Source organism: Solanum lycopersicum, chromosome 7 (assembly GCF_036512215.1).
Source record: "Solanum lycopersicum chromosome 7, SLM_r2.1".
In the NCBI taxonomy this organism is placed as follows: Eukaryota; Viridiplantae; Streptophyta; class Magnoliopsida; order Solanales; family Solanaceae; genus Solanum; species Solanum lycopersicum.
Window position 1 is genome coordinate 53,744,305 of NC_090806.1, and position 72,089 is coordinate 53,816,393.

The following is a 72,089-nucleotide window of genomic DNA, read 5'->3' on the forward strand; positions in this document are numbered from 1 at the left end:
ATGTTATTACAAATGTCCCTTTAGGCATTTTACTTACATATGTATCCATACTTAGTACATATGGTTTGTACTAACCCATATCACTTCTATTTTCTACACAAAGTGTTGATTTGGACCGTTGAAGAGTTTCTAGTCCTTTCTTGAAGAACTTGGATTGCTATCCCCAAGTTAGTGAGTCCTCAAGTTCAAGGATGGAGATGATTAATTCTAGTTTCATTTTTCTTATTCGAAGACTTTATTGCAATTCCTATTATAAGACTTGTTTTTGATGTAAGGGATAAGTCCCATTTCTCATATTCTTATGTTTTAGATGGTTATGTTAGACAATTATATAATATATTTTGAAGTGAAGTTGAATTTCAAATTAAATGTTTTAACTTTCCCGCATCTTATTTTATCTATGAAGCAATGATGTATAATATCGGCTTGTATAAGGCCTTTGAGGACAAAGACACCAGTTACGACGAGCGGTTTCTCTCCGATGGTGACATATCCATAGAGTAGTTGGTAAATCAAAGTGTCCAATTGAGATATAAAACAAATCTTGGGAAAATGGTGAATGAAAATAGAACGGATTGGTAAAGAAAGCTCGATGATGCTCTATGGGCATACCGCACTACATATAAGACTCCCATAGGCATGTATCCATACAAATTTTATATGTAAAGCGTTGCCATTTTCCGGTGGATCTAGAGAATAAGGCTATGTTGGAAATGAAGAAGCATAATTTGGATTGGGGCGGCGCATTATCTCTAACAGTGAATGACTTGAATTTTCTCGATGAGTTTTGCCTTAAATACTATGAAAGTGCAGCCTTGTATAAAGAGAAGATAAAGAAATACCATCATTAAAGGATTGAAAAGCGAGATTTTGTAACTATATATATTGTGCTACTATTCAACTCTAGGTTGCTCTTATTTCCAAGAAAGCTCAAGTCTAAATGGTTCGGAACATTTTTACTCAAGCAAGTGTTCCCACATGGAGAGGTGGAGCTAGAGAATAGTGAATGAACACGGTTAAAGGTGAAGAGACCGAAGGTCAAAGCTTTATCTTGGAAATGATGAAAGTATTCAACAAGTGATTGAGGCATATTATCTTGATGAAGTCTTAGTAATCAAGAAGCAAGCTTCATGTCGCAATGTTAAATGTCAAGTGTTACATGGGAGGAAACTCAAAGTGTAAAATGTAGCTAACCATTGGTTTAAAATTGTGATCAACTGTTTTCCTTTGTTTATTTTATTTCGTGTACAAACATAGTTAGTTTTAATGATTTTTTGTTGGTTTTAAGGTTGGCTAGATATAACATAGGCCCCGTGTCTAAAAAGTGTCCAAAAAATACAAAAAGAATTGCCTAGGGTTGTTACATGTGCAGGAGCTAAAGGCGAAATCTGCAGGTAATTCTCTCATATTTTCTATGTCATAAAGTTATCAACGATCCCCATTGACGGATCATCAATCAATCCACGGATCGTAAACAAGGTCTCATGAGTCAAAATCTCCAGCCTGCCGACCCGACCTGTATAACCTCATTTAAAATCCCAAAATTCAAATTTATTCGCCACTTTCATTTTAGAAACTCAAACTTTTTCTTCCCTTTCCAACTCCCCTAAATCACTCTTTCACTTCCATCAACCACCCACATCCCATACCCTTACCATTTCAACTTCCCTACTACCAAACCTTCCCCATCTCATTCCCAAAAGTTTGGTATTCGGGTTAAGTGACCAAAGGAAGTTTCTTGTGGTCGTATATCAAATTGTCGTCATACAACCATAAATCTATTCATTAGTTAAAAGGTAATACGATTTTCCCTCACTTTGAATTTTGATTCATAGATTGAATATAGGGAGTCAGGAGTCGGATCTTGACATAGGGTTTGTTTACTTAAAAATCATACTAAAAATTAAACTTGTGCGAACCATTGGTATGATGGGTGTCTAAATCCACCACCAATAAAATGTATATTTGCATATAAATTGTAAGTTCCGACCTAGAGTTCCATAGTTTGCCCCAAATAATCGTATATATTGCTAAATTGGAGCCCTATGAATGATGAACAAGATTATGATGTGTGAAGGTGCATAAGTATACTAGGAAAATATGAAAATAGTCACAATTATGGACCTTAATTTCTATGTGGTCTGCAACTTGGCACATATCTCATCCACGAGACCTCGTCTACGGGCCGTTGATTCATCGAGAGTGTTTATTAGGTTCGTGCATTAATAATCACCTGAATTGGACTAAGTGTTCAATCAAAAAATTTAGACTAAGTCCGTCAATTGATTTATGGACCGTTATGCACATCCATTGTTTTTATTAAGGACCATGCTTTTGGCCATCTAATCCACGGAAGGGCTTCACAAACCGTAGATCACTTTATGGACTTTCAACCCTACCCATCTACTATTAAATCAATACAAAGTCAAATTTTTTTTAATTTTTTCTTGTTATTCACTCATCATCCTAAATTTATTCTGAGTGTGCCCTTAGTCGTGTTGGTACTAATAACCCCTCGACATGTACTATGGCTCCCAAGAGGCAACTTATCTAAACAAAAAGGGGAAAATCTCAGTCAACTGCCCTGATCCTCTGGTTAGTTGATGAACTAACAGATTCAGATAGGGACTCAACCTATATTTCTCCGAGAACAAGAGCATTACCCAAAGCACCCTGGGCCACTAGGAGCACCCCCCGGTAGGTGAACCCTGACGTAGTCACTGCCTCCTAATCTGATGAGGAGCACACACTAATTGGGTTACCGACTAGGTTTCTTCTAGTTCTAAGGGTGGCTTCATATCTGGCTTAGAGTCAGCCATTGCTTCTGGCTCTGTGTCCGACTAGTATTCCGAGTTTGAGCTGGACCATGCTTCCAGCTCCAGCTCTAAGGGAGCCAATAAATCGGGTGACAATGAACAAATAGCTTCGTCTGATGAGGCTACTTGCTCAAAGTAGCACCAACACAATAAAAGGATGATCCTCTTCCAGTGGCTGGTGAACTAAAGAGATGGTGTGTCTAGGGTAAATGGAAGGTCTATACAGATGCCAAGATGCATAATGAGAGAGAGGTTATATCTTGACTTATTACTAAGTATTATAGAGTCCTCAAAAGGAGTCTGCATACAGTTCCAAAGGTGAATCAATTATTTAAAATCCACAAGTATGGATGGATGGCGTGTGATATCGGTACATACATCGAGGAGATTGTGCGGGAATTCTATGCTTCCTATGTAACCAATCTCCCAGGGCGATTCACAAGTTGTCCAAACCCACAAAAAAGGACGCTCGTACTTCCACAATCATCTAAGGATGCCGGGTAGACATCTCACAGTCCACCATCAACCGACTTCTACACGACCCTACTACTAATCCAGATTGGTTCCTCAAACACCACAGAGTTTGACTACGTATTGGACATAGTCCAGGGCGGTCACTTTCATAGGAGTGTAGAGAAATGGGAGGCAGTGAAGACATGATTGGCTCAATACATTACTATAGACGGAGAGCGTGCAAAGTGGGTCACAACATCCTGAGGGGGCATCAGAAATTCAACGCTAAACATTGTGGCCGAATTCTTCTCGTTGTTGATCCAAAACAGAGTCTCACCCATGAAAGATGACAACCAACTCACGCGCGATAGGGAAGTCATAGTTGCAGCACTAGTAGCTGGGTTAAATATTTACTTTGCCTATATGATACTGGAGGAGATTCACGAGAGTGCATTCAAGCCTACACTACTTACCCCTATCCGTGTTTGGTCTTTTCGATGTGCTGGGACTATTGTCTGCCGATATGGACCTGTGATAAACTGATTCGACCAACCAGAACACTACATATATGTCTCATCAGAGATGAGGCTAATATGGAAGCACCTCATAGAGAGCCTTAGGTTGAGGTCCCCCCCTTTGGAAAAAAAGTTGCAAATACGGTGGAGCATGCACAGATTACTGACCTCATAATAGCAGAGCACACTGAACATGTCGCTATCACGGCCCCCAGATCGTCTAGGTCTACACCTCCCACACTAGTAGCGGTTATCCCATGGCTAGAGTCCAGAAACTTGAGGCTCACATGACCACTTTGTTTCACCATATCCAACCTTCCATGCAGAAGTCCATGGCAGAGGCTAATGCCCGCATAGAAAAAGGGTCGCCAAGAAGACAGAGCAACAAATCCAGGCAGTTCACAAACACTTCCACATATTTGGTTGGAAGTAATTGCACGACCACCCCCCACCATGGACCTTGCCTCTATTCTAACAAAGTTGACTAGTATACTAGCATATATATGCCATTTTCAAGATGCATTAGGGTGAACCGGAATGCACCTATAAAGTTGTCTAAGGATAGTGTTGTTAAGTCCTTGTTCAAGGCACGTGTAGAGACACAACCTGATCCTACCCATGCTCGTGGCCAAATGCACTGTTCTAGACGTCCCGTTGAGGCTGTTGATGAGGATCAAGCCAAAAAAAGGTAGTTTATGTAGGAGGAGAAGAATAGGAGGGCATCCATAATAGATGAAGATATTCTCCAGATGAGGGTGCGTAAGGCGGCTTGTTGGGCGTCAAGTTTAGGGCCCGTGAGTGGAGATGTGAGCACTACAGAGGGTGCAGCTAGAACAACAAATGACAATATTGATGGTGTCATCCTTGTTTATGTGGGAGCTATTCAGGGTGACCTACTCCATTGAGATTTAGGAAACCGGACCCATCCGCATATTGATAGGTCTTCGACACTTTACAACCTCAGGTTTGGTTTACCAATTCCTTCAATTTTTTATTTTTCTGTGCATTAGGGACAATTGCACTCTATTTTGTTGAGGGTGGGGCAAAATCATTGTGAGTGATAGGGTGAAGTCTTATCAACCCAACTCACACTCCTCGCTTAGGGTTCTCTTTTTTGTGTTCTTTTCCCCAAGATGCTGTTTAAAACTTCTGTTGAACCGAAATGTATTAGGATTGTAGGTGTAGGAGCAAGGCATATTGAAGCATGATTTCTTGTGAATAAATGACACCCGTCAAAATTTTGTGTCATGTGATTGAATGTTTAATCTAGGATAGGTTGAATATGTTGGCTCTATGTATGACATGATAATGCACTAATTGCATGGCCCTACACTATAACTTTAACTGAGTAATTTGATAAACTGATAATGAAACGATGTATCGAGTGAGTGTGAGAATAATTAATTGTTTAATAGTTGGTGCCAAACTAGAACTTGTACGATTAGTCCTTCTAAGATAATCTACTCTAGAGGCTAGAAAGTGATCATAGACCCTTGTTCGAAATAGTCCACTATTAGCCTAAAGGATTCTGACCAAAAGCCTAAGTTTGAGGGCGGCTAATACAAAAAAAGTGACCTCATTCTTGGCCTTAACCCGGCATCGGGTATTCTGCACCATAACTCATGGAAAATCAACAAGTTGAGGGTGTCTATGAAAGAAAAAATCAAAAGAAAAATGGGAAAGAAGAAAGTTTCATGTTGAAAAGAATAGAAAGTGAAAATGAAACAAGATGTGACATTCTGAAATTTAAAAAAAAAACAAAAAGTATGTGCAAAGTTGAAAGTCGCATCCATGGTTACAAAGAAATAAAAAGGAAGAAGAAAAGAAAAAGTAGGATGTCGAAGTTAGGGAAAAAGGTAAAAGGTCTAATGTAATGTCAAAGAGGACAAAAAGTCACTAAAATATACCCAAATGTACCACACCTGACCCAGAACCTACTTACAAGCCAAGAACATCCTATAGTGATCCCATAGTCCAGTTCAGTGAATTTAAAAGTAGTGAAAATAATGGCAAGCCTATGGCATTGAACGTTGATTGTATTTATACTTACTTCTAAGCATGATTGTAAAACTAAATCCTTGTGCTGAAACATATGATGATTGTGTGAAAATGGAGGATTTCGTTTGAACTGAGGTCACTAGTTACATTGTTAGAAAATTAGTACCTTGGTGATAGGAAAAACAGTAAAGGCATTTGTTAAGTCGTAAATTAGTGTCATGTTATGATCCACATGAGTTATCTTATCAAGTTTGAAATTTGGTTGTGCACTCAAACTATGGTTTACCAGGATAAACAACTATGTGATTGCTCAAGCTTAAAGTGTCTTTTCCTATACAAGTGTCGTTTAGAAACGTAGTGCATCACTTGATGATAAACAACGAATTAAAGTTGGGGGTGTTGATGTACCATGCGCTTAGAGTATTTCTAATGCATTTTACTTAAGAGTTGTGTGTGTCTAGAGCCTTTTTGAAGTGAGTTTGATAGTTTGTATCATGTTTTGCAAGAAAGTTGTGGAGGCGCGAGACTAAAGAGACAACTGAATAAAATGCAAAAAATTGTATCCATGGAGTCAATCTACGAATCGTAGATCCATTGACGCATAATAGGTTGGCATCGTAGATAGGCAGCCTAGGCTTTGGAAGAAATCAGGGAAATTTGACCTAGTGTAGAATCACGAAAAGCGTTGAAGGTCCATCAATCAATTGACCGACTGTACTGCCATTGATTTATTCAAAGGAGGTTCCAATACTTGATTTATTGAAAATTCTAAGTATAAAGTCACGGAGGACATTGACAGACCGTTGTTTGGTTGACAGACCATATTGGTGGTCTATCATTTGATTTAGAAGAGTATTTTGAAGTTTAAGATATTTTCTAAGTCCTGGTTGTCAGAAGAGATTACGTAATGTATCCATTGACAGTCCGTCAATCTCATAGATTGAAGAAGCATTCGTAAACAACCATTCCTTTATTTTTTCCTTTTTAATTAGAAGTTTGTTTTCTATTAATACGGTATTAAACATCATTTTGGGGTGAGCAATATTATTATTGTTCAAGCTTTTGGCTTTGGAGATTAATTCTTTGCAACTCTAGTAAATTATTGATTTTCAGTTGTTATTTGAATATCTTAGTTTGCAATTCAAGTTGGAGTTATGGTTTTATCATTCTTAGTACGTAAGTGCATTATTTCATCATGTATAAACATGAATTGTTTTCTTGCTAATATGGGTAAATAAATCCAAAACTAGGGTTGTGGGAACCATGAGTGGTTAACAAAGTATGAATAGTAATTAAACAATTCTTGAATAGTGTGTTTTCAGGCATTGATAGTTCTTTCATATAGAAGTCTTTTTAATGAGTCAACGCGTTAGAACTCACATTGTTTCTACTTGTCGGACCGGATTTAGTTAATAAGAAAAGAATTATCAACATAGATTTAGTGTGACCCTATATAATAGTCAAGTTTGGATTGGTGTGAGGGTCAAAACTAAGTCATACATGGATGCAATATCTAATATGAGGTGAAGGTAAGGGTTAGTAACTTATATACACCTAGAAGAATCAAGGTGTGGGGTGAAATTCTCTAAATGCTGAACCAGGAATTTAGAGATGTATAACTTATCACTTTGCATGTAATACACTAGGAAGGGATTGCTATTACTAGGATTACCACGTTATGAGCTTGTGGGGAACACTTACACCCTAGTTACTTTTCCACCTTGATAACAATCTAAGTTGACCTTTGCTTACTGAATACTCTTATAACTTTAGGAATTTAGTTCACAACCCCCCCCCCCTTTGGCTAAATTATTTCAGAAATACCTTGACTAAAAAGATAAAATCCTGGGTTAAAGTTAAGTCTAAACCATATTCCTCATGGGATCGACCCCAACCTACTAGTTGGATAGTTTACTTGATAACGATCACTTATGCTTCTTTCTAGAGGTGTAATTTAAGTGTATTAAATTTTGGTGCAGCTGCCTCGAAATAAGGCTTTTAGATTAAGTTTAACTACAATATTGAACTTTAGTTAAATATTTCCTAACTTCATTTTTCCTTTTTTTTTGGTCTCTCTTATGTTCTTACTCTAGTGTATGCCAAGTACACATAGCAGAAGCAAACCACTCACTTCTTATGATCCAGAATTGGGTAGAACTTTGCATAGAATGAATAATCAAAGAGTCCAAATTGTTCATATCGGAGGACGATTAGGTGGTGGAGTAGGGCTGCAACCACCATGGGAATTCAATAAGTTAATAAGGTTCTACCTGGCAAGAGATTACGAGAAACACTAAGGCCCTAAGACCCTTAAGGATAATGTCTGAATCGTAATAGAAGGGTCGGTATAAACATCGCCGAGTCTAATGGACCTCTCGTCCTTCCACCTCTACCTCCAAGGGATACGTTTTTAGTGGCCAATAGCTTGATGCATATGTTTACAACAAGGGGTTTATTTGCAGGTTTGCTAGCGGATGACCCACATGCTCACATAGCCAAGCTAAACTATGTTTGCAAAAGTTGCATAGGTCGATTTGATTGGATATAAACGTGATTGGGTTGAGGATGTTCCCGTTATCATTAGTCGTAGATGCTTCTATATGGTTCAATGAAATATCCTATAAATGTATCTATACATTACATCAATTGACAAAAGCATTCCTAGCATAATCTTTTCCAGTGTCCAAGAAGCTGAACAAGAAGGAAAAGTTCAACAACTGCATAGCTCAACCTAGAGAGTTTGTGAATTGTTTTTGGGGTATATTCATTGCCTTCATGAGAGGAGTCCCAAATCGTCGTATCAATGATGAATTATTGAAGGAATACTTCTATCAAGGGCTGGATGACAATGGAAAAGTAGTACTTGATACTATTACAGAAGGTTCGTATAGAGAATGCTCATGGGATTTGATCACAGAGAAAATGGAGAAGATATCTCACAAAAACAAAGCTTGGAGCAATAAAAAGTTAGACACGAAGAGCAACACCTTTGTTGTTCAAGATTCAAACAATCCAGTCAAAGATGAGAGTCATGAAAAGATGGCGCAGATGAGAACTGAGTTTGATTGGTGCTAAAACATGTGAATGGAAGGACAGAAAAGGTGAATGCGGTGAAATATTTGACTATACCTCCACCAACGGTAGAAGAGTCTTTTTATGAAGAGGATGTGTATGAAGTAAATGATCAGACGGAGGGGTTTGGACCGAATTCCCAAGTGTCAAAAATGGATAATTGGGGCTAAGGTCAAGGAAACCAAGGTCAGAACTATTGAGATTACAACCGAGAGGGTTAATATGTTCGAAATAGGAACTACAATTGCGACAATAATTTTAACTTGAATAACAATGACAACAGAAATGATCAAGTTGGACCTTGTGTTCCTCCTCAAAATAGGGAAGCTTCTTCTAGGGATGTTGGGGTAACCTAGATCAAATTGAGGATATCATACAAAAGATGATGAGCAGGTTTGATACGACTGATGAGAATATGAGGGAAATGAGAAACAATTTATATGATATTGGTCAAAAGGTTGTTGCCCACGCAATGTCAATCAAGCATCTTGAGCTACAGATGAATCATTTGTCTACCACTGGGAACGTAAGGAAACAAGGTACTCTCCCAAGCAACACCATCAAGAATCCAAAGAACGATTGGCATTGTATGAAAGTAACCACTTGAGGCGTCAACCAATCCTTTGATCCCCCTATGGCGTCTAGGGTGGATATTGAAACTAAAGAAGATATCAAGGTGATAGAGATGAGTGGAGGGTCTGCGACTGTGATGGAAAAGGAAAAGGAAATAACTCAGAAGGTTGTCCTTATACCTATACCTCCAACACCATTCCTACAAAGATTAGTGAAGAAGATCGAAGAAGGTAAATACTGCAAGTTTATAATTATCTTGAAGCAACTCTCCATCAATGTCCCTTTGATAGAGGTTTTAGATAAAATGCATGGGTATGCGAAGTTCATGAGAGACATTGTGACAAATAAGAGGACAGTGACTTTTGAAGATGATGATAGATTTCCACATTGTAGTGCTATTGCGAGAAGGACCTTGGTACAAAATAAGGAGGATCCTGACGCCTTCACTATCCCATGTACTATCAGGTTGTAATATGTTGCTAAGGCATTGTGTGATATTGGTGCGAGCATAAAACTCATGCCCTTGTGAATTTGTAAGAATCTAGGTTTAGGGGATCCAAATCCCACTGCGATACGACTACTTATGGCCGACATGGTGAAAATACCAATTGGTATACTCCACGATATTCTAGTGAAAGTTGAGTCATTTATCTTTTCGGTTGATTTTGTGATTCTTAATTGCGAGGTTGATTTTGAGGTTTTTATCATCCTTGAGAGGCCATTCCTTCCTATTGGGAGTGTTGTGGTTTATATGGAAAAGGGGGAGATGAAATTCTGGCTAACAAATGAAGAAACTATGTTTGATATTTGCAGGTTAATAGAGCACAGTGGCGAAGTCTAATCGGTGTCTGCGATAACCTATAGAGTTGACAGTGTGTTTGAAGTGCAGATTGAAGAAAAGTTAGCGGTTGAGTCACTAGCAACAATTATGATGAACTTTGAGAATGATGGCATAGAAGACTATGATAAGTGGGTGGATACATTAGAGTGATTTGAGTACCGGTCAAAACCAAAGAGGATGGACCTAGACATAAAGAATCATAAATTACCACCCGCAAGACCATCTATTGAGGAAGCATCGAAATTAAAGCTTAAGGCTCTACCACCGCATTTGAGATATGTATTCTTTCGCATGAATGAGACACTCATAGACATAATTGCATCAAATCTTAATGGGCGACAATTCGAGTGTTTTGTAGCAGTGCTAAAGAGGTTCAAGTGATCTATAGGGTAGACTATTACAGATATTATCGAAATTTCCCCCGATATTTGTTGTGACAAAACTCAACTCATGTCGGATTATAAGCCTATATCGAGCATCAGAGAACATTGAATCCGCCTATGCAAGAGATATTGAATAAGGAGATTATTAAATGGTTGGATGTTGGAGTCATTTAGCCCATCGTAGATAGTAGTTGAGTATGCCTTGTTAGTGTGTACCCATGAAGGGTGAGAGTATTTTGGTCTAAATTAAAAAACGATCTTGTTTGGATTCAATCGATGAACGGATGGAGAGTTCGCATGGATTACAGATTGTTGAATGTGTGGACAATAAAAAGACCATTTCTATATGCCCTTCATGGATCATATGTTGGATAGGCTTGCAGGAAAGGGATGGTATTGCTTTCTTGATGGATATTCTGCCTAAAATCAAATCTCAATCGCTCCGCAAGACCAAGAGAAGAACGCACTCACTTGATTCTTGTGGGACTTTTGCATTCAAGAGAATGCCATTTGGTTTGTGTAATGAACAAGCCACCTTCCAGCGTTGTATGATGTAGATATTCTCTTATATGGTGGAGGACACTATTGAGATGTTCATGGATGATTTCTCTGTTGTGGGCGACTCCTTTGATCATTGCTTAGACCACCTAGTCGAGGTACTCAAAAGATGCAAAGTTTGCAATTTGGTATTGAATTGGGAGAAGTGTCACTTTATGGTGAAATAAGGTACTATGCTAGGCCATGGAATCTAGAGTAAGGGTATTGAGTTCAATAGGGCCAAAGTTTAGGTGATTGAAAGGCTTCAACCAGCCATCTCCATAAAGAGTGTTAGGAGTTTTAGGGCACGTCGATTTTTATAGAAGGTTCATAAAAGATTTCTCAAAAATTGCTCACCATTTTTCCAAGCTGCTTGAAAAAGAGAGTAAATTTGATTTTAATGATGCTTGTCTGATAGAATTTGAAGAGTTGAAGAAGAAGTTGGTCTCTAACCCCATCATTATTGCTCCAAATTAGGGCGAACCCTTTGAAGTCATGTGCGATGCTAGTGGGTGGCGCTTGGTGTGGTACTGGGGAAAAGGTATTAAGAGATAATTTTCCTTATTTACTATGAAAGAAAAGTCCTAAATTCATTCCAAAAGAATTACAGGGAGACAGAGCAGAGCTTCTTAATGTAGTGTTTGCTTTGGAGAAATTTCACTCTTATTTTCTTGGCACAAAGGTGATAGTGCACACCGGCCATTCGGCGTTGAAGTATTTGATGGCCAAAAAGTATAATAAACGGCGACTCATTAGATGGGTGTTGTTGTTTCAAGAATTTGATTTGTGGTAAGAGACCCCAAGGGGACAGAGAACCAAGTTGCCAGTCACTCGTCTAGATTGGAGGATGAAGCCTTACTCGAGCATGGTGACAAAGCTGACATCAATGGTATGTTTCCCGATGTAAAGGTATTGGTTGCATCCGATGACCTCATTCCTTAGTTTACCGACATTACCAATTATTTGGCAAGTGATGTGGTGCCTTCAGATCTATCATTTCACCAAAAGAAGAAGTTTATGCATGATGGTATTATTCATCCTTGTGTGACCGAAGTTGAGATGGTGAGTGTTCTTGAGGCGATCATTCATCGCCTTTTGGTGGGCATCATAGTGGTGTTCAGATTGCACACAAAATTTTGCAGTGTGAATACTATAGGTAAACCATTCATCAAGACTCTCATGATTTTGCCAAGTCTTGTGAGAGTTGCGAGAGAGAGGGTTGAATTACAATGAGGCAAGATTTTACCAAAATAATATTTTTTCAAAAAAATTTCCTTCATGATTAGAAAAAAACAAGACTAAAATTTCACACACACACACACACGCACGCACGCACGCACACGCACATGCACACGCACACACACACACACTTGTAGATTTCTTTCAACTAAAATTGTAAGGTATACTTTTGAATAAATTTTTATTTATAACTTGAAATATAGATTAAGAGTCTAAAACATGATTAATATCAAGTGTTATGTTAATCCATATTTATTATTATTTTATGTCCTAAATGAAAAATAGAAATAATATATTGTTATATCATTTATATATAGATGGAGATTTTCTACTAGAGTTTATTATTAATTACTGTATCTTTCTATTTTTACTTGAATTTGTCCATTTACAATCTAATTAAATATTTTTGTCATCGGCATGAGAATATTAAACTTTTGAAGGTATATTTCTTTGACCTTTTTTTAATGTTTTATTTTATATTTTTATTTAACCGTCATTTATTTTTTATATATGTAGAAAAAGAATGTGAATCCCACTAAGGATTTTAATCCTCAAGTGCCAAAAGGTTCAAAATGTCATAAACCAAGGATATATAATGATACATTTGTTGTATAACCAAATGGATGACATGTGAACATTCTTTAAAGAGTCATTATTTACTTTATTAATATGATGACAAGTGGGGCCATCCATGTTTGAGGTGTAACTACTTAGCCAAATTGATAGCCTATCAATGGTCAAGTGTTTAATTTATTTTCTCCTATTGGCTATAAATAGTCATTGTGTTTTTCACAAAAATATAAAGAAAAATTTGGCATACATTATTATACTCTTTATTTATTTATTTTTTATTTTAAGTTTATTATTATTAATTTGTTAGCTACTTATTTTATAATACTTTATCAGCACAAGACTTTGTCAAGTTGAACTACTTTAAATAGGAAAAAAGGGTAAGAATTCTATTTTTCTATAAAATGTCTAATATTTCTAAACTTGAATTTGTTGTCTTGGATATATCGGGCAAATGATACTTTTCTTGGATACTAGATGCTTAAATTCACTTAGATGCAATGGGTCTAGTAGAAACCATCAAAGATAATAATAAGACATCCAGTCAAGAATGTGCAAAAGTTATGATATTTCTCCATCACCATCTTGACGAGGGGTCGAAAATATAATATCTCACTATAAAAGACCCCCTTGTACTGTGGAAAAATTCAAATGATAGATATGACCACCTGAAGTTGCTCATTCTATAACAGGCACATCATGATTGATTTAATTAGAGATTATCTAACTTTAAAAGTATAATTGAATATAATTCTTTCATGTATACAATTATATCACAATTAAATTTATGCGGAGAAGAGGTCACTGAACATGATATTAAATTTATGCGGAGAAGAGGTCACTGAACATGATAAGCTTGAGAAAACATACTCCACATTTCCTGCCTCGAGTATGCTCCTACAGCATAATGACATTTAATAAAAAAATTATAAAAGTTGACCTATTGGTTCTATAACGCTCCCTGAGGTGAATCAGACAAATTATCACCAACTAGGAAGAGGTTGTGGCTCCTATAGTGGTCGTGGCTCCGATCATGGTCATGGTCGTGGTTGTAAAATAAATTATAATAATGAAGTTTCCATCTTGCACCGAAAAGTGAAGAAATATATAAAATAAAGGGTGAGAGACAAGAAGTGATACAAAAGAAAAATTTAGTAAGTGTATGTCATCGATGTGGAGGAAAGGGGCACTGGTCGCGTACTTGTCGATCATCTAAGCATCTGGTTCAGCTTTATCCTTGAAAAAGGGTGATAATAATCCAGAAGTAAACTTTATCTCTGAATATAATGTTGAGTCCATGCATAAGATGAATAATAATGAGGAAGCAAATGTTGAGCCTATGCATCTAGATGTAGTTGATTTTTTTGTATTCCCTGAAGGAAAAATAATCAGTGATGATCCCGCAATAATCTAGATAATTTTCATTTCCTGTTTATTTGTATTAGTTTGTGTGTTTGCGTTTTCTAATCCTTGTAAATATATTAACCCTATTTAATATTAATATTTTACTTTGCTTACATCTATTTTGAAGAAACTAGCCCAAAACGTTGTTTAGATCAATGATCAATCATGAAGATATTGGTGTAACTGATAGTTGAACAAGGCACACCATATTCAAAGATGAGAAATACTTATCTTACTTGCTTAGAAGAAAAGGAAATGTTACTACAATTTCTGATAATTCGAACTTAATAAAGGATCCAGAAGAGCATCTATATTCTTGCCTAAGGGGACAAAACATGTTATAGAAGATCCATTGTTCTCTTCTAAATTCCCAAGAAACTTGTTAAGTTTTAAAGATATTCACCGAAATGGATATCATATTCAGACGATAAATGAAATGAATGTTAAATACCTTGGCATTACAAAGATTGTCTCAAACCAGAATATTATAATTCTTTGCCATAGATATTTCAAGAAAATAATTCAAGAAACTCAAGAAATGTTTCTCTTGATTGTTTTACCTTATTCTTCCATGTATGTGAGGCTAAAATAGTGTTGGACTAGTTCGTACTCATGTCCTACATCTACTTTCAAATAAGTAAAAAAAAACTAAGATTCTACCACTAGATTTGAGTATTCTTAAAATGAGATTTTAGTTATTTGTTCTTTTTGAAATTCTATTCCTAAGTATTAAGTTTCTATTTCATTGATATCATTGAGTTGATTGTCATGTCTATAATTCAGCATGAACCCTATATTGAGTCATAAATCTTGAAAAGTTTTTCAAAGCCACCACTTGAGTTTTAAACTTATTTTTGAGAAAGTAAAGATATATATATATATATATATATATATATATATATATATACACACACACACACACACACACTCTCTCTCTCTCTCTCTCTCTCTCTCTCACGCACACATATATGCATAAGTACCTATGTTAATTATTGAACTGAACGATAAGTTCATAAGTTCATGTTTTCAAGAAGGTAAATATGTGTAATGTTGTCAAAAGTATTTCAAACAATGTAAGAAGTTCATACTTTAAATTAGTGAATTGAGCATGAAGTTATATTAATTAGTTTGGGAGTAGTATCGAGCATCGAGTTGGGTTAGAGTATTTTATGATTCGGATGTCCCATAGAACTACATAGACACCGTAGCATAGGTAGCATTGATTCTTCATGCAACTCCTCACTGCCTCTGTGAAGGATGATTAGATGGATCCATAATCATGATATCATCCTATATATAAGATGGGCCTTTGTGATGTATTGTGAGTTTATGGTATTTCTAATGCATTTCACTTGAGAGTTGTGTGTGTCTAGAAACTTGTTGAAGTGAATATGATGGTTTTATATCATGTTTTTAAAGAAATATGTTGACGCGTGAGATTAAAGAGACAATTGAATAAAATGCATAAAAGGGTATACACGGAGGAAATCGATGAATCATAGAGCCATTGACATCCCGTAGACTTGCATCTTAGATAGGCACCCCAAGCTTTGGAAGAACTGAGGAAAATCTTACCAAGTGTGGAACCACATAAAGCGTTGATGGTCTGTTAATTAATTGACTGGTCGTATTGATCAACCGTCGATTTATTCAGAGAGGGTTCCAGTACCTAATTTATTGAAGATTCTAAATGTGGAGTCACTGAGGGAATTGATGGACCTTCGATTGGTTGACGGACCATACTGGTGGTCCTTCATTTGATTCCGAGAAGGAGGCTTTTTAAGGGCTAAAATATTTTCGAAGTCGTGACTGAAGGAAGAGAATTACGAACCACCTATCCATTTACGGTCCCTCAATCAGTCTCGTAGGTTGAAAACGCGTTCCTGAACCAACTTTTATTATTTATTTTCCTTTTTAATTAGGTGTTTTTCTATAAATAGGGTATTAAACCTCGTTTTTTGGGTTCGCAACTATTACTATTATTCAAGTTTTTGGCTTTGGAGATTAATTCTTTGTAACTTTAGAAAATTATTGATTTTCAGATTTTATTTGAAGATCATGTTTTGCAATTCAAGTTGCACTTCTGGGTTTTTCATTCTTATTACGTAAGTACATGATTTCTTCATCTATAAACATGATTTGTGTTCTTGCTTATATAGGTAGCTAAATCCGCAACTAGGTTGTGGGAACCATGAGTGATTAAAAAAGTATAAATAGTAACTAAACAATTCTTTAATAGTGTTTTTAATGCATTGTTACTCTTTCGTGGATAAGTCTTTTTAACGAGTGCACACATTAGAACTCTCCTTGTTACTACTTTCTTGACCAAGAAGGTAGTTAATAAGAAATGAATTGTCAACACAGATTTAGTGTGAACTATCTAATAGTCTAGTTTAAATTGGTGTGAGTCTAAAAACTAAGTCATACATTGATGCAATGTCTAATACAAGGTAAAGGTAAGGGTTAGTAACTTATACACACGTAGTCGGACCAAGGTGCGGAGAAAAATTCTCTAAATGCAAGACAAAGAATTTAGAGATACATAACCTATCACTTTGCATGCAGTACACTAGGAAGGGATTACTATTACTAGGATTACCACGTTATGAGCTTGTGGGGAACATTTACACCCTTGTTACTTTTCCACCTTGGTAACAACTGAAGTTGACCTTTGCTTACTTAATACTCTTATAAATATAGGAATTTGTTTCACCCCTCCTCCTTTTAGTTAATTGTTTTGGAAATACCTTGACTAAAAAGATATTATCGTGGGTTAAAGTTAGGTCTAAACCATATTCCTCGTGGGATCGAACAGAATCTAATAGTTGGGTTTAATTGATAACGATTGCTTATGCTTCTTTAGGGAGGTGTAATTTGAGTGTATCAGCTTGCAACGTGCGCCGGGACGTTGTATCATTGTTAGGCTCATAGTAATGGTTGTTGGTTAGAGGAAATCCCATAAGTAAAGTACATTATTTTCATGTTTCTTTAATTGTATATTTTAATGCAAAGCTTAAAAGGTTTTCACTTCGAATTCCTGTTTTGATTCTGTTGAGTTGTTTCCATTCATTTTGTTATTTATTTACTTAATCATACTACATACTCGTACATTTCATGTACTGATGTTATTTGACCTACAAACTTTTATGAGGTAGATATAGGTGTTCATTATTATCAACAAGTATTTCGTTGAGATCATTCTACACTCCAGTTAGCTTTGTGAAACTCCTTGTATTCTAGAGGGCTTCACAGTTACTCTCCAATTAGTAGTTTTAAGGTGTGGTGGGTCTTTTGCTGACATCCTTTCTTACTAATAGAAGCTTCATTGATAGACATTATAGAGAGTCTTTCAATTTTTAGATAATTTATTTAAACTTATGTTTCTTATTAAGTATATTCAATAAGGTTTTGATATTTAGAAAATTGTTTTTGAATGTTTCTTTTAGTTTGACACTTATGTATGGTTGAGTTAGTCTTCCACTTGTAGTCAACCATGATGAGAGTTTTCTTAGGACCAGAGATAGTTTTTGGGTGACGGCCATGTCCAGGATATAGGCTTAGGTCAGGACAAACTTCGTATCAGAGCAAAAAGTTCAAGTGTCATAGGGTGTATATGAAGCCGAGTCATTATGAACTTATTTATGATTGTGAGGGCCATAATTCTATAAATAAGGGACTACAAACATTTAGAAAAGTTTTCCTTCTTTCATACTCTAAATTGTGCAATAGAGCTATGTCATAGAGACTTATTTTAACTCGTGTGTTCTCATATCCATTCAACTACCCCTCATACTAGAGGTAATTGATCAGTTTCTCTTAGCAAAGTATTGAGGTAGTCATGAGACTGTCTCGGAGTGCTTGAAGTGTTGAGTTCGTGAAACTGCACTCACATTCATGTGAATCGTGCATTTAAGATAAAATCGAGTTGTACTCTTTTCTCTAATCCATGTTTCAGATGAGATCCTTATGAGTAAGTATGTTTAGAGCTTGGGTAGTATTCTCATCATAAAAAGGTAGCATGAACTATGAAATTATGAGTAATAGTAGTGAAAGTTCCCAGAGTTTGAGGAAAATATGCAGAGGTTTAGTAATCTAAGGAAAGGAGATAGTGATGGGGAAAATTATATTGTTGCAACCATGCACCCAACCAATTATTAGTGATGAGTTCCTTTATGAGTGAAATAAGGAATAACAATCTTGTAGAGAGTTCTCGATAGAAGGAAAATGAGTATTCACTATTCATGATAAGATTGAGTATATTTTAACCAAAATCGAATTTATGTCGATATGTCGTGTTATAGGAAACTAAATTCATGTGTCGAATAAGAGAACATAGAATTCATAAAGTGGTATATCAAAACTTGGCTTATGATTTGCTTGAGAGGGTCATGATGTTCATAAAGTTATAGAACTAATTAAGTAATGAGGTATAATAAGTTAGAAAATAGTACTTAAGATGTGAAAAGGGGGATGTAGAACAGTTTAGAGATATAGAATATGTCCATAACTTTCAAGTGTCACCTTTAGACCTAATGGGGAAGATTATAAGATGGAAAATCAAGTCAAGTGTTGAAAAAAAGATAATACTGAGCTCAATAATGTATGAAAGATGTCTTCTTAGAGATCTTTTAGTAGTGGAGTGATGTTAGAAGAAGAAGATTAATTTTTTCATCGTGATAATGATGGTGTGATAATTCTACTCAAGGTATAAACAAGGAGGAAGAGGAGGATGAGGCTATACTATGAGAAATAGTTAAATGAAAGCCCATAGTTGGTTCGAGTAGTAATGTGGGAAATTCTAGTTTGTATGGAATGGATTATGAGAGAATGATAACTTCTTAGGAAGTTGGTTAGTAAGAGTCCATTGAGTCCTTAGAATACTAAAATTAATGTGGTGTTGTTAAACATTGGGTGGTTCTTAATATGAGTCAAGTGTTGATTAAATATGGTGGGAAAGAGTAATATTCATGGAACCTATCGAGGAATAGAACCTTAGGATTTTGGTTTATCTTGAATACAACAAGAGTGTGCCATTAGACTCAGATTCGGTAAGAGAAGTCATGTACCCTTGTAGGAGCTATGTTTTGCAGCCAATGAGGCATAGTTTTCCTATTCATACGTCATGCCCAAATTTCCTTTGTTTTAAATAAGGTAATTTCATAGAGAATGTGACTATGTTGGCAACAACATCATTCTTGATTCAGGTGCTATATGAAGTGCCAAATCTCGGTACGAATCAATCCAGCATGTGTTATCAGACAAGTTAATGAGTCAAAATGCATAGTGAGAGTAACTCTGTTCCATAATTAGTCCAATTGTTATTCGAGGATGAATGATCCCAAGGGAGACATAATGTAAAAGCATGGAAATGTTCTGAATTAAGACTCAAACCTTCTTCATGAGTAGGATTTTACCAAGAAATTTTAAAAGTCTTAAGCATTAAGTTCAGGTCACTAGATATAGCACCTTGCGTTCCAAAAATAATTAAAGAGAATTCATTCAAGTCATTTCTTAATTCTTTTAAGTTTTGGGTCATGAAACATAAATGACTATAAATATCAGTACATAATAAGTTTAGAGACCCACAAGATATGAAATGAAATATCTTTGAGCCCGCTTTCTAACGCTACCATAATTGCTAATTTTCGAGCTCGTATGAAGAAGATATGCTATTTTGAAGTCAGGTTGTCCAATATGGAAAGTTACCCAAAAATAAGATGGGTATATGAGTCTTTTACTTACCCCCACTTATTATAAACATAAATTTCACCCAATTAAGGGTCTAAACTTATTATAATCAGTTTTATTCTTCCCTAAAAGCGTTTAGAGTTTTAGAGTAAAGATTCAAGAGGAAATAAAGTTCAAAGTTTCAAGCGATCGTTCAAGAAATTCAAGATTTCGCCAAGTACCTAGTTCTTGTAGGTATGTAATATTTTATAGTGTTGGGTTTCTTTACCCAAACACGAATCATGAGTTTCTTTTGAGAATCGATCCATAAATATTGAGAAATTAATTTCTTGATGAGCTCTTAATAAGTGTTCTTGAAGTTTCCTTATTGATTAAATTTTGATGTAAAATTCTACATGGGTCAACACCAAACGACCATACCTCTTAGCATATAAAGAGTTACCTGACTCATAACCTATCAAATTAAAACTATTAGAATCTACTTTCTAACATCAGAAATTTTCACATCAATACAATTTCTAAGTAAAAAGTTATGGACATTTCAGAAACCTGATACAATGTTGCTATTTAAGCATATGTTTCATACTATGTATATTCATCAAGATTTTGAGATTCAACAAACTTTTTTAAACATTTATTTCAATTTGATTCTTATGTATGCTTGATCTGGTCTTCCGCTTGTACTCATCCAAGATGAGAGTTCACTTGGGGACAAGAAATGGTTCTTAAGTTTCGGCCACATTTAGGGTGCAGGCTTGGGTCATGAAAAACTTAATTACCTACAGAAGTAAAGACTGATAAGGGTTATAATAGGACTTTGGGAGTGACATCCAATTTCGTGGAAACATAAGGAGTCACAAAGAGAAGTATGTCTCCTAGATCTAAAAATATATCAACATTAAACAAAAAGACTCATAATATACTAGGGACTAAATTAGGAGAACCTTCTTGATCTTTTTGAGTCTAACAAGAATAGAACTTATTTTTGTGTTGTCCGCCATCAATGCTAGATGAGGTACCCAGCTGGGTCGGGTGACCTATTGGAATATTAAAATGGTCTTACAAACGAACATCTCTACCCTTGCAAATTGCATATGGACAATGTAACATCTCGCAACTCGAAATATCTATAAAAAGTCTAAGAAATAAAAAAATAATCACGTTTTGAAAGAAAAGGGAAAAATCATGAAATTTCCAGAGTTTTAAAATTGAGTTTTGGGCACTTTCAAACGGTCATAACTCCTACCACAGGAGAAGTTAGAGTGAGTTCTTTATAGGGTTGGAAATAACTGGGAAGATCTTTCCAATGGAACCAAATTTGCTCTACATACATGTCATTGAGGGAGATATATCTTTCAGAAGTTGGGTTGCTAGATTGAGAAAAGTTTCAATCCGAATTTTAGAAAGGGTAAAGTAGTCTTTTCACCTTATTATTTTCTAATTCGTTTTAAGGGTTTATTAGGGGTAAAACTAAGAATCTTTTAGAAAATTAGATAATCTCGGGACAAAAGAAAAGAGAAGAAGGAGAAAGGAGAAAACACCAAGAATCCATCAAGAACGCTGAGGTTTCGCAAGTGCAATTCATTGGGGTGAACCTTATCGAGGTATGTGAGATCTTTCTATATTGATTTCATTCACCCACACACCAACATGTTTAATTCAACGAGTTTTGAATAGATTTAATGATGAATATTGAAGTTCTTGATGAACAATTGTTCAATTGTTGTTGGTTGAATTGTAGCATGCCTTTAGTTGATTCGATTAGTGTTTCCAGGTTCTTTCTCAAGTTGAATCTATATGGTATTGAGTTTATTAGTAATCCTAAGTTATTTGGGTGAGATCGTTGTAAGTTTAGTTGGCATAGAGATGAAAAATGGAGAAGAAAAGTTGGAATTCCCGTCTAACATACACTAGGGTGCCGCGCCTGGCAGAGTCCCTTAGGGCAGGACCTATCTGACAGGCACTAGAACACCACGCCAGCAAGAGTGCCTCAAAATAGAGTCTATTCGTCAGGCTCGAGCTCTCCGCGCCTCTTAGAGCACCAAGGTCACATAAATACCCCATTATTTCCCTATCTTTTAGTACTAGTTCCTAAGTGATGTACGCACGTTCGTTAGTTGATTCAAACACTCTAAATAGAATCTAAACATCATGAAATCATCCATAAACATGAGATCATGACCAACGAATCCATAATCCAATTCGAGGAAAGCTAAGATTAAAGTCAAAGGAGTTAAGAGTCAAGTCTAAAAGTTAAGAAGCAAGTCAAAGTGAGTTCCTAATGTTTCCAAGAGTATTTAACAAACATTTTAAACTTTTTTTTGAGGATGAACTTACAAGTTAAGCATTATTAAAGAGTTTAGTTCATTCTCAAAAGTTATGAGGGGACTAAGTAATCCCTAAGAGTTACAAATGCTTTCACATTTAAACAAGTAAAGAACCTTCGGGCTAGATTATTTATAGAAGTAATAGCTTTATAAAATGAAGCAAGCAGGCAAACTATGATTTCCAAGAAATCTTTTAAATTTATGTTTTGAGAACTAATCTCAAACTACAAAATCAATATGTTTTAAAAACATAGGACACAATATTTTTTTTGGAGTAGTATTGAGCACCGATGTGTGGATGCAAGTTCATATTAACTCAAGTCTCGTGAAAACCATATAGCCGTCATGGGTAGAAGAGGTTCATACTTTTTAGACAAACCCTTTTCACAGTATACTAGTTGATACATTAAGTAGTTCAGGTTCTATACTCTATCAAGGTTAGGATGGGTGGGCACCATGGGCCGAATAATGTTGTATCATCACTATATATCTTAAGTGATGGTTTTCATTTAGAGAAGCTCCCACAGAAGTTATTATATTTTCATACAAATTATATATTTGTATTTTTACATACATCTCACAGATTATTTGTATCCTTGTGTACATTCAGAGTTTTCACCATGTTTTCAGTTAGTTTTCTTTATATTGCACATTACTTTTAAATTGCATTATATTGAAATGAGTAGTTATTCATGAGTTGAACAGAGTCAAAGTAAGTATTCCTTCTTACTCCTTTTCCAACTTAAGTGTTGTTTTAGAATTTCAACTCACGTACTCGTACATTCAATATATTGATGCCACTTTTCAAGCACTGTATAATGATGTAGACTCAGGGGTAACTAGGATCAACATTTGGTTTGTAGTTAATCTAGTGAGCAGCTTAGAGTCAGTGCTAAGCCTCCTTGCATTCGGAGGACTCTTTATTTTTTTCAGTCATTTTCAATTATTGAATATTGTGGGGTTAGTCCCAACATTCATCTTATTAATTTTAGAGGCTTCATAGACTTGTAGTGTTAGTTCTGGTCTTTTCATTGCACTTGTAAAACGAATGAGATTTAGCTGCCAATTTTTCCAAACTATTAAACTTTAAGTATTTCCATTGAAAAATTTATTTACAATTTATATAAGTTAAGTTAAGTCTTCCACTGAGTTGAGTAAACTAGGCCAAGGGTTTGCTGAAGGCCATAAATGATCATCGGATGCGGCCACGTACAAGGTGTAGGCTCGATGCATGAAAAACTTTATATTAGCGCACAAGGTTAAAGAGTCCTAGGGAGTCTATGAAGCTGTGTTTGTAGAGTCTTAGTCACCAGTGTAAAGCACTACACATCTATGATTAGGAGGCTACAACATTTAGGAATCCCTTACTTATTTCATATTCTTTTTCGTGTGTTAGAGTTTATATCTAAAAGTCTCTCAGTATTTGGTGCTTGCGCATGTATCATATTACTAGGAGGAATTTTGAACCTCAGGGATAAGAGTTACCAAATGCTCCTCGAGTGCAACCTCAAATTGAGTTTACCAATGTTGAGTTCCATGAGACTATCCGGATGCTGAGTCAAGTTGTGACCAACCAAGTCGGGCAACAAAAACGAAGCTTGACAAGAAGGGGCTGACATTTTGAGGATTCAAGAATTGTTGAGGATGAATCCCCCAAGCTTTATTGGTTTGAGAACTATTGTGGATTCATTAAAATTTATGGAAAAGTTGAAGAAGGTATTCAATGTGATGTATGTGATTCAACCTGAGAAAGTTGAACTAGTCGCATATCAACTCAAAAATGTGGATAGACTTGGTTCGATCAGTGGAAGGACAAATATGAGGATGTACCACATCCGAGTTAGGTTTGATTTGAAGAACCTTTCTTGGGGCGTCTCTTTCCCCAAAAACTGAAGGAAGCAAAGGTACAAGAGTTCCTTACATTGAAACAGGACTTCTTGAGTATTCATCAAGATGAGTTGAGGTTCACCTAATTGTATAGTCCTGAGATGGTTAAATATATGAGAAGCTGAATGAGCTTGTTTGTTGTTGTCTTGGGTCTGACATCAAGCAAATAATGTAGAGCTTCCATGCTGGTTGGGGACATAGACATTTCAAGGTCAATGGTCTATGTGCATCAGGTATAGAAAGAGAATCTTAGGCATAGAGAGGACTTTAAGATCATGAGAGATAAGATAGGGGATAATTCCGGGTAGCAGAAGAATGATGCCAACCTGTCATCCTTCCTACGGAAACAAAATGGTCCTGTTTTATCATCTGCTAGTACACCTTCACCTAAGAACAAGGGTGAGTACTATGGGCAGAATTATAGAGTTAAACCTTCCTACTCACAGGGTAGTGTAGTGCACAGAGGTAGTAAGCCTCCTGCATGCGTTAAGTGCGGTAGATTTCACCCTGGTATTTGTTTTTAAGGCTCCGCGATTTTTTTCAAGTGCGGCTTGATCGGGAATTTCATGAGAGAGTGTCCAAAGAGCAAGCAAGGTCATGGTAATGGGTGCAACAGAGCTCAGTCTTCATCAGTTGCTCCACTATATAAGGATGCACCTAAGGAAGCTACTTCTTGTGCTAGAGGATGAATAAACCGTTTGTATGCTCTAAACAATCGCGAAGAACATGAGAATTCGCTAGACGTTGTCACTAGTATGATTCAAGTCTTTAACTTAATTGTTTATGCATTGTTAGACCTAGAAGCGAGTTTATCTTTTGCAGCCCCCTATGTTACCATGAACTTTGAAATTATTCTTGATCAACTTAGTGAATCATTCAGTGTTTCCACACTTGTTGGTGACCATTCTAGCAGATAGATTCTATAGTTATTGTCTTGTTTCCATCATTCACAATAGTACCATGGCTCATTTAGTAGAGTTAGACATGGTAGATTTTGATGTCATTCTAGGTATGGACTGGCTTCATGCATGTTATGCATCAATAGATTGTAGAACTCGAGTTGTCAAGTTTCATATTCCAAATGAGTCAGCCATAGGGAGGAGTAGTAGTTCAGTAGTGCATAAGAGTCTTTTCATTTTATACCTTAAGGCAAGGAAGTTTGTTTCAAAGGGTTGTATATATGACTTACTCCAAGTTAATGACTCAAGTGTTGAGGTACCTTCCCTTCAGTTAGTTCCTATGGTAAAAGAATTTCCAGAATTTTTTCCTGATGATTTACCCGAAGTCTCTCTTGAGAGAAAAATAGACTTCGGCATAGACATCATTCCGGATGCTCGTCCTATCTCTATTCTTCCATATAGAACGGAACCAGTAAATCTTAAAGAGCTGAAAGAACAACCAAAAGATTTGTTAGACAAAGGCTTTATTCAACCAAGTGTATTACCTTGGGGTGTTCCAGTATTGTTTGTGAGAAAAAAATATGGTTTTATTAGGATGTGTATCGACTACCGTCTATTTAATAAAGTGACCATTAATAAAAAATACCCTCTCCCAAGGATTATTGATCTTTTTGACCAGCTTCAGGGTGCTTCCTATTTCTCAAAAATCGATCTTAGATCAGGCTTCCATCAGTTGAAAGTTAGGGAATGTGATATTCCAAAGATAGTTTTCAGAACCAGATGTGGGCATTATGAGTTTCTTGGTTATGCCCTTTGGTTTGACCAATTTTCCTATAACATTCATGGATCTTATGAAAAGAGTTTTTAAACCTTATTTAGATATGTTTGTCATTGTCTTAATTGAATACATACTGATGAACTCAAGGAATGAAGAAGATCATGCTAGTCATCTTACAGTAGTCCTGTAGACTTAGAAAGATAAAGAGTTATATGTCAAGTTCTCCAAGTGTGAGTTTTAGCTTAAGTCTATGGCATTCTTGGTCCACATTGTTTCTGGTGATCGAATTAGAGTTGATACCAAAAATAATGAAGTAGTTCAAAGTTGTCGTAGACCCACATCTTCAACAAATATAAGGAGTTTCTTGGGTTTGGCTGGCTCATATAGGAGATTTGTTTGAAGGGTTTTCATCTATATCGTTTCCTTTGACCAAGCTAATTCAGAAGATAGTCAAGTTTCAATGCTCTGAAGCTTGTGAGAAAAGCTTTAGGAGTTGAAAAAGAGATTGACTACCGCACCAATTTTGACCTTACTAGAGGGTACTCAAGGTTTTATGGTGTACTGTGATGCATCAAGAGTTGGTTTTGGGATGTGTTTTGATGCAGAATTACAAGGTTATATCTTATGCCTCCAGACACTTGAAGGTTCATAAGCAGAATTGTCCAACTCATGACTTAGAATTGTCTACAGTAGCTTTTTCTTTGAAGATATGGTGTCACTACTTATATAGTGTTCATGTTGAAATATTCACTGATCACAAGAGCCTTCAGTATATGTTCACTCAAAAAGAACTAAATCTCAGACAAAGGAGATGGTTAGAATTACTCAAAGATTATGACATGAGTATTCTTTACCACCCAAGTAAGAGTAATGTGGTTTTTGATGCTCTAAGCAAGTTACCCATAGGAGTATCGCCCATGTTGAAGAAGAAAAAAGGGAGTTAGCTAAAGATGTGCACATACTTGCATTCCTGAGAGTCATACTTCTGGATTTCACAGAAGGAGGAGTAGTGGTGACCAATGGGTCTGAGTCATCATTAGTGTCAGAGGTAAAACAGAAGCAAGATCGTGATCCTATTTTGCTTAACTTGAAGGAAAATGCTCATAAGCAGAGAGTATTAGCTTTTGAACAAGGGGGAGATGGTGTACTGAAATATCAAGGTGGTTGTGTGTACCTAGGGTAGATGGAATCCAAGAGAGGATCATGTAAGAAGCTCATATCTACAGATATTCCATTCATCCATGTTCCACAAAGATGTACGCAATTTGAGGGAGGTTTATTGGTGGGAAGGTATGAGGAAGGGCATTGTTGAGTTTGTTGCAAGGTTCCCGAATTGCCAGCAAGTGAAAATAAAACAACAAAGTCCTGTAGGTTTGTCTCAGACTATAAAACTTTCAAAATAGATGTGGGAGATGATTAATATGGACTTCATCACAGTCTTGACAATATCTCGCAGACCTCATGATTCTATTTTGGTAATTGTCAATAGAATGACAAAATCAGCCCTTTTAGCTGGTAAAGACTACCTATTCGGCCGAGGATTATGCTAAATTGTACATTTTATAAGTGGTAATACTTCATGGATTTTTAGTTTCCGTTATTTCATATGCACAATTCTGGAAATCTTTCTTAGAAGGTTTAGGTTCAAAGGTGAACTTAAGCATTGTTTTTCATCCTCAGATTGATGGAGAGTGTACTATCCAGACTTCAGAAGACATGTTGAGAGATTCTGTGATTGATTTCAAAGGGAATTGGGATGATCACCTTTCTCTCTTAGAGTTCACTTACAATAACAGTTACCTTTCAAGCATCCAAATTGCTTAATATGATGCTCTTTATGGGAGAAGATGTATACTCCTATTTGGTGGTTTGAATTTGGTGAAGCAGGGTAAATAGAACCAGATCTAGTTCAGCAAGCTATGGAGAAGATGAAAGTGATCAAGAGATATTGAAAATGGTACAGAGCCGCCAAAAGTCCTACACATATATTAGAAGAAGCCCATTAAAGTTTGAATGGGTGATTGAGTGTATCTGAATATTCACCCATGAAGGGTGTTATGAGATTTTGTAAGAAGGGGAAACTTAGTCCATGGTATATTGGTCCTTATAGAATCTCCAATACAGTTGTCACTGTATCCTATGAGTTTGAGCTACCCCAAAAGTTATCAGTGGTTAATCCGGTATTCCATATTTCTATGTTGAAGAAGTGCTTGGGTGATCCTTTATTGATTGTACCAACTGAGAATGTTAGAAATAAGGATAGCTTATCCTATGAAGATATTCCAGTTCAGATTTAAGATTGTCAAGTTTGCAAGTTGAAAACTAAGGAAGTTTCATCAGTCAAGGTCTTCTAGATAAACAAATTCATTGAATAAGGGGCTTGGGAAGCTGAGGAGGATATTAAGAAAAGATATCCACATATATTTCAATCCGATAAGAATTCAAATCAAGGTACCAAATTCTCTTATTAGAACTTTATAAGACTATGTGTAGGCATGTTATTACTTGTTTTTGTTTGTTAAGGGTTGAAATAATATTACTATCCTTAGCTTAGTGAATGAGTTCTCATTCGAGGATGAATTTTCCTTAGGGGGAGATATTGTAACATATCGTAACTCGAAATATCTAGGAATAGTCTAAGAAACAGAAAATAATCATTTTTTCAAAGAAAAGGAAAAATCTTGAAATTTCCCAAGTTTAAAAAGTGAATTTTGGGCATTATCAAATTGTCATAACTCCTAGCACAGGAAGATTTAGAGTTAGTTCTTGATATGGTTGGAAATTCCATTGGAAGATAATGTTAATGCGTTAAGTTTTATCGATTTTGATATAATATGAGGGATATATGCCTTTCGGAAGTTGGACAGTTCGATTGGGAAAAGTTCCAATCCAGACTAGTAAGGGTAAAATAGTCTTTTCACGCTACTATTTTATCATTCATTTTAAGGTTTTATTAGGGGTAAAACTAACCCTTGAGTTAGTTTTAGAAAATTGGAAAAAAATGCTTAGGGCTTGGGAGAAAAGAGATTAAATGACGAAGAAAGGACAAAAGGCCAAGAATCCATCAAGAACGCTAAGGTTTCGTGAGTGGAATTTCATCGTGGGTGATTCCTATCAATATATGTGAGATTTTACTGTGTTGAATTAGTTGACCTACACACCAAGATGATTAATTCAATGAGTTTTAAATAGTTTGAATGATGAATATTGAAGTTGTTGATGAACAATTGTTGAATTCTTGTTGGTTGAGCTGTAAAATGCCTTTAGTTGATTTGATTCGTGTTTCCAGGTTGTTTTTGGAGTCGAATCTATTGGGTATTGGGGTTATTTGTAATCCTAAATATTGGGGTGAGATCCATCGAAGTTTAGAAGTTTTAGAGATGAAAAAGGGAAAGAAAAGTTGGAATTCCCGTTTGACATACCATAGGGCATCGCGCCTGCCAATGCCCCTCAGGGAAGGCTCTGTCTCACAAGACCTGGCACGCTGCGCCATCCAGAGCGCCTCTGAATAGTCTTTCCATCAGGCTCTGGCTCTCCGTACCTCTCAGAGAGCCAAGGTAACCCGGAGACCCTATTCTTTCCTTATCTTTTCGTACTAGATTCTAAGTGATATAAGCACGTTCTTAGTTGATTCCAATACTCTAAGGTACATGTAAAAAACATGAAATAATCCATAAACATGAGACCAAGACCCTTGAATCCATAATACAATTCAAGGAAAGTTAAGATCAAAGTCAAAGGAGTTAAGAGTCATGTTTTAAAGTTAAGAAGCAACTCAAAGTGAGTTCCTAGTGTTTTTGAGAGTCTTTAAAAAATATTTTTAACTTTATTTTGAGGCTCAAGTTACAAGTTAATCAAGAGTAAAGAGTTGAATTCATTCTCAAAAGTTATAAGGGGACTAAGTAATCCCTAAGAGTTACAAATGTTTTCACATTTTAAGAAGTAAAGAGTCTTCGGGCTAGTTTTCAGACAAAAGTAATAACTTTATAAAATGAAGCAAGCAGGAAAAATATTATTTCCAAGGGAGCTTTTCAAGCTAAGTTTTGAGCACAAATCTCAAAGTATAGAATCAGTATGCTTTAAAAATATAAGAGCCAATATATTTTTGGGGGTAGTATTGATCACCGATGTAGGGATGAGAATTCATACTAATTCAAGTCTCCATGAAAATCGTGTAGCTATCATGGTTAGAAGAGGATCATACTTTTTAGATGAACCCTTTTCATAGTATACTAGTGGATCAATTAGGCAGTTTAGGTCCTATACACTGGAAAGTTAAGGATGGTCAGGTAGCGTGGGTCGATTAACGTTGTATCATCACTATAGCTCATAAGTGATGGTTGCCGGTTAGAGAAGCTCCCACAGAAGTTACAGAAGTTATTGTATTTTTCATATACATCATATATTTGTATATTACATACATCTCACAGATTATTTGTATCCTTGTGTACATTCAAGTTTTCAGCATGTTTTCACTTAGTTTTATTTATATTGCATATTACTTTTAATTGCATTATATTGAAAGGAGTAGTTATTAAAGAGTTGAACAGAGCCAAATTAAGTGTTCCTTCTTACTCCTTTTCCATCTTAAGTGTTGTTTTAGACTTCCAACTCACACAGTCCTATATTCAATGTACTGATACCAGTTGGCCTGCATCGTACTTGTCACGACCAGGGAGCACCCTTTAGACGTAACCGGCGTCTTCGTCCTCGGAGAGGACTTGGACTAGCCCTTAGTATTCGTCATAACATATCATAGGTCAAAAATGCAGAAAATTAAAAACTTTTACATAGTGAAATATACTTAGACTTCTGTTATATCATGTATGGAGTTTACAAGGAATCCTCTATTATGAAGTTTACATAGACTTCCGGTTTAGGTAATTTAACCATTTCATAATAAAAAGTCTAATACTTTGCCTCACATTAAACCATAGAATAGAGAATTACAATATTGGGTATAACCCTTACTTCAATACAATATGCCACATATAGGCTTACAACAATAATAAACAAGTGTCTTTAGGCATAAGCAACATCATAGATAGAATAGAAGAACGGAAACATCCTCGAACTTGGGGACCTACCAATAACTTGGGAAATATGTCCAAGTCTTCCTTCAAAGTGGCCTCCTACACTTCAATGGCCCAAACCTACATTTTTTGGGGGAAAGTGAAGAATATGGGTTAGTACAAACTACATGTACTAAGTATGGAAAGAAGTGCAAGTAAAACCAGTGAAATCATGCTTAAAAAGGAGATTTTGTTCAAAACTATGCAAAGTCACTTTGAAATCCTTTTATGCACATATAAGAGCATATACAAGTCAATAGGCAAAGCATCATTAAGATAAGATCATATCCAATACAAAACCAATATCATCATAAAGTCATTGGACATGATTTATATCATACTAAGGTCATACCAAGATGAATAACTCCAACATTATTTCATAACAACAATTCATGTACTAGAATTCATAACATCAAACATACGAGACCCTTACTCACAATCCCATCCCAAGCCTACTAGTGCAATGCTCATGTGAAGCCCTATAACCCCATAAAATCAAGTAAGTTAGAAAAGAGACCATTAGCAATGTCTACATTTCATATATCTTAATATCATGCGTATTCATCATCATATATAACAACTTACACCAATATAATGTCCATTAGTGAAACTAATATCATATACGATCATCAACATGTAAACTCAACATATGCATTTCATTTATATCATTAGTACATAAGAACAACCTCCTAGGACACCTCTTAAGGTCAATTTGTGTAATGCATAGGTTAATTCTCATACCCTTACCTACACTAAGTAAAATCCCTTAAGATACCTTAGTTATTGTTCACTTTATTACTTTCATTAATTCATTTTATTTTCAGTATCAATCGCCTTAACCGACAATAGACCATGTGAGCTAAGCATTGAGTTTGGTGTCATAAAACCCTACACCAAAAGAAGGTGCTCTTTTTGCCAAGGTAGAACCAAAACAGGAAGATAACATTCTCGATGGATCCACTAGGTAGCATTCCTATGGAGGCAACATAGTTTCAGAACTAGGAGATATGTATTAACCCCTCTACATGCACATTAGCATTGGAGTCCTTATCTCATGATAATCATTGTGACATTGGGAAAGGACACCTCTCATATATAGTTCACGCTAAGATAAAGTCCCTTTTTGAAATGTCTTTAAGCCTTTCTTAATCATCATATCTTAATATAGGCCATAGTAGACTAACCCCTTGTATAATCATGTCATTAGCTCATTAGGTATTGCATGAGTATTTCTTTCAATACAACACATCATGTAGTAAGATCATCACATCATAGTCATGTCATAATAAGGTACATAAATGATTCAAATTTAACCTTTAATCATCATACCCTTAACATGATATCACAATTCAACATATTCATAACATTTCATCACATTCATCATATCATCATCTTCTTAATCTATTCATGTATTATACTTCAATTGAACATAATCATCAAGTATAAATCATCATCATTGAAGTAAAGAACTCATCATGATAAAGTCTTGCCAAATAGCACCCATAAGCCTCCTTCAACATTTCCCCATCAATCAAACAATATTCATCCATCAATTCACTTAGTATAACCATATAATAATAATTTATACAAGAACTAAGTCAATTGCATCATCACTAATCAAATCAACCTCAATTCATAAAGGGTTCAATTATGGACTCTTCAATAGATTAGGTCAAATACTAAGAACTAAAACAATAACCAATATTAATCCATAATCTATCAATATAAATTGAAGTAATTCAACATAAATTTGAAATATCATTCACGATATTGGATGAAAACCCATGTTTTTTACATCATTAAAAACCAATTTTGAAGAGCCTTTTGGGGAAATAGATTCTAAGAGTGAATAGCTTCCATACCTTAGGATTCCTTGAGTTTTAATAACGAAAAACGTGAGTCTTAGAGCCCTAGATAATCTTGAACATTGGTCTTCAATGGTTGGTCTTGGAATAGAGAGAGAAAGTAGAGAGAAGTTGGAGAGAATTGGGTTTGAGAATAATGAGTGTTGAGTTAGTTTAGATTAAAGTTAACTCTTATATAGTCCCCCTGCTAACTTAATTAACCACACATTAACCCTTAATTACTTAATTAAATTACCAACTAACTAATCCAACTTAACTAAAACTTACGAGTGAACTCGCCCTCCAAACGACGGTTGTCAGCCTACGGGGCGTAGACCAATCAACGGCCCTATACTGCCACTCCATCGTTTGTGACAGAGAGTTCGACTTCTTGATGTTTTGGGAAAATGGCTAAGTGTATAACCACTTCCACCATCGACGGGCTGTTGATCCATCGATGGGCCATTGATCCATTGACGGCTCGTTGCTTGGTTCGTACACTATCACTTTTAATTTGATAATTTTGGGGTCAAATGTTAGGGTCCCCTCCTAGGACCCTTAAAATGGTCCTTGGGGAGCCGTACCCATACGTTTTGAATCTAAACTTAATCTAATACATTCTTAACACCTTTTTCTACCAAATTTTACTTAATTCCGACTATTAAACCCCCTTGAAACATGGCAAAGCACACAAGTTCACATTTCACAATTTTCCGGATGTCATGGTCATTTCTTAATGTTTTAACTCTAACATTTCCTAATTAGTTCCAACACATTTGTTTATCCTTTGAAACAGTTTTTAAGAGTTTTGGTTTATCATTTGAGGCTTTAGATCAGGTTATGGACTTTAGGAGTGTTATAGTATTATGATGCAGATGCAGGTAACTAGGATCAACATTTGGCGCGCCGTTGATCGAGTGAGCATCTAAGAGTCAGTGGTGAGCCTCCTTGAATTTGTAGGACTCTTTATTTGTTTTCAGTCATTTAGGTTATGGAATGTTATGGGGGGTTTCCCAACATACATCTTAGTATTTTTAGAGGCTTCAGAGACAGAGAGTGTTAGTTCTTGGTCTTTTCATTTCAATTGTAAATTAAACGATGACACTTAAGTGCCAATTTGTCCAAACTATTACTGTTTAAGTATTTCCCTTGAAAATATTCTTTACTATTATTGAGTAAATTTATGTCTTCCACTAAGTTGAGTGAACCAGGCCAAGGGTCCGCTCTAGGCCAGAAATGGTCATTAGGTGCTAGTTACATCTATGGTGTTGGCTCGGGGCAATGAAAGACAACTCCTTAATTATTGGCAAATATTACCACATCTGAAACATCCAGTAGTACCAACCACAGTCTTCTAATAGTTATTACCACACTTACGATAAGTGGGGAAAGAATGTCCACTTGAAGCAATAACTTAGAGCTTGACATTCGATCCTTGTTAAACTTTGGGAATTGAGCACTAGTAGAAGATAAGACCGAGCCTGAATATTTATGTTGTTACTACGAACGAATAGCATATCTTGGTATCTTACAAGAGAAGTCAATACGATTTGTTCGAGACCATTAGTTATCCGATCCCTATCACTTTCCTTGAAATTTTACTTATTTAATTATTTGGGCATTAGTCATCAAACGACAGATTTCTATCTCCTTGATCAACATCGGAGTCATACACTCCTTTCCCATCATCTTAGAAACACTAGAGACAAATGAGTTTGTGTGGGCCCTAGAGTCGGACACCATATTCAGAGAACTCAAAGTGAGTTGACTAAACTTCAAAGAGTACTCCTGTACTGTCATGTTACCCTACCTCAAATTTATGAACTCTTGAACTTTAGATTGTCTCATCTCAAGCAAAAAGATTTTGTCTACAAAAGTACCTTTCAATATTTATTAATATAGGGGTTTGTATCAACTGTTATTTCTTATTTCCATTGCAAGTACTAAATCTAGTCAACTCCCTTCAACTGATAAGTGACTAAATTTTTACTGTCGAACCGCTATAGTGATGTTGTTGTAGAAGCCCACCCACTATTGCGGGAATGAAATTATCCTGGTATATATGGTTGCATGATACCTGATATGGTGAATTGCATGCAGTCTAATTCTTAGAATCATCCCCAAATCCCCAATTTCATAACACGCCGTAGAATAATTGATATTTTATATTAATCCCCTCATCTATGTTTGCTATGAGGGTTCTACATACCCACATTCACATTCAAAATTGTCTTATGAATTCCTTAACGTCTTAGCTACTATAAACTTGATAGGAGCTTAGACATACTACTTAATTCAATTTTGGGTTGTCTTAGACCACACCTCACTCATATCTCACCTAAGAATAGCTTAGCCTAAGATTTTCAAGTCACTACCTAAAAACGATTTCTCATCCAAATATTTAGTTATTGGTCTACCCATAATGATTAAAAGGGATTGTTACATATACATAAGTACCTAGTATTTTGGAACTTATGCTGCACTTCTGCACATTTTTCTTATGTGTCTCGTAATACAAGCCACTCGTATTTAGTGTTGAATCTCATATGGACATAACACACTTGAATCGTGGTGTGCTCTTAGAATTTTAGGACTTGTGACTTTTCTTTATTTTGCATATTTCTAGGTATTATGTAAATTTATTAGAAAAAAACTTGATGCATATAATTCATTCTGTACTTAGATTCTTCTATACCACTGACACCAGGTCCGGGATTGGTTTTTATGTACAACTTGTGTTTATTTGTTACATTTAGGCACATTTTTAATATTTTGTATTACGTTTACAAAACTATTCGATAGATACTGTTCTGTATCTCTAATTCTACTTTCTCTCATCCATTTTCGATGGATTGTTGTCTTTCGCTTTGGGTTTAGGCTTTCCTACTACAGAGTTATAGCAAGCGCCATCATGTAACGATTTCAGTTCATGACACGGTTGTGGTGGAATGACCATGAAATTGGTATGAGGTTTAAAATTAAGTTATATTCCAAGAATGTTTAGGCCAAGAAGGCTGATTTGGTGTTATTTATTAGTTTACACCAAGAGCAAGTTAAAATTTTACAGAATGGAAAGACATGAGGTTCAATATAATATTCAGACTTGATTCAATATATGTGTGAATTTATTTTCAATATACGGTATATTGAATGTTAGCACATGATAATGGAGAAAAAATGATGAATATAATATGGTATCTTTTTGTCAATCATATGCAATAAGCTTGTCTTAACTACTTGTGGTCTTACAAGTGTGCTTGTATTCACTATGATTGTCATTTATGTGTTGTCTTTGATTTCATTTGCTAGGACACTACACCTTGTATAGATTATCGATTGTCTAAGGTACAATACTTGGTACTAGGAATCTAATGGTTGGCTTCGGTACCATGTCTGCTAAAAGTTTTATTATTGTGGCTCATGTACCTGGTGATTGATTTGTTGGGTGTTGGTTCGATGATTGAAGCGGGCATATTCAGTTGTGGTGATGCTGGATATGTTTCATGTAGTGGTTAAGTCATGTTGATGACTTAGAGTCCTGTGAATGTTCACTGACATGAGTTGCCTATGTATTGTTAGTTTACTGAGTTACAGTTGCTTGTTCATATTTTATATATCTGGAGCTATATTATGACCTGATCGCTATACTATTATCAATTTTCAACACCAACTACCTTTATTGCCACCCACCACCCTTATTCACCACGAATACAGGACAACTAGTGCACAACTCTTAAATAGTTCAAGATTGTTATCAATAACGATAGGCCGGTTTGAAGAGCAAGCTTGAAAATAAATGGAGAGGTCATTCATTCATAGCAGAAAAAGCGCTCACTCACTCGTATCTGATGACAACTTTCTCTTAATTCGTGCACTTACATACAAATCTATAGGTAGTTCATCTCCTTCTAAGAAAAATATCCAAAGTTTTCATTTTTGATCGAATTCCGAACTCCTCAGTATCATTATCATTAATCATCGTAATAAGACAATTTTCTTTCGGCTATACCTCCTAGGTAATAGTCACGACCAACTAAATTTTTGAAACAAAATAATAAAAAAGTTATTTGTTTTAAATAATTAACATAATATTAGTATGCCCGTGCATAACACATGTTATCCTTTACTAGCTTGCATATACACGGATACATAGATAGGTTGTGTATTGTAGCATACAATGTGTGTGTATGTGCATACGTGCGCGTGCGTGTGCGTACTTGCGTGTGTGTCTCTATGTGTGTGCGCGCGTCTGCGTGCGTGCGTATTTGTCTGTGTATGTGTGTGTGTCATAATGAACTGTGCAGATTTCTTTTAACTAAAATTATAAGCGTTACTTTTGAATAAATTGTAAATTGTTGTTTATAATTTAAAATATAGATTAAAAGTCTAAAACTTGATTAATATCAAGTGTTATGATAATCCATATTTATTATTATTTTATCGCCCAAAAGAAAAATTAGAAATAATATATTATTATTTTCATTTATATATAGATGGAGTTTTTTACTAGCATTTATTATTAATTAAAATATCTTTCTATTTTTACTTGAATTTTTCTATTTATAATCTAATTTGATATTAGTTTTCCTTAGGTATGAGCTAATGAACTTTCAAGGGTATATTTCTTTGAAGTTCTTTTAATGTTTTATTTTATATTTTTTACTTAACCATCATTTATTTTGATATATAGGAAAAGAATGTCAACCCCACTAAGGGTTTTGATCCTCGGGTGCCAAAACTTTCAATATGTCATAAATCATGGTGGTGGTGATGGTGGTGGTGGTGATGGTTCTTGTTGTTGTTGTTGTTGTTGTTGTTGTTGTTGTTGTCGTCGTCGTCGTCGTCGTCGTCGTCATTGTTAATTTTATTCTTAATTTATTTTTCATATTTCAAATGGGCTTATATATTATTAAAATTAATTTTCAATAGATTTTCTTATAATGTTTCTAAATCGATACAATTGTATATCAATTTTCATTTAAATGATATTATTATAGAGCAGAGTTGTTGAGCAAGAAAATGGACGTGGAAAGAGGGAGCATCCATAGCTGACTAGGTAATATTTATTTTTATGGTAATTTTCATGATAAAAATTCTTAAGATTTGAAATCGATTAATTTCTTTTATAAAAAAAATTCCAAAATACTATTTGAACCTTACATAAATATGTTTTTTTAGTGATTATTTGACTAATTGTGAAATAAAATGAATTATAAAAGAAATTAAATCATGGATTCAATTTGTAAGAAACAAAAATACAATAATGCATTTGTGAAAATACTAATAATAATTGTTGATTTAGAATGTAGTCTTAATCCTATTAACAACCGATTGTACCATCCAAGCTTTGCTGCCAAAGGTCTACCAGTGGATTCATGCTTGTGTATGCTTAAGGGAAAATCAAACTTTAGTAAGTTAACAATTTGAAAAACTATAAACTAAATTAAATAATACTATTGTATGGTTATTTATTATATTTAATTTTCGTTCTTATCAGTTAAAATTGTAAACAAGTCTGAGGTTGATAGTAAAAACAAAGTGGTGATAGATTTAAACAATTGAGGAATATTGTGTTGGTGTTGGACGCTATATCTTAGTAGTGCATATGTTATTAAATAAATTCTTTGAGAATAGAACATTTTGAATAATCTTGATATTGTATTTTCACTTAGTCCTTTCTGTTTCATAGATAGAGAAGTGTTGAACTTCTTTATTCAAGTTTAGATTTTGTTGTTTCAATTTGTTGTCAATTTAAAATATTTAGAGTTGTATTTCTAGGTAAAACTCTTCATCTTTAACTACAAACATCATATTTCTTATTTCAAACATCCTTTGTTATGATTTACATTATTATTTAGAAGTGCTTCCTCTTTTTTAATCTACTTATCTTAGTTATTACTTTCGTATTTTTAATTTGTTCATTTTAACTTGACTCAATTTAATTAAGAAAAAAGAATTTATGAATCCTCTAATCTTAAATGATATGTCGAATGTATCAAAATGCATTTTAATTTCATGATCTTAAAACTGTCATGTGAAAAATTAAAATTTTAAAATTCATAAAAAAAAAATAACTCATTTCTGAATGGACTTAAACAAACAAATAGAAACGAAGAGTGTTTTTGGATAGTAAGAGAATATATATATATATATATATATATATATATATATATATATATATATATATATATATATATATATATATATATACATATATACATATATATGTATGTATGTATGTATGTATATGTGTGTATATATATATATATATTCTACGATAGTAGAAGAGTGGCATGAAATCATGTATCTAACATGTCTGTTAATGGTAGATTTTTTTATTAATCGAGTGTATTTTGGTCATCTCAATTTGTTGCTCTATCTTGATCTCATTCCAGGTGGTGTGTAGCAAGCTTTGTTATACGTGGCATGTACGTGTGCTTTCCTCAGCTTCATCATATTTTTCTCATCTATTGAAGAGGAAGACAAAAGGATCTATCCTACATCTTCTCCAACTACTGCAACAATTTTAAGGTAAAAATCTTTCTCATTTCTTTAATTTTTAGATTTGAATTCTTTAGCTTTTGATCTTCATATGTTTGGATTTTTTTTTCATTCAATTTCTAAATTTGGCTTAATATATTTATGTTTTTTTGCTTTAGATTTAGTTTTCTTCATTTCTTTTCTTTAAATATGTAATTGTAGTTCTAATTGTTAAATTATATTGTGATTTAGCCAAATTAATTAGCATCCATGTTTATTAGAGACTTTTGAGATGAATATTTGGCACTCTAGTTGTTGCAATCACAGATACCTAAAACATAGTATTTGAGATCTTTTGAATTAAAATTTTACCCCAAATTTTTGTCTTTTATAAAAACATCTTTTATAGTAATTGTTTGTGTTGTATTATATAATTTTTTTACGTGAACACCAAAATAGTGATGAAATATTTAGTGAATATTAAATAATGATATGATTGTTGATGAAAATGATGAAAAATTAACTCAAGGTAATAATAAAATCATGTGTTTCGTCTACTTCACAATGTATGGAATGATACTTGTTGCACTCGCTCCAAATTACCACATTGCTCTAGTGTGATAGAAACTATTTTTTATTGTTGTAACGAACATCCAATTGACTTGTAATACAAACTTATTGCTAGTTTTAATAGTATTTAAAACTTATGGGTATAAATCATATTTTTCTAAAAAGGTGAAATATATTTTCCAAATCATATGACCAAACACATGGTGAAATTTCACCCAAATTTTCACTCAAATAATATTTGCCAAGAATATTTGAAAATTTATGGCCAAACACTTGCTAAATATTCATTATGGTCGTTTTTTACTACATGATGGAGTTTTCAATTTTAGAGGAATAAGAAACAGTCATCTCAGGCACATAACAACCTACGGGCAACACTTGATTGGTATCAAAAATTTCTAAATATTAACCTATATATAATTATATATAGATGATGAGCTCATGCTTTCTTAAAAGTAAAAAAGGATATCTTAAACTATAAAACCCAAGAAATAACTTGTCTTTGAAGCTTATTATTTTATCAGCCAAAGATATTTATTGAGATAATCATGATAATGCTTAATATAGTTGGTGTAAAGCATTAAAGTGATTATTTATTCATGTCAGATTACTCAATTCTATTTTTGCTTTAATTGAGACATAATTTGATGCGAGATGTGAAAAAAAGAATGAAATTGTTAATAGAAAGAAATTTAGTTGCTCAGGCCTCTGTTCTTCTTATGTTTGTTTTCCTCATAACGTAGTTATACACGTGTCATCCCGATGTGTACACTTAAGACTTATCATTCTTGCTAGAACCTTGACAGATCATATAAAAAGGAAACAAATAGACTCTATTTAACAACTGATTTTTCCAAAATTCGTGCTCCTGAAGGATTATAAGGCTCACTGATAGCATCAATTTGTTCATTATATTAATTTTTAAAACTCTAGGAAGTTGATACTTTGCTCGATGACTAAAGTATAAACAAACTTGATTAACATAACAGAGTTTTTAGTCTTAAAGTTTGTTGAACAACTTTCTGCATAGAGCTACTAGCTTGATCAAAAATTTCTTCGAAACCAACCGAGTGTGTGTCACTAAAATGATGCAAAACATGGTTTAGTTCTTGTTACATTAAACTTTCCTATAATTATCTAAACTAATCTGTTATTTTTGATTGAGCTCTTTTAGGTTTTCGTTCGTATAATTTGTGACTCTTGTTCTCAAATGTGTTCAACTTCCTTCACTTTAACAGGTGTCAATGAATATAACTCAAGCCTTCCGGCAAAAAACTCAACATAGTCATCATATCACTTCTCAAAAGATATGTCTTCTCTTCCTCCATCTCTGCTTCATCTTTTTCCTTTTTTTTTCTTATCATTGTTGATCAATTTTGAGCAAGGACTGACAATATTTTCATTTAAATAATAAGATTCTTAAAAGGTTATCTACAGTAGATTAAATACTACAATCAAAATCAACGAATTGCCTTAGAGTTGGGAAATAAATATTTATCGCTTGCTAAGATGATATCATATAGACTTCAGACTATTTAAATAAAATACAAGCACAACCAAAACTACATCTTAGTGTTGGACATATAAATTGTCAACTTTTCTTCTTTTATTTTTCCCCACTGTTTGGTATTTAATCGTTTCTTCTGAAGATGAATTTCAAAGAGACAATGATATTTTCCTTAATTTATGTTATACATAAAAATTACAATGGTTAAAGGGTCAAATTATTTCATACTTCTTTGCCCCCACTCACCTCGGGTCAAATTATTTCATACTTCTTTGCCCCCACTGACCTCAACTCATTAGAAAAAGTTTTAGTTACTTATTTTCCAGCTTTCTTCACAATAGCTCATTTCTTACTTAAAGAAATTTACAATGCTTACGCTCCATTTTTCCAAGTACAACTGTATAATAACTTGGCAACACACAGAATTATCTGAAATGTAAATTGTGGTCATCCATTTATGTTAATTATTTTATACACTTCATCCGAAAAATACATTCTCAAAAAAATCTCTTCATCATCAACATCTTTACCCCACACCGCAACATCTGTAGCAACAACTACAGAAGACCAATCGAGGTTTTACATAACCTAGTTTTTCAACATCAACACATTTCGTCAACATGTCTGCCGGGTTCTTTGCACCCTCTATCTTCTCCAAGCACATATCACCATCCTCTACTACCCTGCAAGTGAAATGGTATCGCCTTCTGATGTGCTATGTCTTCGAATGATAGACTGGATTTTTCACCAACTGTATGTCACTCTGGCTATCTGAGTAAAGAATCTTCTCGCTCTTCTTCTTGCCCAATTCCTCAAGATAATCTGCCAGCCATATCATCTATTTCCCAGCTTCAGCTATTGCCACATACTCAGCTTCAGTAGATGAAAGAGAAACACACTTCTGAAGCCTTGACATCCAACTCACTGCTGTTCCACCTATGGTGTAAATGTACCCGGATGTACTCTTGCTCGAGTCCACATCCCCACCAAGATCAGCATCCACAAAACCTTGTAGAGTCACATTGTCTTTGCCAAAACAAAGTGAAGTACTGGATGTACCTCTCAGATATCTCAGAAGCCACATCACAGCTTCTCAATGCTCTTTCCCAGGGTTCGTCATGTACCTGCTAAGAACTCCCACTGCATGTGCTATATCAGGTCTAGTGCAGACCATAGCATACATCAAATTACCAACTGCTGAAGCATATGGAACAAGTGCCATGTGATCACGCTCCTCGGCAGTCTTGGGTGACTGCTCCTTTGACAATTTAAAGTGATTTGCCAATGGAGTAGTGCTGGGTTTAGCATCATTAACCCTGAATCTGCTAAGCACCTTTTCAATGTACAACTCCTGAGATAGATTTAAAGTGTCAACAGATCTATCCTGAGAAATCTTCATCTCCAAAATCTGCTTCGCTGGACCCAAATATTTCATCTCAAATGATGCAGACAACCTTGTCTTCAGATTATTAATCTCCCTCATACTAGATCCTGCAATACACATATCATCCACATACAAGAGTAGAAAGACATATGAATCAGTGTATTTCTTGAAGTAACAACAATGATCCTTTTCAGCTTTGCAGAATCCACTCTTGGTCATGAAGGAGTAAAATTTCTTGTACCACTTGCCTTGGTGCTTGCTTTAGTCCATACAAGCTCCTGGTGAGCTTGCACACCATGTGTTCCTTGCCTGGAACCACAAATCCTTCTGGTTGCTGCATATAGATCTCTTTGTCCAGATCTCCATGTAAAAACGTTGTTTTTACATCCATTTGCTCTAGATGTTAATTCTTTGGTGCAACAATACTCAACAAAATTCGAATAGAGGTTAACTTCACAACAGGAGAGAATATTTCAGCATAATCAATACCTTTCCTTTGTGAATATCCTTTAACTACTTAACGAGCCTTGAACCTTCTTTTGCCATCTGGTTCAGTCTTGATTCTGAACACCCACTTGTTCAGCAAAGCTCTCTTCCCTGCAGGTAACTCAGTCAACATCCATGTGTCGTTTTTCTCAAGTGACCTCATCTCATCATCCATGGCTTGCTCCCACTTGATCGAATCCTCCACCTGTAGAGCCTCATCAAAAGACTCTGGTTCCCCTCATCAGTCAGCAATAGATAGTGTAATCAAGGTGAATACCTATCTGCTGCTCTGATGGATCTGGATGATCTCCTTAACACCTGCTCAGGTGTAACTTGCTCCACTTCAGGTTCTTCAGTAAGAGTTGGTTGAGTATCTGTTTCGACATCTCTAGTTACTCTTCTCCAACTCAACCTCAACTCCCACTTGCTTTGTAATCTCTAGAACCTTCTGCTCTCTGTCCTTGTACAGGACAGAATCATCAAATGTCACGTCAATGTCTCAGGATTTTTCTATTCTTGTCATCCCAAAACCTGTAACCAAACAAATCAGAGTTATAGCCTATGAAGTAACACTTTACAACCTTGGCATCAAGCTTGTCTCTCTTTTATGGATCAACATGAACATAAGCAGTGCAACCAAAAGTCCTCAAGTGTGAGTACTTGAGTTCTTTTCCTGTCCAAACCTCCACTAGAATCTTGAACCCTAAAAGAACTGATGGTCCCCTGTTGATCAAGTATCCAGTTGTGCTCACAGCATCCGCCCAAAATGTTTTGGGCAGCCCACAGTGTATCCTCATACTCCTTGCGTGCTTATTCAATGTTCTGTTCATCCTCTCAGCAATTCCATTCTGCCTTGCCTTACCAGGAACTGTTCTCATCAATCTGATTTCCTCAGCTGCACAGAATGCCTTGAAATCTTATTTGTCATACTCTCCTCCATTGTCAGACCTTAGGCATTTGACTTTCAAACTGGTCTGATTCTCAACTTCAACTTTCCACTTCTTGAAGGTTGCAAACACATCTGACTTATGCTTCGAGAAGTAAACTCATACCTTCCTGCTGAAATCATCAATGAAGGTAACATAGAATCTGGATCCTCCAAGTGATGATACTGGAGATGGTCCCCAAACATCTGTATGGACCATTTCCAACCGCACTTTCTTTGGCTCTCTAGGAGTCTTTGTGAAGCTTACTCTTTTCTGTTTGCCCATAACACAGCTCTGGCAAAGACCCATATCAACAGACTTCAGACCCTATAATGCTCATTTTGCAACCAACATCTTCATTCCTTTAGCACTCATGTGTCCAAGTCTGTTGTGCCACAAACATGAACCGGAAGCACCTTCAGCAACAGCGGCCATGTTAATACACCCTGCAGTGGTGTACAAGGTTCCAGATTTGGTGCCACGAGTTACTACCATAGCATCTTTCACAATCTTCCACAAACCTTTCCCAAACTTTGCTGCATATCCTGTGCTATCCAACTGACAAACAGAGATCAGATTTTTCTTGATCCCATGAATATATCAGACATCCTCCAATGTCCACTGGTTTCCCGAGGTGGTCTTTATGCAAACATCCCCTTTTCCTTCAATCTCGAAGGCTTTGTTGTCAGCAAGATATACCTTTCCAAAATTTCCAGATTTGAAATTTTGGAACAACTCCTATCTTGGAGACGAATGGAAAGATGCACCAGAATTCAAAATCCATTTCAACTGGGCTGTTCACACTAAGGATTAGAGAATCCCTAATGTCCTCTGCTGAATTTACAGAATCATTATCATCTCCAAATTTCTGATTCTATTTCTTCTTTGTCTTTGTACAGTTCGTCCGAAAGTGCCCTTTTTCTCCACAGTTCCAACAACTCACGTTTGATCTGTTTAGGGATTTTCCTCGATTCTTTGATTTTGATCGACCATGTTGATTTTGTCCTTTCATCTTACTTCTCCCCCTTCGGTCAACGCTGAGAGAACTGCCCGATGAATCTCCCACTTCTCGTTTGCGAATAATTTCACTAAGAACAACATCACGGATTTCATCAAACTTCAGTTTCTCAGATCCACGGTAACTGCTAATCGCAGCAACAACAGTATCCCAAGACTCAGGCAGAGATGACATCAAAATCAACGCCTTAATTTCATCTTCGAAATTAATATCCACAGAATTGAGTTGACTCACAATCATATTGAACTCATTTATATGATCAGAAATGGATACATTCTCAGACATCTATAAATTGAACAATCTACGCATCAAATATACATTGTTCATCGTTGATGGTTTTTCAGACATGTTCGACAGTGCCTTCAACAGATCGGACGTAGTCTTCTCCTTCACGATGTTGAAAGCCACGTTTCTTGACAAAGTAAACCGGATCAACCCTAGAGCCTGGCGATCCTTGAGTTTCCACTTCTCCTCCGTCATGGATTCCGGCTTCACCCCGGTCAACGGTTCGTGAAGATCTTTCTGGTACAAATAATCTTCGATTTGCATCTTCCAGAAACTGAAATCGGATCCATCAAACTTCTCGATTCCAAGCTTTGAACTATCCATCTTTAGTAATCGTGTTGAATCTTCTTAGCTCTGATACCGGTTGTTAGGATCGAATTCACGCACACACACTTGATGAATGAAGAACACAAGAACTTTCAAGAGAAAGAGATGAGAGATCTAGAGAGAGAAAGAGAAAACCCAATATTTCGTGGTAACACCCCGTGAGTAAACTTTCACGGAGGTGAGGTATATCTATATTAATAAATCAGAGTATTTTTTGTTACAGAGAATAAATAGAGAACAAATTAATCAGGCTCCACAACCTAACACTCTTCACTTAATTAAATGATTGGTGCTTTGTCTATTACTATTCTATTGTTTGAGTTTCTTACCGAGTTACTACCACATTACTAAAATAATCTTTCATTCTCATCTCAGTTTTGATTTTCTAGAAAGGTTTTGCAGCAAATTAAACCTCGTCTTGCTATCTTTTTGCCCATGCACGACCTTTTATAAAAAGTTGGAATAATATTAAACAAAAAGATCGTGCTTGACGATTGATGTTGCACATCCAAAATTTTAAAACACTCCTCATTTCAACAATAGGTTTTTTGTCAACTACAATGTCCGACTTACCACCACTATCTATTTTGCTACTTTTGTATGAATATTCGAACATGAATTGTGTAAATGCCCATAAGCAGTGCAATATATAAATAATATGTGTCTAAATATTTTAATCCTTTTCCCAGTCGTCACCCTATCAATATTTGTGAGAGTTATTACCTAATACATATTGGGCTCGTGCATGCACGGACAGCCATGTCTAGTATATATAGAAATTCTGTAAAATTTGTCTCATGTTTTTAAACTAGGAAAATACATAAAATTCCCCCTGAACTTGGTAGCATAACTTATTTTAGCCTTTAACTTTACGATAATCATTCCTCCCCCCCCCCCCCCTTCCCCAATAAAAAATTTTTGTTAGTGAATTTTATAGAACCTTATATACCAGTTTCATATTCATGGTTAAAGCGCATGCGCGCCTTCTAAATAACACCTCTGTTTCACATCGATGACATGTCAAATAATTGAATTTTGTATTTTTTTATATTTTAAATTTTATTTTCACACTTCACCCACCTTTTTCATTATTTTATTTCGGTCAATTTCTTAAGATCCAAAATATCATATTGATTGATTCATTTTTTTTCATATCTTTGTAACTATTCACTATTACTTCCATCAATATTTATATCAGTCACCATACCTTTTTCTAACTAGGTGAAACTATCAGCTTATTTCAACAATGGTGATTTTAAATCTATGCAAAATCGATATGCTAATTTTTTTGATTTGTTTTTACTTTACTCATTTCACTTGTTAGTGCATATTCGGGTATAGATTAAGTAATGTTATAGTTAGATGAATAATTATTTTTTAAAGAAAATTCAAATCTCAAAATTAAAATAAAGAAAATTATGTGGGTCTTGAATGTGATTTTTTATTTTTGCATAGCAAAAAAATGTATAGGATGTAGAGTTTGATGAAGGAGAATAGGATGGGCCGGTGTTGGACCCTTATTTTTTAAAAAAACAAAAAAACTTATGCGCCTTCAATTTTTTTGCTTTTCTTTTTTTGTCACATCGTTCGATGAGGTGGTACTAAGTCACTTTAAATGAAATTAGAAGGGTAAATAAACACTTGTGTAGTTTAAGTGCTAAAGTAAGTTTTTCTGTCAAATTTGAAGGGATTATAAAATACTTTCATAATCTCATCAGTTGAATTTTTAGATAAAATGAGATTTCTTATTTGAGCTTAAGCCTATTTTGGTATTTTGGGGGGTATGAAACTTTTAAGTTATTTTATTTTATGTCCAACTAGTTAGAAAACTTATTTATAAATAATTTCTTATCTAAAGAAAATAATAATTAAATTACATATTGTATTTTCTTTAAAGAAGTCATCTTTGCAGTAAATGTTTTTCAAAATATTCATTTCAAATGATGTTGTCTCTAAAGGTGTTATTTAACAAGGAAATCTTTAGGAATTTAAGAACTGAAAAAAATTAGAGTAATTTTTTTAATGTGAAATAGTATTAGATATAATGCACAAATTTATTAAAGAGTTACCTATTCTAACAATCAAATTTAATTACTTTTATACAGGTTTAGAGAGGCATAAACAAATGTTTTCCCCTTTATTCAGAAGTTTGGAGGTTTGATATATATATTAACTTGTTATTTTTTCAATATTAAGCTAATGAATATTTTCAAACAAAATTCTTTTAATTAAGTTATGCCTAACCGGTAGTTATTTTTTATGGATCTTAAAGGACTAACTCCTTTCTTTTAGGACAACTCAGACTCTTACCTAAAATTACATAAGCAAAGTATATCATTCATTGGAGTTAATTTAAGCATAACTTAGTAAAATATATAGGCATCCTGATTCATCTTTAAATGAAGACTCCTTAAGTTAAATTATGGTGACTGATTGGAGAGTTGACCTTTAGGAACTAGTATCTTCAACTCAAACGAGATGATATACATACATAATATACCAATCTACAGGCATTGAAGTACTAATGTTTAATTCGATGACAGGTTCATTCAGAAACTGAAACTTAAGGACTCAGGTACTACAGTCAACTGAGGCATAATAAGTGTTTAGTCAATCAATGTCGAGAAGATATTACTATCAATCATGTCTAACTTTACTAGATCAATTGAGATGATTTTATGAAAGGTAGAAACTGGCAACTTCAATATACTTGTTTAGCTACAACTAACTCACCTATAGAACTAGAGACTGAGAAGAGTTTCGATAGGACTTTGATTGTGATCAAATTTCATTGCAACATAAGGAGTCATGAAAAGAATGTGTCTCTTAGATCAAATGTGGTATGGCCATCAAACAAAAAGACTCATAATATTATACTACTGACAACATTAAGGGAACCTTCATAATTCTGTCTAGTCTAAAGAACATAAAATTTATTCTAGTGTTGTCCACCATCAATGCCAGATGAGGTACCGTGCTGGGTCGGGCAACCTGTTGGAGTCTTAGGTTGAGTTCACTGCCGAACATCTCTACCCTTACCAACTGCAGATTGACAATTTCTTAATATGTGACGAGTCTTACCTTATTTTAAACGTCCAGTAGTACCAACCATTTAATCTTCAATTATTTCTTACCACACTTATGACAAGTGGGGAAAGAACATCCACTAGAAATACTACCTTAGAGCTTGACATTCTATCCTTGTTAAACTTAGGCACTGAAGCACTAGTAAAATATATTAACAAGCCATAATATTTCTGTTGGAACGAAGAAAGAATAGCACATCCTTGTCTCTTATAAGAGTAATCAATACTATTTGTTCGAACCCATCAATTATCTCTATCACTATCCTTGAAATTTTCCGTCTTTAATCTTTTGGGGATGAGTCATCAAATAAGAGATTTCTATCTCCTTGATTAACATCGTAGTCATACACTCTTTCCCATCACCTTAGGAACACTAGACACAATTGTATTCATGCGGACGACCACCATAGTCAGAGAATACCTAGAGAGTTAAGTAAATTTAAAAGAAAAATCTTACACTGTCATGTTATCTTACCTCCAATTTATGATCTCTTTAACCTTAGCCTCTCTCATCGCATGCAGAAGGATTGTGTCTATAAAAGTACCCTTCAAATTTTCTTAATTTAGGTTGCCTGAATCAACAGTCATTTCCTTTTTCCATTGCCTGTACGAAATATAGGCAACTCCCTTCAATTGATAAGTGACTAAATTTGCACTCTTTATCGGAGTGACACACATAATCTCAATAAACTCTTGTGGATGCTCATCCTCGTTTAAACAATGAAATTTTGACAAGTTCATCTGGGTGAAATCCCAGACTTTCATAGTAGTTATATAAACATTTGAGATCAAATGAGTCACAACCTCTCGATTATCCTAAGTAGTCATAGCTTGAGATAGCACTTGAAAAGCATCTTCAAACTTAGCATGAGTAACGTGTTCATCCAAAGAGTCAACCTGAGTCAGAGGGTTTGTTTCTCCTCATTTTGATTTTTTCTAGTAGGAGGTATGGTTTTGAAAGCATGTAAGGGATGACTTATAAGGAAATTTTATGGACTTAGGATCTATCGCACGACTAAGAGTATGAAAAAAATACAGTATTTCTTAAAATGCTTCATAGTTCCTCATTCATAGTTTTAGCGTGTTTCACACCCATGAAAAGATTTTACTTAACATGACTTTCAAACACTTGAACCTGATGTCACGATTCAAATTCAAAAGTCGTGATGGCACCTATGTTACCAACCAATAGGTAAGTCAACCCAACATATTTTATCAATTTTAACTAATCATGAGTAAAAGGTTAAAACTAAGTGAAAATATCCAACACTGAGTTATTTATAATTACAAAATATGGAAAGCTAAAAATAACACCCAACAATTGGTTAGTAAGTACAAGAGCTTCTAAAATACGATGCAAGTCTTAAACTAAAATGAAATGCCCAACATAAGGGATATCCTGTCTAAATACTAAAATAATAGAATAAGTAAAAGATAGAGGGAGATGTGGGACATGGAACAGGCAAGAAGCTCACCACAACTCCAAGACACTCCAAGCTCAGACTCAAATTGCTCCACAAAATGTGCCCGTACTTAGAATTGAATCTACACCACAAAGAGTGAAACAAGTGTAATATGAGTATGAAACCACGTGCACCTAGTATAGCTCATTGACCGACAACGAAGATGTAGCGGTGAGAGTTTATATAAGAAAAATTAATTCTTTGATTATACAAGTATATATTACCCTTAGCAGTCAAGTTTCATCAAATAGAGGTAATCAAATATCAAGTACTTTCCAACCACCACTAAAAACACATAATCATCACTAATGAAAAATGTCATGAGATGTAATGCAATATTAAACCATGAACTTATATGTCTCGGAATGCTCACTACTTTCTCAAATGTATATACATGATACTTCTCAGAAATACATCGAGAGTTCATGACCCATTGGGGACTCGTGAGGTCCATATACCGAACAGGAACGATATCTACGTGTCTGTGCGGATGATCTTACGCACTATCATAAATAAAAAAATTTCCATACGGACAGTCTCCACGTGCTCAAAATATAATCTTAACTTCTAACCATCACCAGCACGGACGATTTCCACGTGCCCAACTTATACTCAATCTCATGTCAATGCATGTACATAATATTGTTTCGAAATAAGGGGATGATGATGCATCTCAATCAATCAAATATCAACATGATACATAACCACCTCAACTAGTAAAAATATAGGGGTTTAAATAAGAACACAGTCACACAAGGAATTCAATTCAACAATGGATCAGCTAATACCCATATTCTTTGGCATTCTCGGATACAACCATAGTAATAATTTTTTCCTTTATGACAGTGGTACTCGTACTAATGTCCGTCACACCATTGGAACTAGACTCCAATCTTTTGCCCTTAACCATTATCTGTTTTGGTTTGTAATCTTTATTTAGGAAAATGTTCTTCAACGAAGTCAGGAAATCTAAAGATACCTTGAATGCCAAACATGTTTCACAAATCCTCAAGATTTTCTCTTCCCTTTTTTCAAAGCTTCAAAACGTTCCCAATTTACCAATTATGCAATATTTATAAGAAACAAATTTGTAGATACCCATGTGCTATAATGTCTATCCTAAACTAAAAACTCACCAATAACTTATAATCGAGTTCATGAATCTTATATCAACATTATATGTCAAGTCTCATATTCCTAAATTTTAAGTCTAGGTTGAGTCTAGTCTCTGAATAACATAATTCTAATGGTGTCATCTAATATAATGGACCCTATAATTAATTAACTATCTTAATATATTAAAACTAGTATCTTGGTTTGGTAAATGTATAAAATAAGAATCAATTCCACCAATTAACAACACCAGGCAAAGCACTACAAGTCTGCAATGTGATCCGTTTTTTGATAAAATCCATTCGATAAACAAAATTCCTAATTTCTAAAATTATCAACCAAATGCCAATCATTGGCATAATTGCCTAATAATTGGCTCCAAATCTTGTCCTCCGCCATTTTTAATACCTCACTAAATAATGAAATTTCATACTAACACTTTAAACCCATTGAAATATACTACCCGTGGCTTGCCTCATTAATATAAAATGACTACAAATCAAGTCATCGTAATATATATTGCAAAAGTAATCAACTAAAAGTTTAAAATCTAGAGAGAGATTGTATCGCTTTACCTGAACAAGGGTTTCTTCTCAGACGCGACGTGCTGATCAACTATTTCTATTTTTTTTTTCCCCAATATATGATATAACAATTTTAAACCTTCTAACTTAATTTAATTCACGGGCGAATATAAAATGGTATTAAATGAATTATGGGTTTGACCCACTAACTATTTACTATACTAATTATTTAATAAATTTTATCAACTAAAAACTCGTAGTTACTGAATAGTTTAAAGATCCTCATTTAAATTTTACAAGAAGAGTCAGAATAGTCTTAATTCTCAAAACTAGCTACCGAATCGTTACATCACCTATCACTTAAACAAATGTTCGTCCTCAAACGGAAAAAGAAAATAACTCACCTGAATGCTAAAAAAGCTGAGGATATCTACTCCTCATGTTTGACTGGGTCTCCCATGCCTCCACTAGACGATACTTCCATTAAACCATTACTGAAGCAATCTCTTTGAACCTTAACTTCGAAATTTGTCTATCCAAAATAGTTACCAACTCCTCCTCAAAAGTCATATTCTGATCGAGTAACAGTGAATACCATTGAATCACATGAGCATCACCCTGATGATACTTTTTTAATGTCAAATATGAAATACGGGATGAACATCCAACAAACAAGGTGGAAAAGTCAACTGATACACCCCTCACTAATACGCTCCACAATCCCAAAAGGACCAATATACCTTGGGCTCAACTTTTCCTTCTTCCAAAATCTCATCACAACCTTCATGGGTGAAACCTTAAATAGTACCCTTTTCCAACCATAAAATCCAAATCACGAACCTTTCGATCCTCATAACTTTTTTGCCTACTCTATCCATAAGAAGTCTATCTTGTATCAATTTGACCTTGTCCAAGGACTCCCTCAGCAAATATGTACCCCACGGTATAACCTCAAATGCATCAAACTGAACAATTAGAGATTGACATTTCCTGTCATAAAAAGCCTTAAATAGTGACATCTCAATACTTTGAATGGTAACTATTGTTGTAAGCAAACTCCTCTAATGGCAAAAATTAATCCCACTGACCACCAAACTCAGTCACACACTACCACAACATGTCCTCAAGAACCTAAATAGTTTGTTTAGACTAACCGTCTGTCTAAGGGTGAAAGGTTCTACTAAGATCCACTCGAGTGCCCAACTCCTTTTGTATAGACCGCCATAAATGAGATTTAAATTAGGTACCACGATCTGAAATAAAAATGGGAACCCCATGCAAGAAAACTATCCCTCAAATATATATTTTAGCTAACTTCTTTGAATTATAGGTAGTATGAACTGGTTAATGTGTAAAGACTTGGTCTATCAATTCATAATGACCCATATAGCATCAAACTTACCCAATGTGCGTGGAAACCCTACCACAAAGTCCATAGCAATAAGCTCCCATTTCTACTCAGATATAGCATTCTCTAAGTCACACATCTATGCTTTTGGTGTTCATACTTCAATTGCTGACAACTCAAACACTGAAATACAAAATCTACTATGTTCCTTTTCATGTGACACCACCAATAATGTTTCTTTAAGTCACGATATGTAATACTTCGAAAATCTAAAATGTGTTCTACAGTCTAATATAAGTGTTAAGAGGTTTAGGCTCTATTTTAAGGTCAATTTTAAATTATATAAGTAATTAGGAATTCTATAAGTCAAAACGTCAAAGAACGTCCATGATGTCCGAAACTAGTTCAACGAGGTGCTAGCATGCCTTAGCCTATTTAACTAGATTTTACGAGTCGAACAATGATGAAAATTGGTGGAAGGGTGTATAACATGTATTAGAGTTGATTCTTAGTCGAAACATCTGAGCAGAAATCCCCAAGTACCAACCAAGGGCCCTTGAAGAGTACCCTTGCAAAGTGACCAAAAGTTGTCAAGGGACATTGTCACTAATGAATGCCACAGACGGCTCGTGGTCCAATCGACAGGGCATCGATTGCCTTAGTCAATGGAAACTTAGCCAAATTCTTGAAGGTACTGTTTTACAAAGTCTCTAAACGCATTGATGGATGTGTAGCACAGAAAAGAACAGTGGTCGTCGATGGACACAATCCGTCGATCAGGGTGTCGTCTATGAGGTCTGTTTTTTGATGCACGTTTTGGATTAATTAATTTAGTTATTTGGCTTAGTTAGGATATTAATTAGGGTTTATTTTCTGTCTTATTAAGTTATTTAACCACCTATATAATGCCTCTAAGCTAATTAGACTAACCTAAGCTCTCATAAATTCCAAAACTCAACTCTCTCCTTCTCTCTTCTTTCTCTCTCTAATTGAAGAACTCCATTGAAGACCAAGCTAGGAGTGGGTTCAAAGGCTTAAAAGGGTTGAATTTCTCCATCATTATTCATCAATTAGTAAGATATGGGATTCCTTTCACCTTTGAGACCTCTTTCCTCAAAGGGTTTCATCAAATTGATTTCAAAAGTTGGGGTTTTAAGTGGGTTTTCATCCAATACGAAATTGATGTTATGAATTAATTTGTTTGTAATTTCTATGTATATTATGAATAGATTAACATGTATTTTAACTCAATTGTGTTGAATCTTGATGGATTGGTCTAGTTTGTAGAAGATGACCTATTCCCCTTAACCCTATGTTATGATCTTGATATGAATTATCTAAATTTGGTTCAACTAAACTTGTTATTGTTTAATTTCCTAATGTCTTGATTGAACTTTTTATGGTGTCTACCCTGGTAACTGAATCAATTATTGCAAAAAAGGTATATAGAAATTGGCCTATAAAGTTGCCCAATACAGTTACTTATGTTGAGTTGGTGTAACTTGATATGTTTGATTTCGATGTCATATTGGGCATATATTGGTTGCATGCTTGCTTTGACTCTATATATTGTAAAACAAGGGTGGTGAAGTTTAATTTTCCAAATAAGCCCGGTTTAGATTGAAAGAGGGGAAATTCTTTTCCTAGAGGTCGTATCGTTTCTTGTTTGGAATCTTGTAAGATGATCTCTAAAGGGTGTTTATACCATAAAGTATATGTCTAAGATTTAGACTCCGAAATTCCTCCCATTAAGTTGGTCCTCGTTTTGAGAGAATTTTTTAATGTCTTTTCTAATGATCTTCCCGGTGTTCCTCCCGAATGGGAAATTGGTATTCGTATTGACTTGTTATCGTATACAAATCTCATTTTAAATTCCTTCTTATCGGATGGTTACAAACAAATTGAAAGAGTTGAAGGTTCAACTCAAGGACTTACTAGACAAAGGCTTCATTAGACCTAGTATTTCTCAGTGGGGTGCTCCAGTTTTATATTGAAGAAGAAGGATGGTTCTATTAGAATGAGCATTAATTATCACCAACTCAATAAAGTCACTATCAAGACCAAGTATCATCTCCTTCGGATTGAGGACTTATTGGATCAACTCTAAGGGGCAAGCTACTTTTCTAAGATTGACTTGAGATCAGGGTATCACCATCTTAGGGTGAGAGATGAGGATATACCAAAGACGGTATTTTAGACTAGATATGGTTATTATGAGTTCTTAGTTATGTCATTTGGTCTCACGAATGTCTCGGCGACATTTATAGATCTCATGAATAGGGTGTTTTGAAGTTACCTAGATTCATTTGTCATTGTCTTCATTGATGGCATCTTGGTATATTCGAAAAATGAAGTGATCATATGGACCATTGAGGGTGGTATTACAAGTTCTTAAAGAAAATCAATAATTTGCCAAGTATAGCAAATGTGAGTTTTGTTTGAGGTCGGTGGCATTTCTTGGTCATATTATCTCTAGTGATGAAGTTGAGGTTGATTCAAGAAAAACTGAGGCGGTTAAGAATTGGCCTTTACCGTTGAATCCAACCTACATTAGGAGTTTCTTGTGTATAGCGGGTTAGTATCGGAGGTTTGTGTATGGTTTTGCATCTATTGCATCTCCCTTCACTACTTTGACCCAAAAGAGTAAGAAATTTGAGTGATCGGAGGCATGTGAGAGAAGCTTCCAGATCTTAAAAGATAAGCTTACTTTCGCTCTGGTTTTGACTTTACCGGAAGGTACCAAGGTTTTCATTTTATATTATGATGCATCTCGAGTGGATTTGGGGTGTTTTATTATGCAACATTGGAAGGTAGTAGCCTATGCCTCTAGACAACTTAAGGTGCACGAGATAAACTATACAACTCATGATCTTGAGTTAGAGATTGTGGTATTTGCTTTGAAAATATGGAGGCATTACTTATATAGTGTTTATTTATATGTTTATACCAACCACAAGAGTCTCCAATGTGTGTTTACTCAAAAAGAGGTGAATCTCCCACAAAGAAGGTGGTTGGAATTGTTGAAAGATTATGACATGAGTGTTTTCTATCACCCCGGTAAGGCTAACGTGGAGGCGGATGCTCTAAGTCGTATGACCATGGGTATTGTGTCTCATGTAGAGGAAGCCAAGAAATACCTAGTGAAAGATGTTCATAGGTTGGCTAGATTAGGTATGAGGTTTGAACATTCTCTGAATGGTGGTTTTATGGTCCATCATAACTCTGAGTCATCATTGGTGGTTGAGGTGAAGTCCAAACAACACCTTGATCAAACATTGATGGAGTTGAAGGAATCGGTTCTTGGTAAGATTAAGGAGTCATTCTCCTTGGAGGGGGATGGTGTATTGAGGTACCAAGGGAGGTTATTCCCAATGAAGATGGTTTAAGGAGTTAGATTCTTGAGGAAGCTCATAGGTCCCGTTACTCCATTCATTTGGGTTCTACGAAGATGTATCATGACCATAGGAAAGTGTTTTGGTGGGAAGGTTTGAAAAAGGAGATAGTGAAAATTGTTGCTAAGTATCCAAATTGCCAACAAGTGAAAGACGAACACCAAAAGTCGGGTGGTTTACTTCAAGAAATTCAAACTCCTACATAGAAGTGGGAAGACATCAATGTGGATTTTGTGGTAGGTTTGCCTCGGACACAAAAGCAATACGACTCTATATGGATGATTGTAGATAGGTTGACCAATCTTCCCAATTTATTCCCGTCAAGTCCACTTATTCGACGGAGGATTATGCAAGGATCTTCATAGATGAGATTGTGTGTCGCCATTGTATTTCGTTATATATCATATCGGATAGAGGTGCACAATTCAAATCTAGGTTTTAGAGGTTATTTCAATAAGGGTTTGATAGCAAGGTGAAGTTAAGCACCGTTTGTCATCCCCAAACGGATTGTCAAGCGGAGTGTACTATTCAAACCCTTGAGTATATGCTTAGAGCTTGTATCATTGATTTCAACGGAAATTGGGATAATCATTTGCCTTTGGTGGTGTTTACTTACAACAATAGTTACCATTCATCCATATCCATGGCTACTCATGAAGCCTTATATGGTAGGAGGTGTAAGTCTCTTATTGGGTGGATTGAAGTGGGTGAGTCTTCACTTTTGGGTCCAAATTTGATTTACAAGACTTTGGAGAAGGTTCATGTCATAAGGAGCCGATTGCAAACAACCTATAGTCAGCAAAAGTTTTATGGCGATCATAGGAGAAGGAAATTAGAGTTTGAAGAAGGTGATAAAGTGTATTTGAGATTTCGCCTATGAAAGGGGTGGTTAGAGTTGAAAAGAAAGGGAAGTTGAGTCCTCGTTATGTGGGTCCCTATAAAATCTTGCAAAGAGTTGGTAAACTCGCTTATGAGTTGAGGTTGCCTAATGAATTGGCTTTGGTTATCCGGTGTTCCATGTTTCTATGCTTAAGAAGTGTATCGGTGATCCCGAGTCTATTCTTTCTATTGAGGGTCTTGCTGTGAAGGATAATCTCTCCTATGAGGAGGTTCCAGTTCAAATCCTTTATAGGCAAGTAAAGAAGTTAAGGAACTAGGAGGTAGCTTCTGTAGAGGTGTTATGGAAGAATCATGGGAGGTCGAGACCGACATGAAGTCCCGTTACACTCATCTATTTGATTAGTAAGGTTAGTTATTCCTATTAATAATTAAAATAATGACTAAAAATTGAAGTTTCTTGATTTTTGGTGAAGTTTTGCAAAAATGTGCATTTTTGGATGTCATTACAGTGAAGTTACAATGAAATGTACTTTTGACTTTAAAAGGTTGCTCTTTGGCTTGTTTTGAGTTATGTTGTGCATTTTTATATGGTGAGTCTTTATGAAATGATATGTATCATGTTGTTAACTTAATTTTTGGCATAATTGACTCATATATGATATGTTGAGCACTTGTTGTTGTGAGAAGGAAATTTCTCATAATATGATTTTGAGCCTTATGTGTGGTAATTGAAGTTTTGAATTTCTATGTGTAAATGTAATGATTGAAGTTGTTACTCATATTGTATGTATTGTTATTTGGTTGGGCTGCTAATCTTGAGTCTATTCCTTCCTTTCAAGAGATTTTAGTGTCATTCGAGGACAAATATTCCTAAGGGGGGGGGGGGGATAATATAACACTTCGAAAATCTAAGAAGTTTTCTAGATCCTAACATAGTGTTAAGAGGTTTATACACTGTTTTAAGGTCAATTTTAATGTATATAAGTAATTTAGAAAGTTTAGAAGTCAAAACGTCAAAGAACATCCATGACATCTGAAACTAGTTAAACGAGGTGCTAGTGTGCCTTAGCCTATTTGACTAGCTTTTAGGAGTCGGAAAATGATGAAAATTGGTGTAAGGGTGTTTAACATGTATTAGAGTTGATTCATATTCGAAATGTATAGGCACGACTCCCCAAGGACCAACCAAGGGCCCTTGAGGAGGACCCTTGCAATAGTGACCAAAAGCTGTCAAGGGACAGTATCACCAACGGATGTCATAGACGGCTCGTGGTCCCATTGAAGGGGCTTCAATGGACACTTAGCAGGGCCTGTTTTTCATAGTCTCTAAACTCATCGACGGATGTGCAGCAAGGAAGAGAAACAGTGGTCGTCGATGGACACACGATCCGTCGATCGTGGTGTCGTGTGTGAGGTCTGTGTTTTGCTGCTCATTTTGAATTAATTCATTTAATTAGTTGGCTTAGTTAGGAGTTTAATTAGGGATTAGGGGAGGTCTAATTAAGTTAGTTAACCTTCTATATAAATCCCCTAAGCTAATTAGACTAACCTAAGCTCTCAAAAATTCTAAAACCCAAACTCTTTTCCCTCCCTCTTCTTTCTCTCTCTAGTTGAAGAACTCCATTCAAGACCAAGCCATGGGTCGGTTCAAGGGCTGCAAAGGATAGAATTTCTCCATAAATCTTCATCAATTAGTAAGTTATGGGATTCCTTTCATCTTTGAAACCTCTTTCCTCAAAGGGTTCCATCAAATCGATTTCAAAAGTTGGGTTTTCAAGTTGGTTTTCACCCAATACGAAATTGATGTTATATATTAACTTTTTTATGATTTTATTTGGATATTATGAATATATCAACATGTATTTTAACTCAATTATGTTTTATCTTGATGGGTTGGTCTAGTTTGTACAAGATGACCTATTTCTCATAACCTTAGGTTATGATCTTAATATGAATTATGTAATGTTGGTTGAATTGAATTGGTTATTAGTTAAATTACTATTAGATGATGTTATTGTATCAATTATGAGTATATTAGGGTTAATTATAGTCCTACTATGCTAATTCTTCAGTAATTGATCTAGATTATGACTTTAACCTAAGTCTCTTATCTTAAGGTGTGAACTAGTAATGGATTGTGATGTAGTGCTTCAATTAGCCTCATTATTATGTTGGTTATTGTTATGAGATGACTACACCCTTATTGGGTTGAATTAATGGTTTGATGGTAAGACCTTGATGATGGATTATGAAGGAGACTTGGTAAGTCTTGTGATCCCTATTCGTTACTTCAATTATGGTTACTTGTGGTTAAGTGATGATGTTGTGTTGAAGTATGCCTTGTATTAGGATTGATAGGGCTAGTATGATGTTGAATTTAAATTACTTGACTATGGTTGTGAGGTTTTGGCTAAGATGTAAATGTTATAAGGATAGTGATCATTTACCAATGTGCCTTAATATGATGTGACTATGTAAATGTGCTAACCTCACATGTATTAATTGTAATGAAAGGATCAACTCATGCAATTCTTATTGAGATATAATGATGATTATTGTACAAGGGATAGACCCTATGACCTACATTAAGATATGATGATTAATAAAGGTATTAAAGATATTTCAAAAAGTGACTTAGTTTAGCACCGAGTGAACTTGAAAATGGGAGGAGTTGACTTCCCATAGAGAAAGATTCACCCTATAGTTATACATGAGGTGTTATACTCTCCTATGAGGGATACTCATCTTATGTATTCCCATGATATGAGACTCTAATTTCCAAGTGGAATGTAGAGAGGTTGTACCTATCTCTTAGTTCTTGAACTATGTTGCCCTTATAGGAAGACTAGCTAGTGGATCGACCTACAAAGCTACGTTTATGATTGGTTTTACTTCGGCCGGTAGACCACCTTCCATCAATTTAAGGTTTACAACACCAAATTCCACACATAGCTCTTGTGTTTAGTGTCGTTTAAGACAAATGTTCCCTAAACTAAAAGGAAGTAATGAAGTACGAACCAACTAGGGTGACTTGAGAGGTTTGACTTAGCTTAGGTAGGGGTATGGGACTCTACCTATGCCTTGCACTAGTTTGCCTTGAGGGAAACCTTAGGAGGATGTTCTTATGTATGTATATTCTTATAAATGTAAATGATATGTATATGATGATCTTACATGTTAATGATACTATATGATTTTGATTACTCTTATGGACATGTATTTGGTCTCTATTGCTAAAGTATGATATTATGTACTTTTAATATTATGTTATATGAAGTTGGAAATTAGTTATGGTTCTTGATAGGTTTACTTGATTAAGTAAGGTTATTGGGATTTGCTTAGTCAATGCACAAGTGGACTTAAAGAGGGTCATAAATAATGGTCTTTCTTTACTTATGAATGAAATGTACTCTTATCCATGCTTGTTGCTATTATAACTTGATGATAGAGTTATTTTGACTATGTGTTCAATTATATGATATGCATGTTAACTTGATTAGACTTGATATTGTTGATCTTGTGATGTGTACATTCTTTGGATTCAATGAATATGTCTTACTGATTGGTATGGTCTTATTGAATGTGCATAAAATTTTTTAAAGGAAATTGCATATTTTAATGAAATGTCCTTTTGCTTAGTACAAGTGGTGTACTAACCCCATTTCTTTTTTTCCCCCAATATTTTAGGTTCCAGTCGTTGAAGGACTTTTGAGACAACTTTAAAGGAAGACTTGGAACTCTCATTCATCCAAGATGGGTAGGTCCTCACTTTTTGAGGGCAATACCACCATCAAGCTTATGGGGTTGTTTTAGTTTTAAGACTCTTATGTTTTTTTCCTTTTTATTTGAGAACTAAACATTGTATGACCTATATGTGGTCTTGTTATACTGATGTATGGGCTAGGCCCAAATTATTATACTCTTGCTTGATGGTTATGAGATGAGACATTCTTTTGAGACTATGTTATATTTTATATATCATTGTGCAATAAAAGTAGAAGACCAAGTAATGTTCCTATAAGAAGGGTCTATGTATACTCAATATAAGGATTATATGTATGTAGAGGTCTATGTAAACCTCAATGAATAAGTAATAAAAAGTTTTTAAAAATTTCTGCATTTTAACCTATGAATGTAATAACGTAAGCTAAGAGGCTAGTCTTAGTCCTCAAAGAGGACGACGACACCGGTCACGTCTAGAGGGTGCTCCCCGGATGTGACACGATACCTCACACTATGGGCCTCTTCCATAATTAATTTAGTCAATTCACCGGTTCGAGGAACACATAATACGACCTTTATTCCTTAAAACTCCCTCACTATCAAGAATTGTAGGCTTGGCTTCGCTTTGAACACCTTGTCTCTAATCTTACATAAATCACCATTATCAAATTGTTGTACTAAAATTTTCTCCAACAAGGATGACCTAGACTCCATATAAGACAACACCCTACCAGATTATGAAATATAAAGTCTCACAAAGCTATTGGCCAAGTATTGGACATCCCTAGCTAAAAGACGCTCACCAACTTGTAACATGGCTAAACTACCCATATATACTGCCTTTCAACTCGAGGTATCTGCTACCACATTTTTCTTGCCTGGATGATAAATAATAACAATGTCGTAGTCTTTGATCAACTTCAACCATTTCCACTGCCTCAAATTAAGATCCCTCTGATTGAATATACATTGGAGACTACGATGAACCGTGAACACCTAACAATGCACACCATAAAGATAATACTTCCAAATTTTCAATGCAAACACAACAACCACCAACTCTAAATCATCAATAGAATAGTTCTTCACATGAACCTTCGACTGCCTCGAAGCACAAGCTATCACCTTTCCCTTTTTCATCAATGCACAACAAAGACCAATCCAAGAAGCATCACAATATACAAAAAAACCATCTCCCTCCACAGGTAGGGCCAAAATTAGAGAAGTATTCGGTAAAGTCTTGATCTTTTGTAAAATAACCTAACAATCGTCAAACCACAGGAAAGTCACCTCATTTTGGGTCAATCTAGTTAATGGGGATGCAGTGGAAGAGAACACTCTAAAAATCAATGATAATAACTTGCAAATCCTAAGAAACTCCGCATCTCAATAACTGAAGCAGGTCTGACCCAATCTGGAACTGCCTCAATCTTTTTAGGATCCACCATAATACCTTCCTTAGAAACTAGATGTTCCAAAAATGCTATCGAACTAAGCCAAAACTCACACTTTGAAAACTTTGCATTAAGTTTCTTCTCCTTTAAAATCCCAAGAACAATACTCAAATGATGCTCGTGTTCCTCCTTACTACAGCAGTATATTAATATATCATCTATGAAGACAATAACAAAAGAATCCAAGTACGGTCTGAACACTCTGTTTATTAAGTCCATAAAAGTTGTTGGGGCATTAGTCAATCCGAACGACATCACCAAAAACTCGTAATGGTCATAACGTGTTTGAAAAGTTGTCTTAGGGACATCCTCCGCCCTAAACTTCAGCTGATGATAACCAGATCTCAAGTCAATCTTGGAGAAAATTGAAGCACCCTGCTACTGATCAAATAAATCATCAATACGAGGCATTAAGTATTTATTTCTAATGGTTACCTCGTTCAACTACCGATAGTCAATACAAATACGCATCGATCCATCTTTTTTCTTCACAAATTATACTGGAGCAAACTAAGGAGATACACTCGGTCTTATGAAACCCTTGCTCAGTACCTCATGCAACTGCTCTCCAACTCTTTCAATTCAGTCGGTTTCATATGATAAGAAGGAATGGAAATAGGCCGAGTGCCCAATTTTAAATCATTACAAAAATCAGTATCACAATCGGGTGGCAGACCTGGCAAATTTGTCCGTAATACCTTAAGAAACTCACTCACCATCGAAAAAGACTCAAGCATAGGAGTCTCAACACTAGTATCTCGAATGTGTGCAAAGTAAGCAAAACATCCTCTCTCTAGCAACTGACAAGCCTTAAGAAATAATACCACCCCCTTAGGAGGGTGACTAAGAGAACCTCTCCATTTTACTATAGAAGTTCTAGGCATAGCTAAAGTAATTGTCTTGACATGGAAATTTAAAATAGCGTGATAAGGTGATAACCAATCCATACCAAGAATCGCATCAAAATCTACCATATCTAAAACCTTTAAATCTCCTTGAGTGTCATATACAATCAAGGCAACAATACATAATCCATACACCTGGTCTACCTCTACAGAATCCCCGACAAGAGTAGAAAAATGTACCGGCAAATCAAGAGACTCACATAATATAGCTAGACTCGAAGCAAAATATGTGGACACATAAGAATAAGTGGAGCCAGGATTAAAAAATACAGTAGCTGGTTGATGACAAACTTGAATAATACATGTTATAACACCACTTGCCTCAACCTCAACCTCTAGCCTACCCAGAAAAACATAATAGCAACAACGACCACCCTCGGATTGTAAACCTTTACGACCACCACCTCGAATAGAAGAAGAATAGCCTCTACCTGAAGGAGATTCACCTATGCCACTTTGTACACCTCCCCTAGTTGGAGGTTATGCAGCCCTAAAAGTTGAAGCATGAGAACTCAGGTGTAAGCCCTCATGCCTGTTCCTAGGGAAGTATCTCATAAAGTCTCCCTATATCCACACTCAAAACAACCCCTACGAGATGTAAGTTGATGAGAGGAACCTAAATGACCAAGTGTCCTCCACGACCTACAGGTATAGAAGATAAACTCTGTGAAGTGTACATCGAACTCAAAGAACTATGTCTAGCGTAACCAGCCTCAGAAGCTAATAAAAATGCGTGAATGGGTCTGCTAAACTGAGAGTGATAACCTCTACCCAAGTAACCTTGAATCCTACGTGGAGCACTACCATAATGACCTGAATTACTGGTCCTCTTGCCCTCATGGTGCTCAAATCCCTCTCATCAGATTATCTCCAACTCTGTAGCAAAATCTACCACCTTGTAGAATGGAATACCAGAAGTAGAAACTTGAGAAACTCCCACAAAAATTGGAATAATCAGCCCCTGAACAAACCTTCTCAATCTCTCAGCCTCCCTGGCAAGTATGATCGAAGCATGCGTATCCAAGGCATGAAATTTAACCTCATACTCTACGATCGACATAACATTTTTGTCGTAAACTCTCAAACTCGACACTATTATGATCTCTCTCTCACTACGTGGAACAAATTTGGCTAGAAATACTTGAGTAAAATGGGTCCAGGATAGTGAAGGAGATCCAGTTGGCCGACTATTAATATAATCCCTCCACCACTGCTTGGTAGAGCCAGTCATCTAAAACGTTGTCCAGTCAACTCAATGAGACTCCACTAATCCAAGATTATGCAACCACTCATGAAAACTAATTATAAATTAATATGCCTCATCAGTTAAGTCACCAGTATAAGTCGGAGGATTCAGTAGTTTGAACCTCCCAAACATCTTTTGTTCATCAATGGTCATGGAATGCCTGTTCGCCAAGTGTGATACAATACCTGATAATTCCATGCTATATGAACGGGGAGCTACAACAGCAGTTGGTTGAGTCTTGGGAGTCTGAGAATCTGGAGCAACTATCGAATCTTGAGTCTGACCTCCAACACAGGTCTGTGAGGCATCTGAAGTGACATGCAACGTTCCTGCCTTAGTCATCCCTTCTAGAAATCCTAACATACGAGCAAAGGTATCTTGAAGCACTGAGGTGGCAATAATACTGAGTGGAGTCTGAGCTGGTCCATCCCCTTGACACGATCCTACACATCCCCATGAACAACATCTGCATCATGAGGTACAGTCCTATCACGGCCCTAGGTAGCTATTAGTACTTGGCTTTCCATAGGTGTTGCAATACGGCCCTAACCCTGTCCTTGAGCTCATCCCCAGACTTTACCTCGGATAGTGCTCCCAGAAGAAGGCACAGGAATAGGCTCCTTACCACCACTTGCTGATGTACGAGTCCTCGCCATCTGGTAGAATAAGATATCACAAATTAAAATTTCAACAAGGTCAAGTGTGCACAATAACGAATAAAAGAAAATATTTTTTCCTAAATGCCCTATAGCCTCTCGAAGATAGGTATGGACGTCATCATGTTGATCCGTAAGACTCTACTATACATTACTCTTGTACTCATGAGACCAATGAACCTAAGGCTCTTATACCAAATTGTCACTACCCATATTCACAAGTTGTGATGTGACATATATTACCAACCAATAGATAAGCCAACCCAACATATTTTATCAATTTTAACTAACTAATACGTAAAAGGTAAACACTAAGTGAAAATATCAAACACCGAGTTCTTTATGATTACAAAATGCGGAAATCTAAAATTACCACCCAAGAATTGGTTTAGTAAGTACAAGAGTTTCTAAAATACGATTCAAGTCGGAAACTAAAAAGACATATCCAACATAAGGGATATCATGTCTAGATACAAAAATAACAAAATAAGTAAAAGATAGGGGGAGGTGCTCCAAAAAATATGCTCGGACTCGAAATTGAATATGCACAACAAAAAGTACAACAAGTGAAGTATGAGTATGAAACCACGTGTACCTAGTATATCTCATTGACCGACTACAAAGAAGTAGTGACGAGAGTTTAGATAAGAAAAATCAATTCTTTAATTATACAAGTCTATATTACCCTTACTAGTCAACTTTCATCAAATAGAGGTAATTAAATATCAAATATTTTTTAACTACCACTAAAAACACATAATCATTAGGAATGAAGAATGTCATGAGATGCATTGTAATATGACACCATGAACTTATATGCCTCAGAATACCCAATACTCTCTCAATCGTATATACATGATACTCCTTAGAAATACATTGAGAGTTCACGACCATGGGGGACTCGCGAGGTCCATATACTGACACGGACGATCTCTAAGTGTTTATGCAGATGATCTCACGCACTATCATAAATCAAACAATTTTCGAACGGACAGTCTATAAGCCAAATTATAATCTTAATTTCTCACAATCCCTAGCATGTACGATCTCGACCCAACTTATACTCAATCTCATGTCAATGCATGTACACAATATTGTTTCAAAATGAGGGGATGATGATGCACCTCAATCAATCAAATATCAAAATAATACAGAATCACCTCGACTAATAAAAATATACGGGTTTAAATAGGAACACAATCACACAAAGAATTCAACTCAACAATACATCAACCAATGTCCATAATCTTTGGCATTCTCAAATTACAACCATAGTAATAAATTTTTTCTTTATGACACCGGTATATGTATTAATGTCTGTCACACCATTGGTACGAGACCTCCATATTTCGCCCTTGACCATTGTCTATTTTGATTTTTAATCTTTACTTAGAAAAATATCCTTCAATAAAGTCTGAAAGCCTTGAATGTTGAACACGTGTCACAAATCCTCAATATTTTTCTTTCTCTTTTCACAAAGCTTCAGAACGTCCCAATCTACCAATTATGCAATATTTATAAGTAAACAATTCCATAGATACTCATATGTTATATGTATATCCTAAACTCAAGACTCACCAATAACTTATAATTGAGTTCATGAATCTTATATCAACTATATATGTCAAGTCTCATATTCATAAATTTTAAGCCTACGTTGAGTCTAGTCTCCAAATAACATGATTCTAATGGTGTCATCTAATATAATACACCCTATAATCACCTCTATTAATATATTAAAACTATTATCTAGGTTTGGTAAATGAATAAAATAAGAATCAATTCCACCAATGAATAACACTAGGCAAAGCACCGCAAGCCTGCAACGTGACCCTTTTTTCCTAAAATCCATTTTGTAAACAAAATGTCTAATATCTAAAATGTATCTAAGAAATGCCAATCATTTGCATGATTTCCTAATGATTGGCTCCAAATATTGTCCCCTACCATTTTTAATACCTGACTAAATAAGGAAATTATAGGCTAACACTTTAAACCCATTGACAGATACTACCTTCATCTCGCTTCATTAATATAAAAATGACAACTAATCAAGTCATCGTAATACATATTGCAAAAGTATTCAACTCCAAGTTTAAAGTCTTGAGAGACATTGTATCGTTTTGTCTGAACAAGGGTTTCTTCTTAGACACGGCGTGCTGATAGACTATTCTTATTTTTGTTTTCCCCCAATTTATGATATAACAATTCTTAACCCCTCTAACTTATTTTAATTCATGGGCGAAATCTAAAAGGGTAAATAAAGGGAAAATTATTCTATTAAGCAAACTTATACTACTTATTGTTCATTATTGCTATAGTTTGCTATAATTATCACTCAAGAATAACATTATACATTAATTATGTGCGCTGACTTCGAGTTTGTATATTTAGTCACATTTTTATATGTATAATCGCTATAATTTGCAAATACATATGTATAATATACAATTATTTAATTAATATAATATACAATGCACCTCTCTCCCACTCTCTGACCTCTCTCGCGCACATCTCTCCTACCCATCTCAATCTTGCTCGGCTCTCTCATCTATCACCCAATCTTGCTTGCTTTTTATACGAATGCATATATATAATATACAATTATCTAACCAATATACATTTACAATTCACCTCTCTCCCACTCTCTGCACTCGCTCGCTCGCATCTCTCCTCCCTCTCCAATCTCTCTCGCCTCTTTCGTCTCTCTCTCAATCTCTCTTGTCATACATACAAATACATATGTATAATATACAATTATCTAATAAATGTACATATACAATTCACCTCTCCCACTTTTTTTCCCTCTCTCTCACCTCTCTCTTCTCTCTCCTATTCTCGCTCGTATCTCTCCTCCCTATAACATGTAGCTACGAATTGTAATTATTAAACTATTGTTATGGAGAGTAATTAGGCTATTTTTTAGTTGCTATATGTGAAAGTTCCCCTTAAATGAATTATGAACTTGTCCCACTAACTATTTACTATATTAATTATACAATAAAATTTTCATCATTACAAACTCGTAGCTACTGAATAGTTTTAAAATTATCATTTAAATTTTACAAGAAGAGTCAGAACAGTCCTAATTCTCAAATCGACCTGGTGGGTCGTTTCACCTAATACTCTAATACCAATTTTTTTATGCGTTGAGACAATCACCAAATGTTACACGATGCTTAGAGTTACAAGTGACCTCAAGCTAACCTCTTTAAATAACGCTAAGATTAGAAAAATCAACATAAAACTGAAATACACATACCGAAGCTAAAACAGAAATATCTGGATGGAGCCCAAAATACTGAGATTCGGCAAAACATGGAAGGTAACATAACATGGAGGAATCTGATTGACTGTTTGAAAGTCTCTACTTCTATGAGTTGCTAGGACGAATACCTAACTAACTTAAATTAAACTTAAAATAAAATATTAAAGCAAAAATAAGGTTGTCCTCGAGGAGAACACACACCAATGTTGTTGCTAACTGATTAGACATACAAACTAACCACAAGCCTGATGATGATCGTCTGAATCTATATCATCAAAGATATGCAGTCAGTACTTGAAATGTATTAAGTATGGAGAAAATGCAACCCAACTTATTTTTACTCATGATCTTGAGAAGAAATGTGAAATAGATGTTCAGCAAATTCTCCCAACTAATAATTTAGAAGATTTGCTCACTAAAGCATTACAAACCTCAACATTTAAAAATCTGGTAGTTCAAGACTGAAATTCATCGTCTCCAAGAAATGAAATGATGTTTGCATCGCGAGGAGTTATTAACTATGTGTTGCAGTTTTTTTTCTTGGCCTGGGTTTTATTCCAATTGTTTCTCCTGACAATGTTTTTGATGAAACAAAAAACAACGCATATTCTTATCTCTTGTATTCAAATTAGCAAACCAGAAAAAATAAAAGATGAAAAGAAAAAAACAAAGAACTATCTGAGTCAACAGAACTCACTGTGTGTCCTTAAGAAATTTATTCCCTCAAATACCTGAGGTTACAGATTAATTCCTCCCAAGATAAAATGGATTTATTTCTCAAACTTAACTAATTTCAACGAACTCAAAATGAAAGCAACGAATCACACACTGACACGATTGATCGATTTTGTTTTGTAAGAAATGTATGCAAGGGAGGGAAGAATTTGATGCATAAAAATGAGATAGACAACAAAGGGTAAAGGTCGCAACTCTTTGGAAATAAGACAACCTTTCAGAAAGGTCACAACCCTTTGGAAAAGACAACCTTTCAAACGACCACAATCATTTAGAAAAGACGCAACTTTTTGTAAAGGTTACAGTTTTTCGACAAAGTCACAAGCCTTCAAGAGAGTCACAACCCTTCATTTCATGTTCACACCTTTAGAACCCAACACGTATTACAAAATATGTATACTTTGTTGTCTTTCACTAGAATTTTTTTTCATAAGATTTTTCCTAGTAAGGTTTTAAGAGGCATATGATCTATAAAAGGTCATCAAAAGTAGAGTGTTGTAACTAATTTGATGGTTAAATAGATGAACATAGGTCCTAGGTTAATTCTGTTCTTTATGGGTAATAATTTTGTTGATAATTTGGTTAAATGGATGACCATGACTCCTAGGTTAATTTCCTCTTTTATGAATAGTAATATTATTGATAATGTGGTCATGGACCAGAACCCCTATGTTAATTTCCTCATTGGATAGTAATTTCCTTATTTTCAAGTTTAATGTCATGTTTATGACACCCTTTAATATTCATCAGCGTAATACTATAAATAGTGATATTATTTCTCTTATCTTATATTCTTCTTCTTATGTTCATCTTTATATTATTTTTTTATTCATAAGTTTTCAACCGAATTAAACTTAAAAACAATCATTTGGGGCTACTGTTTGATCCCATTGCTGATCACAATTTTCACTGTACAAGTATTAAAACGAAAACTGATATCCATACTTGAGAAACTTATAGACAACAAATATTTCGTATGAGAAGAAACTTCTAATTATGGTGATGTGAGAAAACATACATAAAATATTCTTCGTCAATTTTTATTAAAAGTAGGTTTTTTCCTACTTTTTATTTTAAATTTAAAAATTATTTCAATTTGACTTTTTATTTTTAAATTAAAAGTTATTTTTTTAAGTAAATTTAAATGGACTCTTAAAGTTAAAGAAGTTAGGGTGGAGTCATTTTAAAAGTAGGATAAGGTGTGAATTATAACAAAAGACGATAGAGTACTATCGGTTTTCCTTTAACGTTAAAAGAAAAACTTATATAAATATATCATGCTAATCATTCTAATGTTGTCCAATCATTTGTAGAATAAAAGTTTCATTTTCTTATTTTAAATTTCTTCAAATCATAGGAACGACATACACTTCAACCCTGTATTGGGTATAAAATTATATTATGAAGTCAAATAGAATTAAATATTGGGATACATGTAATACCCAATCAAATTAAAAATCACATCAATTAAGCATCATCTCTTTAAGTTGATATAAAATATATGTTTATAATGTGTTGTCACATATATAACAGTAAGTATGGAAAAAAATTATTATATTATATGTCGGTACCAAAATATTAGACATTTTGGTGAATTGAATTTATTTCAAAATACAAGAGTTATAAATTCTTTTGAAAAAAAAACTAGAAAATAATATATTGTTTTAATGTCTTGCAAGATCCATTGTTACTATTTTAGTTAATGGAGTGTCAATTAAGTGATATTAAACGAAACATGAAGGATAACTTATTTTAAATTGAGTAAAATTATTTATTACCTTATTTACCGAAAGACAAATAATAGGTGTTATCAACTAGACAATTGCAAAATAAAGAAATAAAGTATTTGGTAGCCTTATACACCTAACTAATATTAGGTGCTATCTCTATTAAAAATTTAAAATAATTAGTAATTAGACAAAATGCCTATTATGTTAAATTTCTTACACAAAAAATAGTCTACTCAAATGTAACGATTCGGATCGTTATTATTTAAGAGAAACAAAAAATAAATGGGAAATCCTAGGACACTATCCAGCCACAACGGGCAAGCTGTAGTTGGGGCAGCGGCACCGAAGCGGAATGAGTTGGCGTCAGAGCAGGATTAGCAAGACAAAACGTGAATTGCGAGAAATATTATTTTCTCCATCTTCCTAAAATACCTAAAATAAGGCGTAAAACACCCTAGAAACCTTAGAAAAGCTGCTCTAAGCTTAGGAAGGATGGAGAGGCAGATTTCTAGCGTGAGGATGGCACTATCTTGCGGATTCTTGGCCGAATTCAGCGTCACGGAGCCTGGAAAATAGGATCAAAGTAAATAACTCCGTGCAACTACTTGGCGCCTAGGTAGGCTAGATTTTATGAATTGAGTAGTTTGAATTTGTGCTTACTTCGTAATATACGTGAATCAATGGTAGGATTTATGCGTAGACCTTCGTGCACCAAATGATGTATGAT

General features: G+C 35.1%; 1 protein-coding gene across 1 annotated transcript; it reads left to right on the forward strand.

Annotated features, from left to right (window-relative positions):
* The first annotated feature begins 25,287 nt into the window (after positions 1-25,287).
* On the forward strand, positions 25,288-28,277 carry LOC138337502 (uncharacterized). The gene is made up of 6 exons (XM_069287416.1): positions 25,288-26,018; positions 26,887-27,124; positions 27,207-27,351; positions 27,572-27,758; positions 27,868-27,937; positions 28,032-28,277. The coding sequence occupies exons 1-6, from the start codon at positions 25,288-25,290 to the stop codon at positions 28,275-28,277; spliced, it is 1,617 nt and encodes a 538-aa protein (XP_069143517.1).
* The last annotated feature ends 43,812 nt before the right edge of the window (positions 28,278-72,089 follow it).

Coding starts and splice junctions, on each gene's coding strand:
- LOC138337502 (XM_069287416.1), top strand. CDS start 25,288: ATGGTAGATTTTGATGTCATTCTAGGTATGGACTGGCTTCATGCATGT. Junction 26,019..26,886: donor TTTCTTGGTTATGCCCTTTG/GTTTGACCAATT, acceptor AGTTACCCATAG/GAGTATCGCCCATGTTGAAG. Junction 27,125..27,206: donor TTGAACAAGGGGGAGATGGT/GTACTGAAATAT, acceptor TCATATCTACAG/ATATTCCATTCATCCATGTT.